The sequence below is a fragment of the Lottia gigantea genome (genome assembly GCF_000327385.1).
Source record: "Lottia gigantea unplaced genomic scaffold LOTGIsca_21, whole genome shotgun sequence".
Taxonomy (NCBI): Eukaryota; Metazoa; Mollusca; class Gastropoda; family Lottiidae; genus Lottia; species Lottia gigantea.
In genome coordinates, this window is record NW_008708458.1 from 444,687 (window position 1) to 509,510 (window position 64,824).

Below are 64,824 nucleotides of genomic sequence, written 5' to 3' on the forward strand. Positions count from 1 at the left end.
ATTTTTGTTTTTTTTAGATTTTTATTTGTCATACAATACTGTTAAATCATCAATATTCTTGGCAGCTCAAGTTTTATTGTTCTGACAATCCAAGAATTCATTGATAACCAAAATATGATGGTTGAATAAGAATTCATATTTTCTAGGACAAATCTTCAAAATTTGAGGTCCACAATAGAAATGATTTCACAATAATATGACAGCCATTTTTAACGAACATAACTCATTTAAGAACCCATAATTGTATGGATACATTCCTTCATATCATTCTATTATTTAAGATGAAGGCTCAAATTCATGTTGGCACTTCTCTTGATGTAAAATCAATGTCAGGTCCTACTGATAAAAAAAAATTTAATTGGGTTACAACATTTTTTGTAGAAACTGAAGAAACAATATTCAAATCGAAGAATCACATTTTTTCTGTTGTTGTTATATAACTCCAATTGAAAAATGTACTTTTGGCAATGCTTTAGACATTTGCATTCAATATGGTTAATATCTTTAGCACACTTATCTTTCTTGGGATGACCAAGTTGTTTTTCTTCCATTATCGAAAATGTCAACATGAATTGGAGTCCGAAACTACAAGTGCAATAATTTTGTTTTTTATTTATCTGTTTTATGTTGTTGATTTTTTTATTTATTTTTTTTTTTTGACTAATCTTGACTTCTGATCTGATTTTATATTGTGATGAAGATAATTTATCAAAGTGCTATCTTTTTAATTGTTATTTTGGTATTAAGTATTTGGGACCATCATTGTATATCAAGGTATTGTTGTTTTATTTATGGAGCACATTGTCTGTTTTTGTGAGTAAAAAAAGAATATCAATTCAATACTGTGTTCATTTATACTACCTTTCAGAATGAGACTTAAAATTTTATGTCAAAACTTAGTCAATAAGTGTATATTCATCAGTTGGACTTACCAGGTTTCATGGCTAAAGAATAGAATCTCTATATAACAAGATATATCTGTTAGACTAAGAATTTTGAAAAACACTTCTAAGCATGTTTCAAAATTACCTAGTTTCATGGATTTATTGGGGATTCTGTTGTATAGTTATGACACCAGGTAAGTCCAATGATGAACAAACTCTCATTTTAACAAGTTTAAAAATTTCAATTTCTTGGTCATTCTAAGAGGTATTGTACCTTAAATGAACGAGGACAGTTCATTTGCCTGTTTTTGTCTCGGACATACTTGTTTTGGATGCCAATATTTAATATGAAGCAATATTTAATGTGGATGAATTATAGAGTTAGATATCTTAAAAAGGCAGACATGTTCAACCTAAAGGGCTGATTGAACCTGCATATCCTCAGAAACAGTGTTATACATTGGGCAAATATGAAAATCTCTTTTACAGTAACAGATCTTTTTGTCAAGCTTCATTTTCAAGTTTACAACAGCATGATTTATACACACAAATATACTAATTGTGTCAAAGGAAGCAACAGCTGCACATGCCTAGTCAGGGTAACTTTAATGTTCAGCCAGTAACACAAATCCTCAGTGTTTTATCCCACAACTTGATGATTCACCATGCATAAAAAATATTCCATAAGAACACAAAAGCAAAAAGTACAGCTATCTATTTATTTGTGATGATGATAAATCAAGATGAATATAAGTTAGACATGAAGATAGAAATTGAGAAAAGAAAGGAAGAAATAAAAATGTTATGATTTTAAAAGAGTTTGACCCAATTTGATATAGTACATATATGGTCACTCATGGTAATGTACAAAATATACAATAAAATTAACAAATAACATTTCAAGAGCAATTTACAAGGCTGATATTAAAGATCTGTTTTAGGTCTAGTGCTGCTTGATTGCCCACATATGATTAAATATTGTCCAAGTAAATATTTTTCAATCCAATCACTTTGATTTTAAAGTTGAATTAATGATAAGCAAAAAATTAAAACTTTGTAAAAATGAATTTTTGTTCACCAGTGGAGTTTGGCTGGTGCCATAACGATACGAAATTATATCTCTATAATCCAAAAATCCATATAACTAAATAATTCATTACACTAAGTAATTTTGAAACATGCTTAGAGGCTTGTTTCAGTAATTAAGTTTAATGGATATAATGGATAATGGATATATAGAGATTCTATTCTTTAGTCATGGCATCTGGTAAGTCCAACTGATGAATATATATATACTTGTTGACCAAGTTTGATACTTTAAATTCTATGTCCGTAAAGGTAGTATCCTTTTCAGCTATTTTAATCACCAAATGTAAATAAAACTGAAATTTTGTACTAAAATCTCAGAAACTTTAATGCAGGGTCATTCGTTTAAATCAAGCAAGCATTTGACACATTGGGATTGTACCTACTGTGAAATGTTTTGTATCATAAATTGTAGAATAAATTGCTTTGTCTTCATCTATAAGTGCGTAATATTAAAAGATAAAACCATTTCATATACAATATACACACTACAAAACAATTATAATTTCATATTTAAATTTCAACAAAGAAAGTTTGCATATTGATGCAAATATCATCTTTTATAACCTTTGATTACTGACTAAGTTCCTAATGTATAATTTTAGTACAACTGACATACAGTCTATATACTGTTCACTGAGAACAAACCTCTCTTATATACCTTGATTTTCAATGCTCTTTAAAGTATAGTTGAAGTATTATCTTTTCACTGCACTTGGTGTGTAAATGGGTACTAAAGGCTGTCTAAAAGCTGTCCAAATAGCTTTGGGACTTGTGGATATCCAATGGGTACTGGGTAATGTGTTTGATTGTAATGTTTTGAGCACTTTGAGTATAAAAACATGATGAATGATAAGAGATCTACAATAAACAACAATAACAACAATCTTCCTTTCATCATCATCAATCTTTACATATAACTAAATCTTTTAACTCTTCTCCTGTTATCTTCAATGTCTGAAATATACAAATTATAAAACACTACACTCATAGCTCTTGCTTTACTTTTTGAAACATAAAAATCATGAAGCTCTTGTTTTAACTTCTTTACAGTTAGCACATACCTTATAAATGTTAATATAGAGATACATATTCCCACATGTTAATCAGAGAAAATATTTGTCACCATAAATTGACAAGTCGGCATAATGCTGTGCAGACACCATTATATTGAGTGATAATTTATGCTTTGATACAAGTGATATTATGACTAAATCAAACCCAACTCATCACATTAAAAAGTTTAAAGTATAATTACAAGCTGACATTGTATTTTGACTAACTATCATGCTTACAAGGAATGCAATTGGACAAGAGCCAGCAATAACACATCTTAATTCTAGCATATAAAAATATAATTTGAGACAAACATACCTTTTCATTAGCTAAATGCAGTAAACACACAAAGGCAATAGGAACGCTGAGATTCTTGGCAGTGTTTGTGGAAACTTTCTCTGGTAATTGTTCTAATAATGATTGGAAAGACCAGGATGTATTCATAGTTATATTTTCACTCTCTTCTTCTTGCTGATAAAAACAAATCATTTTTCACAACATGAATACACATTTTAAAAACAAAATGTTATTCTGGTTAAACTGGTTTTGAGCATTGATACCCTGAAGTCCTTGGGTTCAATTCAGGCATGGGTCGAGATAATACCTTCGGATTTTTCAACCCTGTTTCCCCCTGTCAGTAATGCAGAGCGGAGGAGCTGACATGGAGAAAAAATTCCAGTCATTGGAACAATAATCCAAGGCCCTGTGTGCTACAGGCTTTGCACGTTAAAGATCCTCGACAATTGGATATCAAAAAGTAGGCTACTGCTGCTGTCCTGGCAAAAATTTCCCTCATTGCACAGCAGAATGAAAAAGTCCAATAGAGCTATATACTCACCACAGGGGCTTCTTCTTCTTTTTTGGTTAATAATTTCCACATAGAGCCCTTTAATCTTCTTACATCTAATTTCTTAGCTGTTTTAGCATAGCCAATATCAATTTTAGCTACCTGTAATACATAGAAGTTGAATCAGTATGATCCGCCATGTTAGAACAAATATAATCTTAACACTTGTGTGTTGGACTATGGGAATTGATGCACCTTATCTCTTGAAGACTCCATATACATGTAGTCCATTATATTATTTTGACATGTTATTCAAACTATTTATCTGCACTTAATACTTCAAATAATAAGAATAAGACATATTTCTAAGCCATTTCACTCGAAAAGTCTGAAAATGACTCAATTCAAACCAATTGCGTCCCACTTTTCAATGTCAAAAATAATACATTTCTGTTTATAGCACAAAAGTATTATATTCTCTATTTAATTCAATGTCAGTTATACCTAATATGACATAATTCAAACCATTAACAGCAATGATTAGGACCAAAATATTTAGTTTTTATACACGATGAACAAATTTAACAGTGAAAATATTTCATTATTGTATAATGAACATCATTTATACCTTATATGGTTGGGCTAATAACTTATCTCCTGCTAGAACTGTACCATCAAATAATGTGTCTTGTAATGAAGGATTCTGAGTCATTTCCTGACTATCATCACCACAGGCAGCCGTAAAGTTGAACCCTTGGTCATCATCATCATCATCATCCTGAATCAAACAGTCAATAAAAATAAGAAAACTGTGCTCCTCTTTCTGGAAAAAGTTCTCCAGTTTAACACTATGTATTCATTTGATCAGAGATGTTTTTCTTCCATTGTGATACAAATTATGCAGACTTACCACACAAAGACCTGAAGGGATTGAAGTATCTTTTTTCGACTTGCAACATAAAAAGATACTGTTTTAGTTATATAAAGATATGAACTACCCAAAAGTTGACAAGCCAACATGAATCCAATGTTTTTGGGTATATCCTAAATAACAACGAGCAGTTGCCCAAAAAAGCTATCAACCCACAAACATAACTATATTGCTCTATAATTGTACCTTAACAGTGGAAATATTTCATTAATGTAATTAACTTGGATATGTAATAAGAGAAATTGTTGGAATTTTCTATGAACATGAAAATATGAGAAAATGGTACCCACAGCAGCATCAGCAGGACAGTAATTATCTTTATCATTAGCATTATCATAATCATAATTCTCTACTGCTTCATCTACACCAACATCACTAGCTGTCTGTCTCTTGATCTATAATTATTTATTTAAAAACATTCAGTTACAGTTGACATGAAATAGATTACAAGGTGTTTCAGGGTGTTTATGTACAGTAACAACCCATGTCAGTTAACACAACCAATTTAATATATGTATAACACAACAAATGTAACATGCCACTGGCAAAATAAAAATGACGGAGAAATTTATAATATACAGTCAAGTAACCTAATTTCGTGGAAACCTATTATTCGTGGATTTCCGGAAAAGATTAATAATTTACATGAGCGACCTTGCGCGACCTCCGCATTAGCTTGTTTTGATAAACATGGGTTTTATCTACAATATCAGCTAGTAGAATGAATTCAGTAGTTTCAAGGAAGGTAAAATGTATTAATGTATACTTTGACAAATACAAAATGGCAGATTTCACTTATTACCAAACGTTACCATTTTTTATCGGCCAAATTTCCTTATAATCCCAAGCGGTAATCGGAATTCCAAGTGTCGTCTGCTGGAATATATTCTAACAAATGAAATCACATGATCAACTAGCGGATTCCATGTCAGCAGAAAATTTCTATGAAACACAAAGTGGACCATATTCTTATGTTGTTTCAGTGACTTTTAGCAATAAATCACGCTACGTATCTTATTTTGTCAGTCACTATTTTTTTTTAAAATCATGGTTCTTTGAAGGAATTGTCACTAGTTATAATGAATTGATATTAAAGATAAATACTAAGAGAGGTTAATTATACCACCCGGTATCCATACAACATGTTTTTCTAGACTTATTTATAGATCAAACATTGTTCACGAAAATAGGTGACGCATTCTGCCGCCGTTGCCGAGTTGGTTGATCATGAAATATGGGTCAAAGTGAAGGATTCATAAAGAAAATCGAAATAAACCAATTTTAATTATTTTGTAGAATATCTGAGAAAACTTCTAAGACATAAATTTTTTTTTTTGTTTTTTTAACTTTGACGAAAAACGGTGTTGAATCCTTATATCCACGAAAATAGGTTACACCACTGTATATTACTTGATTTAACTCAACACGTCTTAAGCTTAAAGTATGAATGTTAGATTTAGTAACAAGGCTGGTTACAAAATCAGTTCATGTGCTTTAATAACTCAGCCTTTCAGAACCAAGCAAAATATCAATCAAATGACTAACTCACCATAATTTTAGGTTTATTAAATAATTTGAATAATTTATCAGCATCATAATGTTGATCTTGAGGTAGGGTAGTCTGAGTTTTAGTATGTTTAGTTAATGTAGCTTTAGTTAATGTAGTAGCTTTAGATTTTCTAAATGGTTTCTCTAAATCTACATCACCTTCATAATCTATTGTATAATCTACTTTCTTGGCTTTAGGATTCTTGGGTACATTTTTGGGATCTGTAAAAACAAGAATGACTTTTATTTTTCACTGGAATAGTCTTCATTACTCGAGATAACTTACTCATATAATAATATATATTAGACATTAAAGCCAACAAAACACAAAAGTGACCACTTACCAGTCATTATTTTGGTATGTTACATGTCTGACAGGAAGCTCAAGAGTGATTAGTTGAGAATTTTTTCTGCAGCTCATTTATAAATTAAAACTACATTTATATACTATGATTCATATGTAACAATGAATCTTCATTAAGTAAGACTTTTGAGTCAAAATTACCAATATATAAAATGTGAATGAAACAGTACTTCTTCTTACAATACTGTCTTACCTTTAGATAAGGGTCCAAGTTTCCAATGTGATGGTCCAGCCCAAGATTTTAATAAAGCTTTATCAAAATAGGAGTAATCTGAAGGTTCTGAGGCTAAAATCTGCATCAAACTTCCCACTGACCCATGTCTGCAACAAGACATTCAACATTGATTATCAGAACAATAATCAGATCTAACAGCAGTGAATCTTGCTGATTTCAAAGCATAGGCTTATTCCATGAAATTTTTTAAGCAGATATTAAAAGTACATAAGTAACTAGGATTAGAGTTGCAGTTAATAAAATAATTTTTTTTTAGTGTTTAAAACTGTAATATCTTTTGATAATATAAACACGATTAGCAATGTACTAATATAAAGACAAAACTTACGTTAAATCTCTGAAAGCTGATTCTACTAGTTTAGCTGTATTATTATCACCTAGTACATGAGACATAGTTTCTTCTTGTGATTCAGGATCGAACCCTAATCAAAATTTAAGATAGATCTAAAAACCTTTCCAAGTTGATAATGGGAAATTAAAGTCCATTCCAACTATAAATTTCTGTTTTAATTCATTTTGTTTACCATTTTGGTTACTATAATTTAACAATATAGAAAGTTTCATTTGGAACCTTTACTGCTTTTTTTCAATGAAATCTGCATAAAATCATCTACAATGTTGGATATTTATAGTGTGTCAGTCATGAATTTAAAACTCTCAATTTACTTTTGAACTCTCCACACATGCATACTTTCTATCAATATGGCTGCTGAATATGTGATTGGTAGAGTTCATTTGTAAAATAAGGTGTTTATTTAGCTTGTCAAATTATATCCAGTTTTGATTTCAAATAGTAATATGATAAAATAGACTTACCATGATGTTCATCATCACTATCACCCCCAGTAAAAGATAAAACATCTACATCTCTGTTGTAGTTATCTTCATCTGGTTCCGGGATTGGTTCTACCTCAGCATTCACATCAAATACATGTTCTGATGAGGGTTTGGGTATGATGGAACTCTACAATAATATTGTAAACATTTCAGTATAGAAGAGTGAGCTTGCCTTAGAAACAACCAAAGAAAGTTTAAGTTTACATCTTTATTGCTGGTGTTGATCTATAAAGGTTAACCAAAAAATTCTGAACTTCAATTTAAGGATTACAAACAAAAAAAGGATGGGTTAAGCAGGGCAAATCATGCATCATGATGTTACTTTATTAGTATTAGGTATACCTCAGGGTTAGAGTTTTATTACAAGCAGGTGCTAGGGATAACCAATTATATCTAAAAGTAGCAAAAATTCAATACTCACAGTATCAGAGCCATCCCATTCTGTAAATCTAAAATCTTCAAATGCAGGACAGATTCTTTTTTCTTCCATATGTAACTTGGAAAATAATTCTGAAAATAATAAAGAACATGAAAACCAAGAAAAAAAGATTGACCAATGAGAAATTGGATTAGGAAATATAAAGAAGTCTAATTTTTCTGCTTCAGATTGGGCTTTTTTTTATATAATCTATGAGTTTGACAATTTGACATGTAGTCAATGACCTTCTCAGTCATCAAGACTATTCAAATCAAAGTAGAAACAATTCTTAAAAAATGTGCTTTTATATCACAGTATTTCAGTTTCACTCGATTCTTTGCCTTTTTGCTTATATAACATACCTTTTATATCTCCAGTGTCTACAGGTTGACAGCCTCTAGGCTGTAAATTTCTATCATCTATAATAGAAACCTGGGTAGAGGAATCTAATATTAATTCTTGACTATCATCAAAACATTGTAAATTATTTAATAACAGTCCACTGACTCCTCCTTCATCAAAGGCTGCTGATGTTATTTGAAACATAGGATCTACCTGAAATAGTAAACGTGTAGAATATAGTAGAATATACTTAATGGGCCTAATTCATTTATGCAGTCAATAGTACAATGATAGCAATGTTTAAAAAACTACATATACTGTGACGTATGCTTCTTTCATATAGTTTTCAGATAGAGCACTATACGAAAGGAACAAAACTATAAGTTTAACTGAACAATTAGATCATGAAATTACTCCTAGATTACTGAATTTATATGACAAATATAAATCAATCATTTTGTACGAAACTGTTTCATGTTTCAAAAAGCTAAAGATGTGTTAAGATATGGAAATATTCAATACCCTGTAATACTATGTAATATATACAAGTAAAAGCAATCTGAACTTTCAACTGTTGTGAACCTTACCTCAAATTCTAAATCAAATTTATTGACATTTATATTCTTTAAATTGGTCTCAATTGTCCGACTTTTTCTGGCCTACAAAATAAAGATGAAATATTATGAACTTTAAAGAGCACATATCATTCAATCAAAAGAAATTCAATATTTCAATTTAAAAAAAATAAACATTGTAACCAATGTTAAGGATGGTGAATTCTTAGGAAAGTAATGGGTGCACAGTATATTCACAATAAAATAGTATTTTAATTTATATCTATTTTACTAATGATAATTTCAAGTTGCTTACCTTTCTTTTCTTTTTGTTGACTTCCTCTGCATTACTTCCAGCTTCACCAGTGTTCTCATCTCCCTCTCCATCTATAAAATATTGAAACAACTTTTATTAAAGATAAATACCATGCATGGGTGAATTGTTACATTTAGATAATTCTCAATACTATATCTATAAGCTTAAGTGATGTATTGAGCGCCATTTAAACAGTGAAAATATTTTGTAATTGTTATTCTCAATATATTGCATTTCATCATAGAATTTGAATTTGTCAAGCAAACTGCATCCATTTTATTAGTCCATATAACATCCCTGTTTAAATATTTCTCGAAAGAAATGTTTTACTTCTGTGGTTGTCGATATATTTCATATAAGAGAATCATAGAACATTATAATTATTACTGTTGATAGTTACACTTACCATCCTCTTTGTTTTTGTCTTTTTCTGACCGCCCCAGACCAGTTAATACTTTATAAGTTTCAGAATGAATAAAATCTACTCTTCCAGCATAAATTTTGGCACTAGCATCTAATGTTGTACTGGCAACCTGAAAAGATAAAAAATATATTTTATACTTTATCTAATCCTTTGCAAATTTAGACATCTCCTTGAAAGAATAATCTCATGGAAAACAATTTTTTCTGTTGCATAAAATGTGCTTCCTATTGAACAATAATTTTCAAATTAAAAAGTCCATCTCACCTGAAAATTTTCCAATCCTTTCTTCTGTAACAAGTCTGACATATAATCAATCAGATGAAGGCCGAAGGCATTCTTAGCATTTATTTTCTGAAATATAAAACAGGATTATAATTATTTAACAATTGATCCAGTACAGTGAACCAAATTTCAAAATTTCAAACCAACATAGTTACAGAGTTATAACCTCAAACCTCAATCTCAAGAACAAAAAAAATAAATAAAAAATCAAACAAAGTATAATGATAGATCTTACATTAATCAAAAATCAAACACAGTATAATGATGGATCTTACATTTTCTGTAGAGAGTTTAATACAACTGGCATAATGATCAGATAGTTGACTGGCTGTTAAACCATTTAAAGGTGTTGAACGTCGTCTGTCAGCTGGAGAAATTGGACTACCTCCAGCTGTACCAGCTTTCCTCTGTAACTCAAGAACTCTTGACCTACGACGATCTCTTTTCTCAGCTGCATCATCATGTTCTTTAGTAAAGACCCCGACAGGTGTCTGAATATGAGCATGTCTACTAGTTGATGGAGACACAAATTTGGAAGCAGTATTAGGTCGTTTTGATGTCGGTGTTGACATATTGTTGGTTGAAAGCGGGGTTAACGGTTCCCGAACAGACATTGTTTTCACTGAAATGACAAATAAAAGTTAGTCTTGTACTAGACTAGGTAGAATAAGTCTAATTCCCTACTTCTGTCTAGGGATAAACAAAGTCAATTTACCATGGAAGTCTACGATAAAGGATCTCAATCAAAGGGTCCACTACATTTACAATCACCAGTTTTGTGACATACTCCATGAAATGAGCAACCTTGATTTTGGCAACATTCTGAAAGATAAATGGATAACCCATTATTTTATATCCTTAAAAGTTAAAAAGTTGATTATCCCATGCCAGAAGTAGGGAATAAAAGTTTTAAGCATGAGCATGTATAGTTATGAACTGGCCTACTATAAATATTAAAGAGAGAAATAGGTTATGAAGTAGACATTTTCAGCTTCTCATTTTAGTTAAAGGTTACATGATCTTGATCTATCTCAAAATGTTCATGTTCAGAGCCACCAGTTCACACAGGACATGATTAACAGAATACCGGTAGCCTACTAAAAATTATATAAAAAATTTTTAAAACTAACTCACGCTTTAATGGTCAATGGTTTTAATCAATGTCAGTTAATCTTTGCACTCAGTTAATCAGTGGCCCAAGTATTTTTTTACTGGCCTAATTGACACTACAAATGACACTGCACAGAGTGAGTTTGTTGACTTGAGAACTTGTGTTAGTTTGGTTGACGTCCATCAAGTCAGACAGTACATACGATCCAATCAAACAGATTTTCAGGAGGACTAAACTCACCTTTACCTAATCCTAGATTTTTAGAGATAACACATTTTTACCACGAAATAATGATTAAATTTCCATCGATTTAACAATAATATTTTCAAAGATTCCGCCTTCTTTGCAACTCACTTCTCGCAATCTCTCGCACTATCCCGGGTTTCCCGTGTTTCTATAAATAGCCTACAATTTTGACCAGAGAACATTTTAAAGATCTTGCTGGCTTATTCCGCAAAAGAAATAAAGGCTTTGTAATTTAAGTAGTTCTGTCTGAGTCCGTAAGTTTGATTCAACACTACTACATTCTACTTTTAAGCCTTTAAGATATTTATTCAGAACTCCCTCCAATTTTTTGGTAGTCCACAGGCATTTGTATAATTTGGACATATTCAGACAACAAATAATTCTGTAATGATAAATAACTTGTCTATTGAGCATGTTTTTCTCTGCTTATGGAGTCTAATAATGAATGTTTTACTGATTTTTCAGGTGGAAACTATGACATAAAGCATTCCAGAAATGAATAATCTGGCTTCACCACCTTATAAGAACACAGTAAGCTCATGTAAAATTAAATTACAATAGATTAAATTGCTGTTAAGAAATATAAATATGTAGGACTAATGCCAGTATGTAACTGCATAACCTTAGAATGGTATTTAATTTTGCTAAAAAGGAAAAAACTTTATTGTGAAACTGATGATGATCTGTTCGCAAATTTTACATGTACTGTATAAGCAAGGTATTGTGACCTCAATATTAAAGAGGTTGTGTTATTGGTGTAAGGTATGAAATGTTGTGTCTTGTATTTCAGCTTAGTTCAAGTCTAAAAGACAGGTTGAAAAGATGTGGTAGATATCATTCTTCACCGAGCCCTACTCTCTCTAAAACAAGATGTCCTCAAAGTGAAAAGTTGACCACTACTCCTAAAAGACTCTCTCCTTCTAGGGCTCGAACAAAATGTCCTCAAAATGATCAGTTACCAATTTCTACTCCAACAAAGTCCATTAAAAGAAATCCTGAGGAAAATGACAGTGAATTGTGTTCAACGCCTAGTACTGCTAAGAGAATTTGTATGGATGAAATTGACACAAACACTGAACTCAATACAAAATTACTGCAGAATGGAGAGGATGTGTCAGAATCTCACACAAATATCTCACAAAACCCTGGAAACCTGTTATCACCATTGTGTAAATCCCTGGACCCTTTCAGCACTCCAGTTAGTAAAAAATCTAGACTAAGACGGAGCAAACTAAATCTTCAAAAAACTCCAGTTTCTAAAACAGTATCAAAATTTGCATCTCCAGATAAAAGTTCCATGATTAATTTAAATGAAATTAAACTTAAACTTTCTAGTTCTGTCAGTGATAAGGAGGAAAAGTTGAGAAAATTAAAAATGGTCCAAATGTACAGGAAAAAGGTAATACATTAGAAAGAAAAGACAGGCTTGGATATAGTTGATCCTTTATAAATACATATACTATGTAAATTTGTACTTTGAATTATCCGTGCGGCTGGTCAATTGCTTTAACAATGGTTGAGTATTTATTATTTAAGAAGGTACAAAAAGACTTGCCGTAATCAATTGTTATAAGAGGTGTTTAACTCTTGAAAGACTAAAACAAAAATGCTTTATTATTTTTGATAACAAATACATTTAAGTAGGGTGAAATATATTTTACAAGTCAAATGTAGCCAAAAGTCAAGGTACATTGTTTTCAGCAAATGAAAGTTACCCTTTATTCAGTCTGTCTCAAATTAATTTTAATGTTTTATGATAGATATTCTTATGAAAATTAAATTTCTCTTTCAGAATGATCTGAGTAAGTTGGAAGTATTGATACAAAAGTGGAGAAATGTCTCTCAAGAAGCAATCCGAGATCTACGACAAATGTTACCAGAGCCTAAACCTAGTTTACATGATTTGATACAACATTTACAAATTGATATCAAACTCCTGAAATATAACAGTGAGAGTGATGATTTTGATTAATGGAAAAGGTTGAAAGTTGACTGAGATTGGATTCTCAAAAACGCTGGTTGTGTTTATTTTTTGGATCAGCCCCAGATGTGGAAGTAACAACTTTGCTTGACTATCTAAACTTTCCTGAGAGTATAATTATGTTATTGAACGGCCACATACAATGCCTGTGTCTAAGCCAAAGTTTTGTCAATTATTGTGAAGGTTGAAGTGAAAAAAAAAAACATTTGTTTTTGCTTGATTAATTTGTTTAAAATTATATTTTTTGTTTGATTGTTGATTATAAATATTGTTTTGAATTAAATAAACAATATGGCTGTTTCATTTGAATGTGAAAAAGGTAGACCATCAAATTCCCTCTGTAATATGTAATATGCATGTGTTGATGGTTCAGGCGTAAACAAATCTGCATATGCTCAGGAAATGAAATGGAGTTATACATCTTTCTTCTCTAGACCTGATTGGGCTAATGAAGACAGGCAACCATGCATTTTTTTCAAAGCAGCATTAACCTATTCTTTCTCAACTTTCTTCTGTTTAAACATCTGATCTGGAACATCCACATGGATTTAAGAGGGTTGGGGTCCCTCTCAGGGGAAATTATTTTTTTTAACATATAATCTCCACCATTTTTAGCTGGGGTTGGGGGACGGGGTTGGGGGACGTGGTTCAATCAGCCAGTGTGTGCTTTTGGACCTGCAACTGTGGCCATTCAAAAGCTTTAGTTTAATACTAGCACATTTTTGATAAAAGATTATGAATCTAGTGGAATACAAAAGCTCTTGATAATATATAATCGTGGATTTAGTTCGAAAGTGATATAAAAAAAATGTTATTGAAACGAATGCCTGTGGGGTGCACTTTCAATCTAAACAGAGTTATATCCCTTTACAAAATGGACGCAGTTGGGAATAATTTTGTTCATTTATAATTTTTTTCGAATATAATTTGAAAGGTGATATTCCTTGTTTATGTGAGTTGAATATATTTAAGCTGTGCATGCTTTGACCCAAGAAGAGCTAGGTTGTTTTGATTTTCACGACATTTCTGCTCAGTTTTTCATACCGGTACTAAAATTGGTAAAAAAAAGAGGTTATGTTTGTTTACTTTATGCCCATGCCCCCCATGGGACATAGTTTTTTTTTATGTTATATTTTTTATTTAGCCTACTTTTAGGTAGTGATAGGCAATCGGAAGAAAATAGTAATCAGAGAGGCTTAAAAAATTATCAAAACACGTCACATTGAATATGTCTTACAGACATGTCAACTGTAGGTCCTGTACACGATTTAAGGATTTTTTTTTTAAAATTAATTTTGTAGGCTAGTTGTTTGTTAATGATGGCCGTTTTTTTGCAGGTCATTACAATGTTAGTCAACAATAATTGATTATCATTATTAATATTAGGCTGAGATGAACAAGGTCCATCAGTTTTGCTTTTAAGATCCTCTTTAGGTAAAGATTTTGAAAAATGATCATGAATTGTTACTTTGGTTGACTAGTCAAGATAAGGTGGTTTATATTCAGATATTTTTCCTTACTGTTAGATTTGCTCTAAGCTATTGTATACAGTAAACTATAATTTACAGGAAAATAAGATTAAAGTAACCATGTAACAACAGAATGCCGTTTGAGGATAAACTAGGTCGTGTGTGTGGTTTCCTTAATATAGAAGAGTCTGAAAACAGTGGCAGTTTTACTCGAAGATATTTTATCTTAGATCATAATAATGGAAGGCTCTTCTATTATATGGACAGTCCAAGTGTAAGTTTTTTTCCCCTTATCTATGATTTGTGCCAGTAGTAGATTTTGACCTCTGAAATCATTTTCTGGCTCTATTCTGTAGCCTAATTGACATAGTCAACAGCCTTTTTATGTAAAACAATTTTTAATTTCCAAATATGATATGTAAATTTTTATCATTTCAGAATTTGCCACCAGCTTGGCAAACCCCAAAAGGTGAAATATATCTCCATTACGTGGCCATGGTAAGATTTATTTTGCCTCTGCTTCACAGTAACAATTTATACATTATTAGATATTTATACTTCTGTAATTTGATCCACTTTAAAGAGGAAATATTATGTATTTATTATGTATATATTATTATATTAACTGTAAGGAATATCTTATATCAGATTACCAGGTTGGGTCTATCTCTTAAAATATCATACAACCTTGCCCTTCATTATGCAAACACTACTGTAAGCAGCCAATCTTAAGCATTCCCCTTGCTGTTTACAAGCTTGACTGTGTGTGAATCGATTATCTTTTGAGTTATCTCATTTTTGGATGAGGAAGTTTATTATTATTATCAAATATACTATAATGAATTTTAAACATTTCCTTACATAGGTTAGTGATGCTAGAAGACTGAGACCTAAAGTTCCATATTGCTTTGGTAAGTATTAACTAATGGCATCTTATATATTGCATGATGAAGATTTATTTTTATACAAAATATATTTAGTCTCAATCTAAAAATACAAATGAAAGATTTTTTAAATCTATTGTAAAATATAGACCCCTTTATAGAGGAGCTGTCAGCATTTTTAAGGCAGGCAGACATTTTAAAACTCAATTCCTTAATAGATAGTGCTTGATATGCAAAAAAAAGAAAATGTAAAAAAATGACATACTATATACAAAGGCTGTGATTGTTTCCTTTATATCGATGCATTGCTTTTGATAAAAAAAATAATGATGTGAAATCTAATGGGCATTAACCAGTGTTTATATTGAGTTGTGTCTTTTTTCTATCTTTCAGTGATAAATTACGAAGGTAGAAGATATTATTTACAAGCTGAAGATGATGAAGATTTAGAAAAATGGATTGATGCTTTAAATAATGCCAGTAAAATTACTGTAAGTTATACACAAGAATTAACTTATTGACCCTACATATTTGAATTGCGCTGAAATATGCTTACAAATTAAGCAGATCAGGCCAAAGATATGCCAAACAGATGGAAAATGAATATTTCAAAGTCTTCGAAAATGATTAATTACAGTGGCAGTGGAACAGCTCAGTCTGTAGTGAGTTGGATTGACATCAATTTTTGTGCCATGGCTAGTATTTCCTAACACTAAGGGCCATGGTGTTTCAGATTAGTTAGTATATTTCAGGTACCTAAAAGTGAAGTAAAGAATCGTGAAAGATGTATGGAGTGGCATGCTGGAGATTTAAGCCAAACTAGTTATACTACAGAAATAGCAGGCGGAGTTGTTTGTAAGTTACCAGATCAGGTAAGGACCAAACCTCTTGTGTTTTTTATCATTAGGTTTTAGAATTGTTTTGGAATTTGCCTTAAAAAACATTAACTCTAGCAGTAGTTGAAAACTTTGTTACTTTCAACCACTTTCAACTAAAAATATCTATCCTCAATGAATAAGATGATTTTGGTGTTCCATCTGATTACTAAAATAACTAAAATCGATTTTAAATTGATTTAAGTTTGATTTTTTCTTTAACAATAGTTGTATTATTAAATTCTATTATAATTTCAGCCAGTAGATGAAGAATCTGATTCTGAGAGTGAAGATGAATCAGGATCATCTGGTAAAATATCACCAACCAGCTCAATGAGTAAGACATCAGGCTCAAGTACAAAAGAAAACAGCATTTCTAGTGAATTAATCAGAGAAGATTCCACGAAACATAATTTTATTGGCTTAAAATGTGGTTTCTGTGTAAAACAAGGGGCTGTGGTAAGTCTACTTATTACAAACTTTTATAAGAATTGTTTACAGCTGTATGGAATTATGAGTGAAGATAGCTTACTGAAGGTCATTGGACTTCCATATGTCGACTGAGATTAGAACTTACAACGCAAAGGATGTCATTTAAAGAACAGTGTTGTCAATCAAGTTCAGTTTTGTTAAGGCTTCATATTATCTAAAATTAAACTAAAAAACAGTTTGAGTGACAACAGTCTACAATACATTTTTGTTGAATTGCAGGTAAACTTAATGTCAGATTCTTCTTCTGAAAAGTGATATGGATGGCTTAAATTCTGTTTTATCAGTGAGCAAAGCATATACACATTTATTTAGACAATTATATCTCTTATATGAAAAACTTATTGAACTATGTTGGGGTTTTTTTTTGTAGAGAAAGAGTTGGAAAAGAAGATTTTTTATTCTCCATGAAGAAGGATTATCATATTTTAGATCAGAACATGTAAGTTATAATACTGATATCAAACATGCATTCCTTACTTATGTTTAATTTCAATGTATTTTCTCCTAATTACTCAACATTTTTAAATTGATGTCATTAAGCACTTATGGTCCTCAAATTTCATTTACTTAGTAGAGTTATATTATATTCTAATAGTTCAGACCCATGTGGCTAGGCTTATCAGGTGACATATTAAGTACGATCGAGGTATAAAATATCTCAATGAAATACATGTAATTAACGTTATGGATTTGTTCCTGTTTTTAATTTATCAGAGTTGCTAAAAGATATATTTATTTCAGGACAAAACTCCCATCCGAACAATTCCTTCCTATGATATTTTAGAGGCTAAAGAAACGACAAGGTAAATATATTGATAGTTGAATAAGAAATGCACTCTTCAGTAGATAGAGAAAGTGACTTTTACTATGAAATATAAAATTCATTTTAGTCAATTGTATTGTCTTTGAAATATATTGATATATGGCCATGATGTTCTGTTCTCTGAGTACCCATATTTGGCATGTTTTATTAATTTTATGCTTTGCTGTCTTATTTTATTTAATGCATACGTTCTAACCTGGGAATCTTGGGTCTATCCCATGCATAGCATGAGGTCCACTGATTGTTACTTTCTACAGCACTTATCTAACTTTCTGTTTATTATTGAAACATTGTTGATATTTTATAATTTTGTTATTTCAGTTCAAATGTAAACAGAGACAATTTATTTGAATTGATTACCGCTAAACGAATATTTTACATACAGGTATATATATATATACATTGATTCAATCAATTGTTATTATTATTTTCTAGTATAAAAGTCACTAGATTCTCAAAGTGTGATCTTTAGGCAACTTTAATTTCAAACATGATATAACCATGGATTTCACATTCCAGTAGCATTTTTTGACATACCGCCAAGAGCAATTTTTAATTCAAGATAAAAGACACGAAAAGTTTGGTTTGAATATAATTTATGACATTTAGTGTTCTGCCGTATTTTAAATGATATTCAATTAATATCGAAAAGTGTTCCTATTATGGTTTCTATGTTACATTAGTCAGAATGAAAATTTCTATAATTATTTGATAATTGCTGCTTACCTTACAGTGTGATACCCCAGAAGAAGTACGTAGTTGGATTGAAGCTATTAGAAATTTATTAAAGATGAGAAAATTAGAGGAAAGAAAGGTATTTTATATTTATCTTAACCAGAAATTGAGTGACCAATTGACAGACTTTGGAAGGGTTGAGAAAACTTTGGGAAAAGTGAAATGGAAATTTTTCATCGTTAGTTTTTGGCTGAGAAAAAAAAACTTTGTTTTAATTGAAATTTAATTGATGTAAACTCAATATTTTTCAGTCAATGCAACATGGGGACCCTACAAGTTACGAAGAAGGCTACAGTTCAAGTGGTCAGCCAAAAAAAGTATGGGTATAACTTACTTATTTACCTGCATGAAGCATGTACTATACAGACTGTGTTCATCTTGTTATATTTCCCTTTAAGTTACATCTATTTATTCCTTACAAGGTATTGCTTCGTCTAATTTTGTTTTTTCACAGTTGTTAGACAAGACTTTTGTTTTCAAGAATAACATTGGATATCTTCACATTGTTTTGTACAATAATAACAAATAGTGTGCTGTATACCCATTGTCTTGTTCAAGGAATATTAACTTGTGATCTAGTCCTGGGCATGTATATGGAAGTTTATCACACAACTGTTCCTGAGTTCATCACACTGGTTCAAAAAAGAATATGAAAACACAGGTTAAAAACTATGCAAATTAGGTCTTGTATTCATGCACCATGTAAACAAAACAACATGGCATTCTTTGAAGTTGACGACTCAGTTAAAATTGAAGGTATAGGGCATAAAATTGTTCAAAAATAACATAACCTTGATTCAGAATTTCAATTTAGTTATCACATAAACGTGTTTATCTAGATCTTATTTGTTACGTGCAAGGACTTTAAGCAGAAAGGTGCAAAAGGGTGGATCTCAAAATGAAGGCTCTATGTAGAAAAAGTGCAAGGAATTTAAAGGGACAGGTATGACCAATCATACTTTATTCTCAGAAACTGGAATTTTTTAGCTGAGCAAATCATTTACCGACAGCTCGCTGTCGAAATTTGAGCCTTTAAAACTATGTTTGTCCAGAATTATCCCTGTTAAAATGTTGAAATTACGAGTCCGACTCATCTATGTCAGATACTCTGTGATATATAGAAAAGACATATATAGAAATAATGAGTAAAATTCCTAGTTAAACTTTGAGGTATTTTTAAAGGAATTATGTGATTTTCGTACATTTCTAGTACTTCTGAAGACTATTTACATATATTCAAGACTAAAATCAACCCCCAAAATGGCATATCTGTCCCTTTAAAGAAAATATGGATAGTTGTGTGATAAATAGAATCTTTCACTCATGCTTAAGTAATGTGAAATTTATGAATTTCATTGCTGGGTTAAATATTCCCCTTGAAATAGCTCAGGAAATATTAAATCTGGTAGCCCATCATAAATTTAATATAATATAAGCACTCGTTAAAGATAGTCTATGTCTTACCCAATACTAGTAAACCAAGCAGTGTTTTGTATAACAAGAATATGTAAGGAATATATCTCTGTATATGGTTTTAATGTTAAGTATTGTATTAATGTATTATGTCCAGTATTGTGTATGGCTAGTTTTGTATTTTGTATATTTTCCAGTCCAGCCAATGAGGACAATATCTCAATAAGTGTTCTGTTACTGTATTTAATATGTATAATGACAAATTACAAAATTATAGTGATACCGGTATAGTCATCTTATTATTGGTTTCACCAGTTCATAGTAAAATATAAATCTGACTATATGTCCATCTACAATTGTAAAGATAGTTCATCTACATCTTTGATGAGAAAATACTGAAATTTTCTAGTCGCTAATATATATGATACCCTGTCAATATTTGACAATTGCTATTTATATATATTTTTGTCGCTTATATATCAGAGATCTTGTCAATATTTGACAACTTGCCATATATATATATATCTTTGTAGTTTATATCGTATCAATACCAATCAGTAAGGAATCTATAGAGCTAGGAAATAGAATCTGATAACATTTATTTTCTATACTGAACTCATCATCACATCCAATTTAAGTGAACAAGGGAAAATTGTCACATATAGTATGAGAATACCCAAGCTATATGTAGGGGATTGGAAAGAGGTTGTGTATGGGGAACACTGATAGCATCAATTTTCACCATTCCAATTTTCAGTCAGATGTCTGTGGTTCCTGCAATTCCACAAAAAATTGATGTCACTAATGGCAAAATCAGCTTGTTTCACATTAGGCTCTTTACAAGTCATCATCAAACACTTAGTTTTAATAACTACAGTACAAACTTTGTAATATTAAAGTACTTCATTATTCATTGAATGTATTAGTATCTTTTTAACTTACAAGTTGTATATAGAACTAAAGTTTGTAGTTAATAGTATATTATAAAACTGAAGCTGGTAGTAAATAGTAGTAGTAGAATTTCCTAGTATTTCATCCTTTCTGAAAATATGAAGCTCAGTATTTTTTGGTCAGTATTGATTTGTATTAAATTTGCTGAGTGCACATAAAATTTACAAAAGTTATTTTGAAGCAGATACAAACTCCCCCTTCAACATAAAAGTTTTTTTTATGGTGCTTCACTCTTGAATAAGAACTAAGTGTAAAGCACTATCTATTTATTCAAATCAAAAATTACTATCTGTCTCAAATTATTATGTATCTTGATTTTGAAAAACCAAGATTACCGTTTTACAGAATAGAATATATAATATTTATTATGTGTTATATAACTAACATTCACCACAGGACTGCGACCTTATTGCTGCTTTGCACCATCCAAATTATCAGTTGGCTGTCTGACATCATTAAGTCTTTATAACTCTGACATCATTAAGTCTTTATAGCTCTGTTTTTTAATGGTTATATTATGGTCAATACAAAGTACATATTTCAATTTGAATATATTGTATTTTATGAAATTATTGCATGCTTGTTGTCTGTTTGTATTTTTATTTCAATAAATTTTACAAGAATGGAAGTAGTTCAACATCCCACATCTTTACAATGAAGCCTATTATGAACTTCTTCTTATACTTTGATTGCAATAGTCACTATTCTTGTATGCAGCAATTTGATTTGATTTTATATATAGCTCTCAATAGAAAGTCTATAATCAATAAACTATGATGTTGATAGTCTTTCTGTCGAGAGCTCTGATCTAGTCACTGTATTGTTTGATACTAAAATAGTGGCTATTGCAGTCAAGGTATAAAACAAAGTTTGTAATTGCTTGTCATTGTGAAGTTCAACACCCCATGACCTCTCTGTGACCTTTGACAGGTATATATCCTAGTTCTGCATGTCCAGAAGTACCCCCAATACACTAGTTGTCTTGTGCATGTTTGAAATGTGCAAACCATTGTTTAGAGGAGGAATTATAGCCTGTTGAAAGAATTTTGTTGTTTGACAGCATGTTATGTTGTAGACCATTAGAACCACTAATGTAGGTATATCTATGTTCTATTTTCTTCTAAATGATCTCACTAAATAATTTTCATAATGAATATGAAAACTATTTTTAAAAGTCAGGAATGTTTGTCTGTTGATTTCTCTATCGGCATTACATTTCATTACTTCCAAAAATATATATTAAATCTTGCATGTATTCTCCCACACCCACCTCATTGGAAACATATTTTAACATGAAATTTATGAAAAACCCTGTTTTCAAAATATAATGCATTTTTGGGGATTTCCTATTGGATTTTATACATGACAAATTGTTAATGTTTGTATTTATGTTGATTTCTGTTTATGACATAGCAAGAGCTATAGTATGTATTTACTTTGCTTAATAAAATATACAGAATGCATTTCAAAGAAATCCCTTTCCTTTCTTTGAAATAGAATCATGTTTTCAAGGAGTATTTTTAAATTTGAATTGGATATATGTATGTCTTGTGTTTTAGATGAGAGACAGATTTGGAAGAGAAATTCAAAGTACAAAACAAAGGAAGAAGAATTGGTTATTTTGGTAGTGAATATATAGACCTATGTGAATATAGCTCAATTACATGTCTCAGTAATTATTTTTATGAAATTTTACACCAATGTAGAAATTCCTCATGTCAATGCAGCATCAAACATAGATTACATTTAGAATTTAAAAGCACATCGAAAAGTACGAAAGATGTTTTTAGAATACTGAGGCTTTTAAACTGTGATTTTCAAAGATCTATGATTAAAAGAAAAGATTCCTGTCAAATAAGACTAACTATAATAGAACTTTCAGAAACTAAGATTTAAATCTCATTTCTCCTCATATGCTCAATAATCAATTTTGATGTAAGAAGTTTGAACTAAATGTAGCTAATAAACAATATTAGCTATATGTACTCTCCAACAAGGATTTTGAGTTGCAGAGTTGCATCAGGTGTTTCAAAAAAGAAAGCACACCTATCAATCTAGGGATATCTGTAACAATAGTTTTTAAAGTGATACTATGTCTTAGAATGAACATAAAATTTAAGTTCTCAAGAATGGTCAATATGAGTATATATTCATCAGTGAACTTACCTGGTGTCATAAAGTTACAACAGAATCCCTGTAAAATCTGGAAAATTGGAAAATTCATAAAACTAAGTAATTATTGAAAAACGCTTAATCTTAATATTAGTGTTTTTCACTAGTTAATTGCATTTTTATGGATAATTAAATTACTAAGTTTTTTGGATTTATCCGATTATATAAGGATCCTGTTATGTTATTTATGACAGTACTGTTGCTGGTCTTGCTAGCAAGGTAGGGCATGCTCATTCTTTAGGAACACCTGATGCCACTGTTCAACTTAGCTAGTCAACTCTATATAGCTAATAATTTTTATTCTGTATATTTATTTACATAGATTTTATTATCTTTAATAAACCACATTTGCAATGACTAAATATAAATTGGGCATGCTTTTTGTTCTCATTACAAAACCAAAAACCTAATGATAATTTGAAATGATTTCATTATTTATATTGTGTATTGATATGATTATTGTTTAGGTACCAGTATTTATTATTTATTGTTGGTTTTTTGTTTATTTTTATACACTTTATATTTAATTGTAATGTTTCATTTTTGTTAACTAAAACCAAAGATTTTTATTTACCTTATAGATCACCAAATAACAAAAACCCTTGTTGTAGAAATGTTTATGAATCATATATAGTTTTGTACAGTTTGTGCTTATGCTTTTTATTCACCAATCTATTTTCCTTCATCTTAAAAAATTTGGTTTTGCCTAGGGGCTGTATTTACAGGAATCATGGAAAATTTTGCCAGCACACAGGAACAGATAATAGCTCTGCGGATAAATTGCGTAAGGATCATTCATATGATTGGTCTACACTAAAATTGACTTTAAATTTATTTTTATTATCCAATCAAATTATTACATTTCCTGAAATCTGGATTTTATGTAAATTGATAGGGCCCTTTATGAATTGTAAATAAATATTTCAGTGTTAAATGTCTTTGTAAGGCTTATTTTCAGCTATTCCAGAGTACTAAACAATGCAGAACTTTTCGAAGTCATTGAATAAAGTATGAAAAAATATGGAATTAATGTGGAGAACAAGGGATTATAGTGGATGATTTTCATTCAGAAAACAAATTTGCTCAGTTATAATTTGTAACCTCTTCTCTCAGGACTGATATTCCATTTTTCATCTGGAATTTGTAACATTTATAGGTTTGTTTTTTTAAAACGGATATGATAAACATTTTGTGTCTGGAATATAATGCAACAAATAGGAGTGTAAGCATTAAAGGGTTTTTTCTAATTTGCACTCATGGCTTGCATTACAGCAATATTCAAATTTTGTTCGCAATAAATATTAAATAAATTCAAATTTGGTTTTCATGAAATGGTACAGAAATGCAATACAATATTTTCTCATTTAAAATTTCTATTTATCACTCGCCATGTTAATTGTAAAATGTTAAATGTGATATAAGATCATTTGATCAACAAAGGTATTAGCCTTTATTCTCTTAGTGAAAGTTTTTGTTATAAATTGAAACTGGCTCCAATGAAATGGTATTAGAACTTATACTGTGGACATCATAATCAAAAAGTTCCCATCGAAAAATATTGTAGTTACCAGCAATACCACTAGAGATATCTGAGAGACCACAGAAACACTGTAGAGTACTATACTAATGTAAAAGTTAGCTATAACTATTGTGTTGAAATGTTGCATAGTCATTTGTCGCTTTGATAATCATTTTGTGATGCAGTAATATGTCATGCTTCATGCCTGATAAATAAGTGTTCTTGAAGGATCATACGCAAAACCCTATCTTGTTTTTTCTTTTTGTTTTGTTTGTGTTTATAACATGCAAATGTTGGTGCTAATTATAAATGTTTATAAAATTAATTTGAGATTTAGTACTTTGATAAACCTATGATTGAAAAAGAGAAAATAGACAGAAAATTGCATCAACTAAAGATCAAATCATAATGAGATTTCTGACTTACTTCGCTGCACTATACTGGGATTATAAAGAAGGGCATCACATTACACTAGACTATCAGTTGGTTTCACTTAGGTTTTGTTTCATACTGTCTCAACAAAGTGCTTTCTCCATAATCACTTCATTAGACCCCATAAAAGACTGGTTGATTGTACACTTTGTGGCACTTATAACCTTATACTTTAAAACCCAACAGTCATTTATGTTGAGTATGGCAATTGAAGTGCCATTAAAGATGGTATTTTGATACCCACAATAGACCCTGAGTACTATAGAATATAGAAATGATTTCAAGTTCAACAAATATTTTATATACTCAATCAACTTAAAACAAAATTAATTCATTAAAAATACAGAAATATTATTCAGTATGGTACTTGAGAACCAAGTATATAAACAATAGGTCAATTAGATAAATTTAGTCCGAGTGATCATTTCTAAAACTTCAGCTCAACATCAGTTGTCTTCTGATGTCTTATCCCTTTGATGAATTCAAAATTATTCTTAAAACAGTAATAACATAATATTACTAAATTACTAACAGATTGCTGTACACTGATACTGGACATTAGGATTTAGTCTTGTAAAACAGTTCAAATATCATCAGTTTGAGATCTTTTATTGGTCAATCCATATTTGTGAAAGCGTCATTAAAACAAACGATGTCATAAAATCCTGTTAAAATAAGTTGAAATTTTCTTGGTATTACTGAGAATATAATCATCATTGACAATCATCGTATCTCGACTGATTTCTACCATTATATTCCCCCCTATTCTGATATTTCGAACTGTTATAGGGTTTAGGCCTGGAATCTCTAGTTCTACTGTAAGACGACCAACCACTCTCAGAATACTGTCTTTTATTATAGCCACTGTTATAAGAATCTAACCCTCGTGAGTAGTTCATACCCCCATACTGAGATTGACTGTCTCTATTGTATGAAGATTGTCTCCATGGTTCATCTAATCTGCTCCCAGATGGCTCATCCTCATATCCCCTATAGCCATTTCTACTTGGTTCATCAAACTGACTTCTAGAGTAGCTACTATTTTCACTTGACCTCCAATTGAGTTGACTAGCACCACCTCTATCTTGAAAGTTGTTTGGTCTGCTATCATTCTCCCTTTCTCTTCTATATTCTTCTTCTGCAGCATTTCTGTAATTCAATTTACAATAACATTACAATAAACAAGACAATTTAATCTGGGGAGATAGGAGGCTGGAATGGAGGAGTCACACACTCAGGTTGGGGTACCTGAGTGAAGTATCTTGATACCATTTACTACAATATTGGTTTGGTAATACAAAAGGTTTACATGAGGTTTTAAAAAGCATTAAGATTTGGAAAGATATCTTAACCTTCAGACTATACCTGACTATATCACTATCAGGGCCATATCTTAATGCATTTAAATAATTCTCACGTTCAATAGGGTGACCTCTGGCTTTATTAAATGCTGAAAAGATAAGATTATAAATAAAAATAGTTAATTTGGCATTATCTGGTGTTTATTTTAATTCAAGACCTCATGAAGTGCTATAATGTGATGATACCAATCACTTGATCACATGACCTACACTAACGTTCAACAGATATTATCCCAAGTAGGTTTCAATATTGCATCTCACACAAACTCAGCAGGAATTTAAAATTTCCGACACTGTTCCATAAAAAGGTTGGTCAATGTGAGCCAGACTTAAATATTTGCTTTACCAGCTGGATATGTCAGCCATATGTATCACTTATTAGAATATTTGTTTTGAGCAACAAATATGACAAAATTAAATAGTCAAATAAAAATCCAATGAAATCATTAACTATATAACTAACTAACCTGCAATAGCTGATTCTGGTTCTTGGTTTAAACAATCTATCATATACCTGTAATACAATAATCAAATATTTTCACAGCTCAATTTATCTATTGCAGAACAATATACCACACAGTTAGGGCTGGTTAAAATGATCGAAATAATTGATTATCATTGCAAAGGACTTTCATTATTTCCATTATCAAATTGCATAATCAATCATATGTCTAAGTTTCCATTTTCTCCACTGTACCTGCTAACAAGCAGTAATCTCTTCTACATCTGTTCCCTTCAGCACATTATTTACCCTACTTCTATGAAGAAGAAATAACCCATGACATTAAGTCATTTGGCATGCTTTTAATTTAGAATTTACAGAGTTTCTCAGTTAAAGTATTTCTATTCTTAATGAATTATAGATCGATAGTCTGCTAAAAATAATCAATCTCAAGTTTGTAATCAATACTTAGCCCTAAACACAGTACTATATTAATATAACAGAAATGTATATTTAAAAAAACACTCTCACCCTTTACCAGTGTCTTATGTTGAATAGTACATTTAGCTTGTTATATTTTTAATCACCCTAATTACTATTTAATAATATATAAAAAATATTTCTTTTTCAAGAGGCCAATCTACTTAAAATACACTCTGCAAATTCTTCTACTCTTGTTTTTTTTTTATAACCTTTTATAGAAATGACTCAGTTGTCAGATTTAAATTATTATCATTTCAGCTCTGAATTTTTCAGATAAAACCTTTAACAAGAATTGTTTTCCATAGGATGATATTTTACACAATAGCAATCAACATTGTTCTCAGTTTTTATTATATACCTTACCTGCATACAATGTAACCAGTTCTGTTTAACCCATGAGTACAATGTACTCCTATTAGAGATTCTGAAAACAAAGAAATCAGGTGTTGCTAATAAAGTCAAATCAACTACATCATACATGTCCACTCTATTTATTGAATTAGCCATTCAGTTTATTATTTCCAGGACACAATTTGAAATATATGTTGAATGTGTTCAAACAAAGAAATAGTTAGGCAAATAAATAATCAAATAGTAACTCACCACTATCTGGATTGGTTTGTAAAAATTCATTAACTATATCTTGAAATCTGAAAATTAACAATTCAGCGAAGATCACTATTAGAACATCCTCTGTATAACATGTCTTAAACTATTAAATATTTCTACAGTGCTTCCCTTTAACAGATAAACTCCATATTTGAGACCAATTTTTACATTTGCACTTGCTGTGGGTATTTTTGTAAATATGAACCCCAGCACGAAACTTGTGAATAAAATAAGCTTATAACAATAGAAAGCCGCTCCTGTATAATGTTGTTTTTATAGCTTTAAATTCAGGGCTATTAATTATTAAGCTATTTGAATAAAGAGAACTTTAAAAAGGTATGTGGTTAGTTAAAACCTTCTGACAGTTGATTATTTTAAAATGTCATAATCCATATTTCAAAATAAAATTCTAATAAAATAACATATTTACCTTTGGCAGACTTCACTACTTGGTATAACTTTACCAGGTGTAAATATCTTTTCATATTTCACAGATTTAGACTCAAAATCCTTTAATACAAAATGTTCACAGGAGATTAATATTCTTAAAGTGATTAAATTTGAACCTTATCTTCGCCTTAAGTTTATGTATACACATACCAAGTTTTTTCGGCTTAAAACTGTAGGTTCAAGAGCATTTTAAAAGAGAAAGTGAAAGGATGGACTGAAGATACATTTATGCATATGATTGTAAAAGAGCAACACTCTAAAAGCCTAAAAGCTATAGTTAAGTGATGCTCATTTGCACAGGACAATAAATAAAGAGAAAACTTAATAACTATTTCCTTACATTTTTATTATAGTATTTATCTGTATTTGTGAGATCTATCACCAGTCCTAGTTCTTTTCCTTGGTCTTGTAATTGTGACAATAAACTTTTGGGAGTAAACCTGCAAAAAAAAAAATAATTATTTGTAAGGAAAGCTGAGACATATGCTTTAGGCAAGTCATAAGATGTTAATGTTATGTTTATTATAGTCAATTACAGTCAAGTAACCTAATTTCGTGGAAACCTATTATTCATGGATTTGCGGAAATGATTAATAATTTACATGAGCGACCTTGCGCGACCTCCGCATTAGTTTGTTTTAATAAACATGCGTTTTCTCTACAATATCAGCTAGTAGAATGAATCCAGTAGTTTCAAGCAAGGTAAAATGTATTAATGTATACTTTGACAAATATAAAATGGCGGATTTCACTTATTACCAAACGTCACCATTTTTTTAGCGGCCGAATTTCCTTATAATCCCAAGCGGTAATCGGAATTCCAAGTGTCGTCTGCTAGAATGTAGTCCAACGAATGAAGTCACATGATCAACTAGCGGATTCTGTGTCAGCAGAAAATTTCTACGGAACACAAAGTGGACCATATTCTTATGTTGTTTCAATGACTTTTAGCAATAAATCACGCTACGTATCTTATTTTGTCAGTCACTATTTTTTTTAAAAATCATGGTTCTTTGAAGGAATTGTCACTAATTATAATGAATTGATATTAAAGATAAATACTAAGAGAAGTTAATTATACCACCCGGTATCCATACAACGTGTTTTTCTAGACTTATTTATAGATCAAACATTGTTCACGAAAATAGGTGACGCATTCTGCCGCCGTTGCCGAGTTGGTTGCTCATGAAATATTGGTCAAAGTGAATTATTCATAAAGAAAATCGAAATAAACCAATCTTAATTATTTAGTAGAATATCTGAGGAAACATCTAAGACATAAAAATTTTTTTTCGTTTTTTTAACTTTGACGAAATTCGGTGTTGAATCCTTATATCCACGAAAATAGGTTACACCACTGTACCACAAAAGGATATCTAATATGACTTACCATTCTTTTGGTGGAAGATTTCTCCGCACACATCCCTAGAAAAAGAATGTAGATAAAACTATGATTTGTGTTTAAAATATTTCAGAAGTTGGAACCATAAAAGAACTAAAGATCAGAAACATAATATCACAAAATGAAACACTTGTATTAGAGAACTTTTCGCCCAATACTAATGATATATATGATGAAAATATTAGTTTATATTTCTAATGTAATCTTCTATTTCAAAACAAGTCAACGTTTTTTCAACCTTCCTTTGAATTTTACCATTTAATTCAAGAAATTCGATCGAAACGATCATACTGAATGTACTATTACCCTGTGAGTGCCTTTTGTTGGATAGTATCTTGTTACCTTTCAACCACCCTAATTTCTATTACTTACTTCTTTTAAAGGTACCTTGAAAGCAATGAATCTGGTACCATCTATTATGCCACCCAATGCCTTATAATCTAACCATCTAAAATATAATTTTAATCTTAAAAGAATGTTTAATTATTAAAACCAAAGGATAAAATGATTTTAAATCAAAGAATGACTTAAATGAGTAGCCTACTTCTTATGTGCCAAATTTGGTAATTACAATCAAAAAAATTCTATTAGAAAATTCGAAATAATATAGTGAGACCATAAAAGATTGGATACAATCTGTAGTATAGTAATGAAAAATTATTCTTGAATGGCTTAACTATTCATATTTTATGCCATTATAAATTGTTACAAATTAAATTCTGTCAATCTGCCATTAGGTCTTTTACTTTCACTTTCTGTCTGGTGCAATCCATTTACGTGCATGTAGAGAATCACATTTTTGTTGCCATGCTGGAATTGAAAGTGTATTTATCAAGATCAGAGTTAAGCAAAAGTCTGATTGAAATCTAGTTGTTTAACACAGATACGAAATAAACTGTTAAGTCTACAGTTTTCTAGCAACCTACCCATTTGGGATTTTCATTTCAAACCAAACTATTTCATATATTTCTTCAGAAATAGAAAATCACTTTGTCGTGTGTTTACAAATATAGCAAAACGGAAGTTTATAAAATTAAAGTTCAAGGTCGTCAATCAACACAACGCAATCAAGTACGATTTTGATTGAAAATAAAATTTCCACAAAAAATCCACACATTCACAAACTTTGCCACGTCATTTACTCTAATATATATCGAAAGTTAGGCCATAGAACTATGACAGTTCTTATATTTCTATGGTAAGTCCTATTACAATACTTTTCACATCATGTCATTTTGTTGGTTACGTTTTGGTTCAAAATATTGAAATTAAAGGCGATTTGACTTAAGCCGACAGGTCACACTGACCTAATGCCAATAGCTTAGACTTCTTGTCAGTATACAGTTCTATGATGTAATATCAAACATGACCAACGAAATTGGGCTGTGCTTGTTCTCCTCTTTAGTTCGATTGAAAATGGGAAAGAGACAAACGTAAAATAAAAAGCTGTATCATGGCTACAGAAGTTAAACTCGGAAGATGCAACTTGGATCACGGATGGGAGAAATGGCGGTAAATTTAAATGTAAACAAGAACAGCTGATCTCTGAAAGCAGACGTCGATGTGAACGTTAACGTCTGCCTTCAGAGTTCAGTGCATTTGAAGAGCTACATTCATGGAAACATGTTACGTGCTCTAAACCGATTGTTTTGAAGAGCCAAATCTACTTTTAGTAGGGAAAGTTTGTACCTGTGTGTACACTACTAGCTAGAACTCTTGGCATCAGTCAGGTTTTTAATTAAAATTCATTGGCGCTAGTTTTAGTACCGGTAGCCTAAACTAGGCTAATCTTGAACTAAGTGGATCTGTTTTAAATTCCATTTCTAATTCTAGCCTAGCTGGACTAGGACTAGATCACATATCTGATCATCTTTGCCAGGGGCAGGGTGAGAATTTCCTTTACTTTTAGTTTTTATTTACATGTATTTTATTCCATGACACATTGAACATTGTCCAATGATGGGCCTATAGATAGATCTAGATTTAGATCTTATATGAGATAGCCTCTGTGTCACCAATGATTTAATGATCCCCATGCTCTTGATATATCATAAATGATAATAGTCTAAAAGTTATTAGATAAGCTTACTTATGATTTTATTAATATTAGGCCGGGCCTAGTAAATTTCATCAAAAAGAATTAATATTGATATGTTGATTATCTATGTTGACTCTTCATACATCTTCCTTAACCTTGGCTTGTTTTCTCCTGAACTCCCTTTTTCAGTTTTAAATATAACATATGAAGACTGAAGACATAATTTAGGATAAGTCTTGATCCAATCTACGCAAAATGATAGGTCAATATCATCTTATTTCATTTTTCTAGGACCAGACTTATTTCAAAGTGCGGGATCAGAAGTTTAAGATATAAGTATAGAAGGCCTTAAATAAAGATGTTCTACAGCTTGGAACTGTTACAGAAAAGGGGAGGGCAGTTTGGGATTATCTGGTAAGCTAGATTCTTGAACCAAATGCAAAATAATTCTTATATATCATCTTAGCTAGTTGTCATTACAGATAAATGCATACCACTTTATTTATCACTTGAAAGAGAATAAGAAAGAGAAAGAAACAGTTGTATTTTACAACCATAACAACTGACACCTAAATTCTGAAGAATGCTCTCTTCCAGCTGGTTTTGAGATGGAACTATTTCTGATTATCCGTACAGCATTGTATACATTAAGGCAACTTATAGCTGGGTCACCTGATCAACATTATCGTCATAGTCATTATGAGCAAAGCTACTTGCTGAACACTATATTGGGTCTTGATATCTTTTCAGGGTGGCAGCTACAGAAGGTGCCAAGTTAAACAAAAGACAGATAACCGGAGTTCGATTAAAGAAAGCTTGGTTTGTGTATTTTTTACCGACATTTGATTGATTCTCACTTTAATCGGGATTGATAAGTTTATTGAAAAAAATGTCACTGCATGAGTACATGGTCAATGTTTCATCCAGCTCTAACATGGAAGTCGTAAAAGTTGAATTGGGATTGTGCTGAGAATAATTGCCTATAAAAACCCTTCCATCTGATACAAGCTTTTTGTTATTAATCTCTCCAACATCAGACTGGTTTTAAGGGCACACTGCCCAGATTATGTCTTCTATCTTGCACCAAGGTCAATTATAGGTAAATCGGGATGAACTAGAGTTCTTGAGAACTAATGCTTTTGGAATTGCATATTATAAAAATTGTTCATGGGCTTTCTAATTCTATTTTGTAGTAATGATATTATAGACTACATTATGGTAAGAGGTCATCATGAATATGGTACTGGTAAATCAAGAAAAAGATTCTCATTATATCTCTCTTCACAACTAATGTATGGTGTGGTCAAAATCTACAACAGACAAAATGATTATCTACTCAGTAAGTTTATAGAATATTTTAAATCAGAGTTAAAAAGTTAACTATATTGATTTGAAGATGAAATGTTTCATTTCAATACATGTGCAATATAATAGAAATACCAGTTTACTTTTTGCTTTTTACTTCAATTGCTGAATTAATAATAATGATAATCTGTATTACAAATGGGCTTTATATTACCATGATCATGATAAGATCTTTAGTAACCCACTGATAGGAATGTCTTCCATTCTGCCCCTTATGAAATAGAAACTGAATGACTGATGGAATTAAGGGATTAAAATTGTACACACATCATGTGCATGTTCGATTGTAAATAGATTGCGACTGATTTTTCATTTCAGCTGATGCTACAACATTTATGGCAAGATTAAGATTTGCCTCCTCTGCCAGAGCTGACATTGAATTGAGAGAAACTGCAAAGTAATTATCAATTTCTTAAATATTGAGAATATAAGTGATTAATATTACAGCTAAACATAAGGTCATGATGATATGAAAGGTCTTATGGCATGAATATAGGCCTCAAGAATAAATTCCTTCATCTGATTTATGACGAATCTTATCAATATTTTTTAGTTTTCTGATTGATTATAATGGTTTTGTGATAATCCATTGTCTACAATTAATGTTTATTCTACGATGCACAAAATCTTCACCTCTATAAGGGTTATGTGCCTGATACTATTGCATAATTTTATTACAGTTCAGAGTTGGTAACTTTACCAGACCCAACTCATATTGCGGATCCTGAAAATGAAAATTTTGAAGCAACATTCGGCAGATTATCAAATAACTATCAGGAATCTCTGTTTGCTCATGAGGTAGGGATAAAATGAAAGGCAAGGCTTCTATTATTGAATGCTCACATTAGAGCAGTAATGAGTGCTACACTAAGTTCAATAATCTTAATAAGGTATTACGTAATTTAAACACAGATAGTCATTTGCCCATTGAAAAGTAATTATCATTGAGATTTAAAGGTTAAAACATATCTTTTACGCATAACTTCAAAAGATTTACATTTTCTGAATATGCTAAAGATCAATCATACAGCTAGCAAAATGTTTAGTATAATCCACAATAATCTAATATGAAAAGTGGTTTTATTTTATCATTCAAAGAATCACTAATCCATTGATTACATAGGCCTACTTTTATTTTATAATCATGGTTTTCAGAGGTTACGATTCACAAGTTCATCATCAGATATGGATGAAATGTTATCACCTATAGCAGATATAAATATAGCTCCATTTAGACCAGGTGAGTCATGTATAAAAACCTTAGCTAAGTGAAGTCTCTAAAAGTCATCTTGAATTGACAATCCATCAAAGTTTGGCAAAGGACATTGAATTTTCTCATTTCCAAAATGGTATCCAACATTAATCTTTGAAAACTTCAAACTGCATGTGCTAAAGATAACCCCTTCTCTGTCTGTATCTCATTCTTTTAAGATTTCATGTGCAATAACAGACAGTACACTACAGTCAGGCTATTCCATCAAGATATTTTTTATAAGACATCTGTATTTTCTTTCTTGATTTAATCATTATCTGTGTTTTCAGAGGATATAATGGGCAGCAGTCCTCATACAGTTTCAAGTTTAGACGAAATAACATTAAAACAAGCTCCATTGCAATCACATCTATCTACAGTAAGTTTGCTCTTCAATGGGTTAATTGGAATGGTGTTGTAAGCTGGCACTGAACCCCTGAAAATTCTTTCAGGCATCAGAAATTTTCTTTTTCCTATATCACAGTTGAGTTGTTTAACCACTCGCTGACAATCAAGAAACCCTGATATCCACGCACTTTTTGCTGCGATTTTTACTATGTTATCAGGAATAGCAATGTATGGATATATGGTACTCTGCTGAATATATTTTTTTTTTTTTGTATTTAGATGCAGACTATAGATGAAGAGTTATTATTTGGGTTACCAGATATAATAGACCATGTGTCTGAGAGATTAGAATCAGTTGATGTACCTACAGATCAATCTGCTGAAGCTAGACCAGTATCTCCTATAAGACCTCACACTCCTCTACAGACAACTATCACTGAGTAGGTTTGAAACTAGTATTTTATATTGCTATAGTGGTTAATCTATGATGAACAATTATATACCTTCATAATCTTACATAAACCTCTTGTAAAGGAAAACAATCATTTCTTTTAAATGAAATTGTACATTGTATCAGGCAAAACATTACAAACTTCTGACCACGGACACTTGTGATTCTGCACTTATCAATGTCCCAAAGACTTGAAAAAACTAAAACAGATGCAAATAACTATCAACAGTAGCTAAAATGAAAATATATAGACAATAGTAAAAACTCATATAAATAATATAGAAAATATATAAACAATAGTAAAAACTCATATAAATTCTATAGAAAATATATAAACAATAGTAATTTATGTTATCTGTTGGTACAATGAGACTATATTAAGGTATATATATGTCATACTATGATGGCAGAGCTGTAAATAGGGTTCTATGAGGCAAAGTGCATCAAGGCAACTAATTTTTGGGCGAATGGTCTAGACCAGACTATAAAGACAGTTTCCTTTTAAGGGTTAATTCTTAAATGTTTTCAGGGTACCAATCATACCTGTTCATGAAACACCAATACATCGTTCTGGGGAAGACATTACAAGAGAGGGTAGAGACAAACGTAAAAGACAAAAATCACCAGAAGTCACTCCCGGTCATAAAGAGTCACGATTAGAAAGAAGAGAAAGAAAGGTAATGCTATTTGGATGATTTGTCATAGAACTGCATTTCTTTTACTGGTAATAAAAATGTGATTGCATAGCACATGAGCATGTAACAACACTAAGTTACTTCTGAGTAATCAAAGAATTTGCATTGATATTTACAGTGCATTATTACTTCATTTTGCTATTATTTCTTACCTTTATCATATTATATACACCCAAACAGTGATGTTAGTTCGATTTAGGAAACTTTCCTTACCACTTTTAGTTTTACTCAAAATTGCATATATGTATGTTAAATGTAGTTTGTGTTTAGTTTGTGCGGAACATTGAATCCACACAAAAAAATTTAACAAGAAATTTTAAACCCCCAACACCAAATTAACAAGGCAGAAATCTTAACCTGAAACTTGTTGTGTATTATAGAGAAGTCGTCAACAGTTAGTTTTAGATGAAATAGAAATGCCACCGCCAGTACACAAACCACGTAGAAGAAGGAGACTAATTATTGATAAGGATACCCAGGTATCTAAGGAGGACTTTAAAAAGAATCTACAGAATCCAAATACTTGTTTACCATTTGTGAGTTAGATTTATTTTGTTCAACTTTCCTACAATATTGATTAATACACGATAAAACTCTTTAGCTAATGATCTCAGAATTTTGGTATGAAGTAATCAAAAGAAGAAATCTGTTTTATATCTAACTTTGCCAATCCATAAGACCAAAAGTCCCAAATGCTGAAAAAACACCTTGAGAGGACAGTGCGACATTTTGGAGGGTTGATTTGAGGGTTGAATATATGTAAATAGTCTTCAGAATTACTAGAAATGTACGAAAATCACATAATTCCTTTATAAATACTTCAAACTATGAATTTTACTCACTATTTCTATAATGTGTTTTCTATATATCACACAGAATCTTAAATTGACAAGTTCTCATTTTAACATTCAAACGTAGATAATTCTAGACACACATGGATTTGAAGGCTAAAATTACGACAGTGATGGCTCCTCTGTCCCTTTAAATGAGTCTGAAATCTATCCTGAATCATTCAAGATTGTAGAGAACAGGAAAAGGTCAATGTTGTGTTCAGTCCACTGCGTCCACCAAGATAGAAACAATGTCCAGATTTAAAGCAATAGAACACTGTTTGTCTTCACAAGAAAATAGTTACTTCACGAAGACATTTGATCAAAATCTAATTTGATTTGAAGCAATTCATCTAAGGGCCATTTTTGCAACTGGTTTTGTCGACTTCTTTTTCCGGGAAAGCAAATGCCAATATTTATTTTTACCACAGCTAAGAATGTTAATTTGATACATCACAAATATGTCATCTGAAACAACTTGCAAATCTTTATGTTCCAGGTTTTACCTGATTTTAAAGCCAAGACTTTTGAAGATTATTTAAAACAGCCAGGAAGACGTAAGTTGTTCTGATAATCTGGACAATGTCCTCAGCGTGGAATTGTTACTACCTTATGAAAAAAAGTCTTATCATTACTCAAAAACCATCAGTTATTGAAATAATTCTAAACCATTCCCAGATCAATAACAAGAAGTTATTCCATTTAAATCATTTCTTAATCATGAGAAAATATCAATTCTTTCAGCACTGTGTAAACCATTGCTGAGGTTGTATCAAAGAAATTGTAAGCTTCCTCGAACTGGTAGGTACAATTCTTCTTCAGTCTTCTTTGATGGGAAAACACCATTGTGTCACCGGGAATTTATACAATATTTCCTAAAACTGTTCACTCTGATTTCCTGAATATAGCGATTCTGGGCAATCATTTTTACCTCACTAACTATTTATTGCCAATCTCAGCAACTGACAGCTATTTAAACACAATATAGTCTCTGCTCTTTTATAATAGCTTTTAAGTTGCAATTCCATGAATAACTACAGGGGCTCTTGTTTAAACCTACAAGCTTTTATCTTGTCAACTTTAAAATTTGGAAAATTGACTGAATTTATTATATTACAGTTGTATTATCTGAGAGTGAATACAGCTCATCAACATTGACCAGTTCCTCTCCACCCACTGGTACTTCAGTCTCATCACCTACAACACATCCAGAAACAGAAGTTCTCTGTTCACCTAGACACTTTCCATCTTCACCTAGACATCCTCCAGCATTCGAGTTAGGACAGGCATCAGAATTAGGTCAAGAGACCTCACCTGGGGTAAGCATTAAAGGGATTGTAAAGATGTTTTCTAAAAAATTGTATGTGTAACACGAATACTCATAGCATCAATTCGCATCATTCCAATTTTCACACAAATGTCTGTGGCTCCTGAAATTCCACAAAAAAATAAGTGGTTGATGACATCACTAATCGCAAAATATGCTTTTTCAGACCCATCGTGGGGGCTGAGCCCCAAAAAGTAAGAATTAAGCCCCAGCAAAACCTTCTTCTGTTCAACAGAGATTGATTCATTTACAGTGTCTTTGTACAAAATCAAAAAGATATAGATTTAGATACGTTTTTGGCGCCTCAAAACTGTCAGAAATTAGTTCTCTGGGCCTTGAATTCTTCAAAATCTGAGCCCCAGCACTAATTCATTCCTGGCAACGGGGCTGACCCTTCTTATTCTTATCCTATCATTGAGTTCATCGAGTGTATATGCCAAAAAGCTGACAATGTTTAAACATGTCTTATTCAGAAGTCTTACTCGATGGAAAGAATTAGATTAGATACAAGTGGTAATATATCAACAGAGAGAGCAGTTTCATTTAGTCATAGTTCAATAGATGGTTCTTTAATATTAGAACAGAGCAAGCTTCCAGAAACCAGGTAAGTATTCGTCTTACAACTGATAGAGCTGAATGTCACCTTCCAAATGCAGAATGAAATGTTTATTTGTCTCACATTTTTATGTGGGCTACTTGTACAAAATTGTCGCTGATGTAAAAGTCTTACAGGAATTTTTTTAGCTATTTTAAAATAGCGACAAACATGCTTGTATATGCATAATTATGTGCCACAAGCTTTGGAATTTTAAAAGTAAAAATGATCAATAACTAAGAATTCTTTACTTTTCTGTGACTCTGATTACTTTGCTTTCTAACCATCATACCATACTGTCCTGATAAGGATTGTATTTCCAAAACACAGGTCAATAATCATATTCTATTAATTTGCAGTGTCAGTAGATTAGGAGAGGTCAGTGTTGTAATAGAAGAAGAAAATTTATTAGAAGACCATGCAGAGATCCCAGAGCCTGCAGCACCTTTCTTAGAGAGTCCTGTTGAAACAGAAAAACAAGTGTCTCCTCGACAGTTTATTAGGTAAAATAGGGGTGGCCAGTGACAGTAGGGAAGCTAATTGAATTCATTGATTCCTAGCAGAGTTTATTAGGTACTTTCTCATTGAAGTATTTGTTATATTCTGTAGATTTTAAAATGGCAAATTCTAACTCAATAAAAATATGCTATAATCAGATGGGACTGGCATGGAAAATATTATAAAACATCAGGTCAGAAAAGTGACATGGTGCTGTATCAGGTACAGAAAAGTTAGATGTTAAACTCCATTTCATTTCCTATCTTGCAGAGAATTAAGGTTGTCTACTGCCAATGGCCAAGAAACAACATTTAGAGAATTGGTACCACCTGAATCTACTACCAGACCAATTGCAGCCAGATTATTTGCTAAATTACTAGGTAAGTGTGGTCACCTATAGTTTCAGTCTGAGAGAATTCACATCTCCCTGAATTGCAAACTGAGCACTTGATAAGTCACTTGTTCAAATATAATTTTAAAAGTTTTTTTGGGTGATTTTCTATAAATGATACCTACTGTTCGTATGTGACATATTTTGTCATCTTAAAATGGAATATAATAGAACAGATGACAGATAATGGATTGTGCATGCTCACAAAAAAATAAATGGCTGCACATGTTGTCTTTATTTTGGTATCCAATCCTTGATCAGCAAATATTCTGTCATTATGTCATCTGATGATGACCATGTACCCATTGTGTTGAAATGTTATGTACTTTGTTGTATATTCTGTTATTAAATTAATAAACTTCTGTTTGTAGAAATGTGCAAGAATGGCCAAGTTGCTGCAAGACAAGAAAGACCCTATGGAGATATCTTCATTACACAAATTGAAGTCTTTTAACTACAGAATAAAAATGAAAACCTTTGTTATAAAACAACCTCAACTGTACAAAATTAAATCTTTCAATTTCAGCTTTTGTGACTCAAAAGCTGTAGTAGAACCCAATCCACTATTGCCTTATGAAAGAATATTTAAAAAATCATATGGTACTCAAATTCTAGGCCTTGTTCAAATGTTAAAAGTTTTATATATTAAAAATATGAAAGATGGTGTTGAGAGAGTACTGAATGCTTTATCGTTAGCGAATGACAGAAATAATAGTCCATGACTCACCGTTACCATGAAAAATTATGAATTTATCTCAAAGTCATGGAATAATTTATATGGCACCACCAATCAGAAACAGAATTTATGTGATTGTCGGTGCCTAATGCCAGGAATAGTTGTGAAAGTTGAAAGAACCATGGTCCATTTTGATGCATTACCATGTACATTGTTAATTGCTATATTTAAATATTTATTATGCTTGTTATATTGTTTTAAATGATTAGATTTTAATATTAGTATATTATGTTCAAACATTGTGCCAAAATTCTGTTGATTTTAATTGTTATCTGTTATCAACGAAAGATGTACAATTATAGCTAATTTTTAATGTGTTTCTTTGTTAATTGTTAGGTGATAGATATTGATTATGCTTGTTATATTGTTTTAAATTTTTATATTTTACTAGATTTTTATTAGTATAATATGTTATAACATTGTGCCAAAATTCTGTTAATTTTAATTGTTATAATTATTGTTATTGATATTTACCTATAATAATGAGAGATGTATAATTAAAAGGCTAAATGTACCAGTGATCAATGGCAATTTTAACTCTAAAACTTTTACTATTATTGAAGGTAACTGTGAAGCTTTAAAACTGATAAAGAATCTGTACTAGACAGGCATGGCATGCTTACTCTTTTACAGCACATGATATCACATATGTGTTAAATTGATATCCCTTTTTTCTTTTATTTGGTTTTTATTTGTATCTATGACATTACATTTATTTCTAGATGTAACCAAATTGCCTAATAAGTGACAATTCTGGTACAAAGTATGAATACAGTTCCACAAACCTCAACAAATGTAAATATTTCATCTAGGTTATGATAAATTTATATTTTTTTTAATGAAAGTATAATGGTTGTATTTAAATTGTGTTGTTAATGATTATGAAAATAAATTTATATTTATCTTGTTGAATTCTCATCAAAAGTGTTATTTTTCTGGTTTTAAGACAGTAATTAGTAAATATCAAATCAAATATTAATTTGTCATGGCTTTGTCGTTTTGAATTCATTTAAAAATTTATTTTTGCAATGGAGATGAATAGAATACGCTAATGTTCGATAAGAAAAAATAACATATTTGGATAATGATTTTAATTGCAATCATCTAAGGTGTTATTTATTTAGGCCTTTCTGTCAAATTATTCTCGAGAGTTTGGTGGCATCACATTTTCCAAAACACATTTCCTTATTTTACATTTTAAGATCAGAGATCTAGTGAAATTAGTATTCAAATCAATCAAATGAACCCAGTCTTTTTTCAACTCATTTTTATGTCAAGACTCCCCCACCCCTCCCTTTGGTAGCCCCTTTTTGAAATTGATTTATCCTTCAACCAAAAAGGATATAACTGCTATTCTCACATTTAACAATAGAAACAGTGTCTTATAATACATCTGCTGATATTAAAACAATTAACCGATTGAGGTGAAATTTGGTCAGAATACCCCGAATAGAGTCTAGAACATCATCAGGTGGAATTTTAGTGGATAAATAATTGAAATCGTAAAGAGATAGAATATTCCTCAAGAATTTGGAAATAGGAATAAGTTTGAGAAGAATTTGGAACATGATTACGTGACCAAAATGTCTAAGGCCAGTGCCTCTATAAGTTTGAAAAGTATATTCTTTAGCACCTACTCTCTGGCCACATTAAGTTCTAATTCATATTTTGGCTATCATTTTTGTATGAATTGAAATATTAATCTCCAAATATTGCTGAGAGTCATAATTGTCTTTGGGTTGATGAAAATGCCAACCATTGAAAACAAAATTATTTGAAACTATGATTTTACAGAGGGAGATTTTCACATGAAATTTCTCGGAGAGAAGTGTGTTCATTTCATGTGCAAAATTTTTCAAAACTTATATTCATGGACCCAAAGGCATTCTAAGACAATTGGTATGCACTTGAAAATCATATTTTGAATATTTGTGACATGAGAGAAAAAATTCAATTTAGAACTCAATGTGACCAGAGAGTAATACCAAAATTTGACAATATATTGATTTATTTGAACACATTTGAAAGCTCATTTTCACTGCATTTGAAGAGCACCTTGACTACCAAAATAGCTGATTGAGCTGGATATTATTTATCTATAACAGATGTTACAGGACATTTGATTATCTGTTCAATGATGAATTGCTTATGACCTTCACTTGAACCGACTGTACCGTATGAAACGTATAAATTCCTCAAACGACCTTGACTGTTCAGTATAACAGTATGGCGTCCCTATTTGCCCATGTTGAAGTCGCAGCACCGATCGAAGTGTTTGCTTTGACAGCAAAATACAATGAAGATAAATTTCAGGATAAAGTGAATTTAGGAGTTGGAGGTGAGTCTTTTATTTGTGAAGATCCTTCCTGTTTTATAATCATAGCAGATTACTTGCAAGAAACTCGTCACTTGAAGACTGCATGATATAACAATAGGGGAGAGTCGGGTGTTTTCGTACGGTTGTGATGCTGATATTTTCAAGCCGAAATCAAGGGAGTAATATTACGTTTTAGTAATAATAAGTAAACGCTACTTTATATACAATTCCCATGAAGAATTAATAATGTATGATATGATGTTTCAACTTTGCAGCAGTTCCTACAATATCAGACAGAGTATTTATATTTTTTTTGGCCCCATGTGCCATGTAATACTATAGGCCTAGTGCCAGTGTTAAGAGTGAAGAAGTTCCTAAAAACTTCTATGTAAAGCACTGGCCAAGGTCACAAATACCAATGCCAGTGGTGGGCTACTGGCGATTTCTTCTGGAGTTCTGGCAAATGCCTAAAGAACTATTGACCCTATGCCTAATGTGAAATTGTACTCCAAACGAATATATGACAAATGATATGATGATTTACATGGAAATATCAAATTAAAAATATTTTATATTTGTAATACCCCTGATACCGGTATGTTAATAGTTATGGGAAGACAATTTAGAGCTGATTACTAATGTTACCCTTGTGTGGCCTTGAAAGGAAGTCTATTTTCCTATTTTAAATTACAATTCTAGAAATATTAAAACAGAAAATGTAATGAAATCCTTTGTTTAAGATCATAAGAGTTACATGCTAAGGCTTTACAAAGGTTCACAAATTATATTAGAAGAGTTTTGAACATAACTTTCAACTTGTGTGTTGAATAAAATCTCCTTTTTCTGTCACTCAAACTTTCTGACTACACTGTTTAAACAACATGCATACCGCTACATAAATGTCATGGTTAGGTATCTGCCTCAAGTTTACTGATGAATATGATAGGAAATTTAATCCACTGTAGACCCTAGACTGATTATTATTAACCTTGATAAGCAAAATAATAAGACGGTTAAATTATGTAGTATCACTACCCTGTAATGGTGGATGTTATATATTATAAGATATAAGCTTTTATTATATAGGGTAAGCTTAATGTGAAGTTATTTATAATTGTGGACCTATCTCTGGTAATATCTTATCCCCATTCAAGAAATTCTTTGCTATGTCATGGTAGAGAATAAATAAACCAAGTACTATGTTACTAACGATCCGAACCACAAAACAAAACCTGTAATCCAAAACAAAATTTTGATGAAATATTGGTATATGTTGCAACTATGAACTAAGGAACTCTAGAAATGTATGATTATCGCATAATTCCTTTAAAAATATCTTAAACTAGGAATATATTTTCTTATTTCTATAGATGTCTTTTCTATATATGTCAGTGTATCAAGAAATCATAGAATTAGATTGGGGGGATTCTCATAGTTTAGATTATCTTTATGAATTTTAATAAGTAAGCTAACAGTTAATTTAAATGTTCCTGTGATAAGATACAGTACATTGAATTGAACATGATAATAAGGCATTAAGTCAGTCATTAGCTGTTGAATATAATTAATACTTTACTTCAGTATAGATAATACAACTATCCATATTTCCGTCACTTATTTCTCTGATAGAACTTTGAAATGGAAATGGATTTGAGGGCTGTCCCTGTAAGTATGCCACTTAGCTCTAATAATCTTTAAAACATCTTATGCTCAGTAGGCTACAGGACAATGATATTTTCTATGTTCGTTTTTAACCATGAATTGCCTATATAAACATTGCAGCATACAGAACAGATGAAGGTAAACCATGGGTTCTACCAGTTGTCAGACAAGCAGAGATCCAGATGGCAAATGATGCCACATTAAACCATGAGTACCTACCAGTGGCAGGCTTGCCAACATATAGAGAGGCTGCTGCTAGACTTCTCTTAGGGGAGGGGCATAAAGCATTAGTAGAGAACAGGGTAAGTCATAATCATAACATTAATAATATTTCCATTTAAAAAAAATAGGTGAAAAATCAGGCAATGTACAAATGTTCATAGGTTACTTAATTAATGTAACTATGTCGTTCAGAAAATATTTGACAAAAACTTAATGAGAAAATATCATAATGTACTTAATTAACTTGTTATTGTTAAAATATCAACCCTTAGTTGCAAATTGGTCAAAGGATAATTAATATTTGATATACCAAGTTAACACAATACTTATTGTAGTGTACATGTAGTGTAGCAAAGTCAAGTTTTTCTCAACTTTAAGGGATAGTAAAGAGGTTTTCTTAAATTTTTTATGTGTGTCAGGAAGACGGATAGAATAGATTTGCACCATTGTAATTTGCAGTCAGTCATCTGTGGTTCCTGTAATTCCATTTAAACTATCGCCTAAGCGTTTTATGATGTCACTATCGCAAAAGCTGTTATTGAAATATCAGGACCTTTGTGATAATATGTCATGCAAAACCTAGTTTACATGGAATTGAAAGAAACACTGACGTCTGATTTAAAATTAAATGATGTAAATCTATACTATCAGTGTCCCCAATTCACATAACATTTTGAAAACTGCTTTTCAATCCCATTAATGGCTGTGAAGAGTTTTATCTATCAGAAGAACTAGACCTAAAGTTTGTCAAAGACTCTAAAAGATAGTGATGTATGATAGAATTAGATTGGGAGAATCCTCATTGTTTAGATTATCTTTCTGAATTTTAATAAGTAAGCTAACAGTTAATTTAAATGTCCCTGTGATAAGATACAGTACATTGAATTGAACATGATAATAAGACATTAATTCAGTCATTAGCTGTTGAATATAATTAATACTGTACTTCAGTATAGATAATACAACTATCCATATTTCTATCACTAATTTCTCTGATCAAAAACGAGAATTATAAAAATATAATTTGAATTATTTATGATTTCTTTGAATTCTTTACTTCATTATAGATATTTCAAATATCACTCTTTTGATTGCTAATTTTTGTGATAAAAAAAATTAATTTTCTGTAGAATTTTTATACATGTATGAATAAATTATGCAAAAAAAAAGATAAAGCAACATCTGGCTTAAGTACTATTTAAAGAAATTACACACAGCCTGAAAAAAATGACATGACTTTTTTGCATGAAACATTTTTTTTTTTTTGTCTGTCATAAAATTTCAACAAATTAAACAATTACTGTAATCAACGAATCAACATGTGTGTCCAGAATGGTCTGTGTTTGAATGTTAAAATGATGACTCACATTTCTTGAGACTCTGGCATAGAAAAGATGTATATAGAAATAGAACGTGAAATTCCTAGGTTGAGGTTTTTTGAACAAATTATGAGATGTTAGTACATTTCTGGTACTTCTGAAGACTATTTACATACATTCAAGACCTAAATCAGCGCCCTGAAATGGTGAATCTAATCCTTTAACCATATTAATTTTCTTCTGTACAGGTAGAAGGTGTTCAGACATTAGGAGGAACAGGGGCTATCAGATTAGCAGCTGAGTTTTTAAAACAGTTTTTAAACAAATCTGTAGTTTATGTTTCAAAACCTACTTGGGGTAAGTATTGGTTCGCCAAACTTCACATTTTATTCGTTTCTTGCCATAATATTCTACTCCTTTGTCAACTTTGGCTTTCAATGTCTGTCAAATGCAAAATTTAATGATAACTCTGGTAATCATTTTACCAGGAAAATTTTGGCTTTTTTTGCTTCAAAAAACATTTTCTTTCAATAAGATTGAGTGAAGTTACAAGAAAATGAAATCTATACTTTATGCATATTACAATAACAAATCTGTTCATTGTTAAAATAGACCACGTCAATTGTCAAGCAATATTATACATATTGATTTATTTTAGTTATTATATCATTTCATAATGTTTTATATTTCTCTACTGACAGGAAATCATAAAGGTATATTTAAAGCTGCAGGGTATGCTAAAATAGAAGAGTATAGATATTGGGATGATGCTAATAGATGTCTGAATCTATCAGGCATGTTGGAAGATCTTAAGGTAATATAAAACTTTTATGAAGTTAAAAAAACATTTCAGATGAATCGAAGAATTAAAGTTAAATGTTTTCAGATCATTGATATTTAGTGGGCTTATTCTGATTCATCCTCACCAGGAATTAGAATCCGCAACTGTTATTTGTTTGATGTAACTTAGCAAATGACATCATTGTATAGATTCCAATGCTCTAATTGACTGTGCTACAGCCAGCCCTCAATTGTAAAGGATTGTTCTTGGCTCATGGTCATTATGTGATAAATTGGATGTAAAACACCATTTTCATATGTCATGTGAAATGGATAATTATGGTAGGTTTCTATCATTTCAGGGAGCACCAGAGAATGCTGTTGTGATATTACATACTTGTGCTCACAATCCAACTGGTACTGATCCTACACAAGACCAATGGAAGGAAATCATTCAAGTTTGTCAGGTATATTAATGGTCTAAAACTTTATAAAGAAAACTTGACTTGTACACCAAAGAGGAGGTTTTGAAGGAGGTTAAATGTATGCTCGTTTTACCATATTGCCTTAGGACAAAAAATTTTGTCAATTTCTTTTTTTAAATGTAAAATTGGATTAAAGCTTGTCAGCCTTCATAATGGTACATATAAAGGTACAAGTTAGTCTCAATGATTTTTATCTGCCCCTACATCACAATAAGCCAAAGTAAAGTGCAGAGCTCTTGGAATTACCATATCATGGTCTATTGTACCTTTAAAAGTCACAATTTCTTGTAGTCTTAATATTTACATAACCATAAAACAAACAAAAATGTGCAGAGCTCATGGAATATGACATCATAGTCTGTGGCCTTCACTTTGACACCTCTAAAGGTCATGAGTAAGGGTCTTGAATTGCACTAGGAAACTTTATTTTAACTTTAGTTCAAAAATAGAAATGTTCATGTACTATTTCAGGATAAAAAAATATTTATGTTGATGGACTGTGCTTATCAAGGCTTTGCTAGTGGTGATTTAGATAAAGATGCTTTTCCAGTACGATATATGGCTGAACAGGGTATAGAATTCTTCGTAGCTCAGTCCTTCTCTAAAAACTTTGGTTTATACAGTAAGTAAGAGATTTCTCAAAAAAGTATTACTTACATGGAAAATGTCTCAAAATAGTGGATTTGAAATTTTGTGTCCAATATAAAAGATTTTGGCAATGGCAGTTCTTTGTTATCAAATTAGAAATGGCAGTCTTGGTTTTTAAATCAGGTTATTTACTCACTGTCCAACTTAAAAAGGCCACGTCGGCTGAAACGTTTGGGAATAAAACTCATAAAAACTGTCATTAATATTGCTTTATATTACATGATGTATTGTATATGATTTTTAATATGATATTAATAATTTAACGTGTATTATTATGATATATACAATATGAATGATTTCATATGATGTAATATGTGATATTATTATATGATGTGATATATGATGTGATCTCATAATGTGATTGACATAATATGTATATATCATTTGATATGATGTGATATATAATATGTGATATATGATGTTATATTATGTAATATTGTATTGTATATTGTATAATATATTTTATGTGATGTGATTTGATACTATATATAATATATGTGATAAGCTATTATAATATATGTGATAAGCTATTATAATTATGTGATAAGCTATTATAATATATGTGATAAGCAATTATAATTATGTGATAAGCAATTATAATTATATGATAAGGTATTATAATATATGTGATAAGCTATTATAATATATGTGATAAGCTATTATAATTATGTGATAAGTATAACTTGTAGATGAAAGAATTGGTAATTTAGCTATGATAACCAACAATCCTGATATGAAATTACGAGTGAGAACACAGTGTGAATTGATAGTCAGAAAGATCTGGTCTAATCCATCAAATCATGGTGCCAGAATAGTAGCTACAGTACTCAATAATCAGGCTTATTATGAAGAATGGTGAGTATGTTTGTCAAAATTCTCCAAATCCAAATCAAAGTCTTCTAGCCTAGGTAGACATTTGCTGTATTTGCTATTGTACAATCCAATCAAATCACTACATTTTTTGATGCAAGAAAGGTAGCAGTCAAGATGAAGTTTGTTATAGCTTGACAATGTTAAGATGAGGTAGACATGAAATGAGTGCAATAGCTGATAATGCATGAATGAGAAAATCAACAAAGCAATGAATGAATAAAAATATTAAGATACTGAAGAACCCAATTGCAGAATGGCATCAGGTGTTCTGGAAGCAATGCCATGAATGCTACATTGCCACGATACTTTTTATGGTTAACATTTAATACTTACTGAAAAACATTCGTATCAGTTGTCTGAAGATCACATATTGTGAAACTGTGAGTAACAATATGTTTCAGGTTCTGTTTTAATATATCTAGAATTAAAACTAAATAAATCTTTTTTTCTCTGCATAAATTGGTTACATTGTTGTAGGAAACAACAAGTGAAGACAATGGCTAACAGAATCCAGCTAATGAGACAGTTACTGTACGAGAAACTCCGTTCTCTAGGAACACCTGGTACTTGGGAACATATTATTAAACAAATTGGTATGTTCAGTTTCACTGGACTTTCAGGTAAGTGATATCATTTATTTCTTTGATTTGATTTCTTTAAAGTTACACAGATCTGAATATCCTTGACATTATTTTAATAGAAAATTTGAATCAAGTAAAGTGTGCCCACATTAACTGCAGAAACAAGATACAAGGGAGATAACATGGTAGTCAGTGTTTTATTTGTGTAGTGTATAGTCTAGTGACTAATTGGGTACAAGTAGCAACACAATTGTAATTTTCTCTAGTGCAAGAAAAAAGATTTCCACGATCACTGCATTGAGAGTATCAGCTCTAAATCTGTACCTACATCATACCTATCTAAATTATCATCCTTTTTAAAATGGTAAAATTGAGACTTTTATGACAGCAACTTACATTAACCCAGCCTTCTGTACTTTATTACAATCTGATTTCTTACAAAAATGATTTTGGATAATACTGCAATTGATTTCATTTCATTTAATGTATAATAGTAAACATTCACTGATAATTGTATTTGTTTATTTACAGTGCGTCAAGTAGAACATATGATAAATCACCACCATATATATTTATTGAAAGAAGGACGTATCAATATGTGTGCATTAACTACTAAAAACGTGGAATATGTTGCCAATGCTATAAATGATAGTGTCAAATCCTTCCCTGAAGATCCTAAACTTTAAATATTACTCAATTAGTATTCTGTCGTTCAAATCCATATTTTGATGTTAAGTTAAATCTGAGCTCAGTTTCATGAAATTTTGACTTAAATAAATCCATATTTTAGAAATACAGCAATTTGATTGGTTAAAAATCATCGATTTAATATCAATATCAGTGATTGACCAATCAGATGACTGGAACATAATCAATTGATATTCTGATTTCGTGAAACTGGTCCCAGAACTACTATTATAATTCTATATTATAACCACAGGGTTTGGTATATTATAGCTTTTCTTTTCAAATTTATTGCAAAAGTTATGAATTTTCATGATCAGTATAAGGGACACTAAAAACGAAAGCTGGACATGAAACTTGTGGTAAGCACAACAAATCTTATGCAATTTTTCTTCAGCAACATTTTTATGTTTACTAGTGTTGTAGAGATATTGTAAAATGTTGATCTTAGATCAGAAATTGAAATGACTCTTAAAAAAATTGTTAGTGTTTGAATTAATATGAATATATTTTTGGTTATTCAATAATTATGAAAGATCTTATTAGTTTTTTATTCGAATTCTTGTGAAAATAAATACCATTTATTTCTTGTTTCCTAATGTTAATAACCTAAATAATAAGTATTTTAAATAATTCAAATTTTAATTTGCTTGTTTACAAGTCTGTTACAATTTCTAGACACTTTGTTAATATAGTTTTTATATTTTGCTTGTTATATACATAGTTTTGTTCGAGTATTTTAGTTAAGAACAATAAAAACTGGATCAAAGATGCTGAATTTTAGATTTGCTTTGCTTTAATGTAGCAAAATGTTAAGAATTGTTCATTCATTTTAACAGTTGATAAAATATATTATGTAACTCCCAATTATAAGAGACTGTAAAATTTGACAAATTAAATTCTCTTCATTTTACTTGGGTCACATTGGGTCATAAGATTTTTATTGAACCATTGAAAAGACCATATTATTCTGAAAAGTAATACAGGTATTCTTATGTTATATAGCTGTCTATGAATTATAAAGATACTCACTGTTGTTTTATAAATTGAATTATGTTGCCAATGATAGTCATAGTTATCTCTTGTGATATTGAAGGGTATTTAATGATTTTCAACAGAATAATTGCAACTTTAGAGTTTTTGAGCTTGAGATTATCATGTGCATATGTTTAATGTTTATCATTTTTGGACTGAGACTTTAAAGAAAAGTGGCAGAATGATTGCTTGCTATACTTGCTAGACATGGCAACTGATAAATACACATAAAATACCATGAATATATGGAATACACCAAAAATTATATCATTAGCTTTTATTTCCCTGAGCACTAAAATGCCATGAATATATGGAATACACCAAAAATGATATTAGCTTTTATTTCCCTGAGCATTATTCTGTATAATGCAGTCAAGATTTTAAGTTGCAAAGCTCTTTCTTTGAAAATCATTAAATATTCAATTAAAGTAAGCATTATTATACTTATGATTTTTTAGTTGCTTTGTATTAATATAAAGATGGTGGATATGATAGTTATAAATGTACTCTTAATGTGAAAGTCGAGGCTTCATCAGGCAGAAATCCTTTAGGCCAAAAACTGGTAGCATTTCTTTGCCCCTTATGATTTTGGCCTCCTATACCCAAGCTTTGTCACTGTATTAAAGGAAATATATATTATGCTTAATTTATAGCTAGATTCCCAAAGACCCATTTTAATAAATTACATGAAGCATTAATCCTTGTTTATCACAGTAAGACATAAAACTCTATTTATTTTGTTTCTTTATTTATAATAGAGAAGAAATATTGAAAGGTTTCAAGACAGAACATCAAGACAACAAGTTTTTTCCTATGATTTACTAAGTGAAGTCATCAAATGCTTTTTACTATTATAAATTTGTTGTAGAAACCTCCTAGACTGTGTTTGGATAAATTTTATGAGTTTATTTTCTGTAGAACAATGATTCATTACATGATACTCTGTATGATTTTTTTTTGTTGATGTGGGATTGAGTCTATACATTTTCGTTTATCCAAGTCACCCCCTCTAACGTCCCTACCCCTTATTGGGATCTGAAACAATTACTGAAATGGCACATAACAAATTCAATATATGAAATGCTCATAGAGAGCTTAACCATGTGGGAAAATTGTATTGATCATCGTATTTGAGACCATGTGAAGAGATATTGTTAGATATTGGATGATTTGAGTACCGTATAATTGCGATCATAATGCGCACCATTCTTACTCCCAATTAGATCTAGAAATATTTAATATCTGTGAATCAATTTGAACCATTGATCATCGTATTTGAGACCAGGTGAAGAGATATTGTTAGATATTGGATGATTTGAGTACCGTATAATTGCGATCATAATGCGCACCATTCTTACTCCTAATTTATTCGGTAATTAGATCTAGAAAAATGTAATAAAGCTTGTAAGTATTTTGTCCACATCTTTAGAAAAATAGTATTGTATTGTATTTGGAATTGTCTTTAAATGTCTCAAATATGGAAAAACAACAGAAGAGAAAGAAAATCTTTTCATAGCTCTGACCATGCATTTTCCGAGAATCATCTTTCCACAGACTTTTCACAATGACCTTTTTCGAAAATATTTTTCCCATATTGGGTAGATTAACCTTTAGCTCACACTTTATGCCACATATTGAAATACAGCCAAAGTTTTCCTTATCCTTTTAAGATGAATCAACATAAGTAGACTCTTCCATGAACTTAAAAGATGAAATTAGTTATAAGTGGTTTCTTCCGTGTCCTTAAAATAACTGACGTTGTCTTCTTCTATTCTTTTAAAGGAATACTACCTCCTATAACGAACATCAAACTTGGTCAATGTCAGTTGGACTTACGAGGGTGCCATGACGAAAGAACAGAATCTCGAATTCTCGATATGTGATGGTATATCCATTAAACTATATAATTATTGAAACACGCTGCTAACTATGTTTCGAAATCAAAATTACTTAAACTTTATTGAATAATTACTTTTATGAGTTTTATGACTTTATTTGAATATAGAGGGATTCTGTTGCATAGTTATAACACGAGGTAAGTCCAAAGATGAACAAAGACTTATTTTGGCGAAGTTAAAAAATTTCATTTTTTCGGTCATACGAAAGTATATCTTTGAAGGCATATAGTCTTCTAAAGATTCGGTTAACCATCTGATAGAGTTGTACGCTTACCATGGCATTAAAAAAAAAATGCTTCAAGTTTAATGTGGTCTTTATATTTGAAACCTTAAAACAGCTCTGCTGTCATTCCATAAAGTTATTTATGTATGGAAGTTATTTTTGGGGTATACGATCAAACATCAATGTCCATCTGACATCAGCTGCAAGACGCCTGGGTTTCTCTATTAGGAATAACAATAGGATTAGTACTCGGTAATTATTCTCAAAATTAAATGACATCTAAGATGCAGAATGAATATGAGCAATAGATAATTAACAAATTAGCCGTAGGCGATTAAAACAGAATATCAACAGCATTATTATGCATGTAACAATACTTGTCATTTCTGTTAACATAATGTGGATATAAACTGACAAGAAGTCGTAAAACTTGTTTAACCACCCTTTTCTATACAATGTATTTAACATGGGCCTAATATGGTTCAGTATAATGAACATTCAACACTTTCCTCCTCATTTCAAAGCAAGAAAAATAATTTTCCTGTGTTTACTTTCACTACTTTTGACTTAAATTTTGAGAAGTTTTTCACATTTCTAAAGTAACGAAAGTTTAATTTGTCACGAATTGTCAATACTGGCGACTCTCTTACCACGATAGCCGTCGGTTTAACTCGAGATTAGAATAGTTTAAAATATTGTATTGTTTTAAATATGTTTGTAGCCAGTATAATAATTTAAAGTTACATTTTTGTGATGGATGGTTACAAGTATGTGGTAAACCGGAGATAGGATATTTAATAAGCATGTGCATATCTATGGATTATTGAAGCAAAGAAGGTGATAATGCATAACCTGAGTATCTGAAGGGTAAATATGAAAATATTCATGCAAATTTAAAGATAATCATCAGTTATAGTTTGCAAGGATAAACCGAGATATCTGCGCTAATATTGAATTCCAAAGGGCTTTTAAACAGATACAGGTGTCATTTCAAATGAGATTTTAAACTTCCTCCTGTGTGTTTAAAAAGCTTAGTTATGACACCGATGAAGGTATGTTTATAGATCTTCAATTATGTTATGTTTATGTTATGTTGCATTCGGTTATCACATCGATATATATTTCTAAATCACCATGCATCACTTGCAAAAGTTTTTAGCTTCTGTAGGTTATGCTGTAACGTCACGAAAGAATTTCCATTTAAAAGCAGTAAAATTCATTTGCTCATAAGATTGTCGGAATCCTTCATTTTTAAGCTTTCTTTGTATGGTGAACATTCACTGCCGAGAATTGTCACTACAACGTGAATTTTGTCATTATGTAAAGAAATAGATATAAATATCTATAATTCTATAAAAACTCCTGATAGGTTATCTACCTAAAATCCAGGAGACGATAACGATCTTATAGAAGTAAAAATGAGAAATATCTCTAACCGACTTGAGAAATTATCTAACAGTTATTACCAAACCCAATAAACTAACAAAGGATTGAATCCAAGTGCTCTCCAACGCATGTTTTACATTTTACTCGTTATTGAAAATTACCTGGTGGATCTAACATTTACTACGGTGAGCAAAAATTTGCTATGCTGAAGATATGTTTCAAATATCATCATAAAAATGTCTGCAAGATACTGTTATGAAACTTTTATAAGACCCCACACTGCTGATATGATTCAGGTAGACATTATAAAGATGTCTGGAAGACTCTATACTGCTGATATGATTCAAGGAGATATGTTAAAGATGTCTATAAGACTCCATACAGCTCATACGATTCAGGTAGACACTATAAAGATGTCTATAAGACCCCACACTGCTAATATATGATTCAGGTAGACATTAAAAAGATGTCTTTAAGACCCCACACTGCTGATATGATTCAGGTAGACATTAGAAAGATGTCTATTAGACTCCATACTGCTGATATGATTCAAGTAGACATTATAAAGATGTCTATAAGACCCCACACTGCTGATATGATTCAGGTAGACATTATAAAGATGTCTAGAAGACTCTTTACTGCTGATATGATTCAAGGAGATATGATAAAGGTGTCTATAAGACTCCATACTGCTGATACGATTCATGTAGACATTAAAAAGATTTCTATAAGACCCAACACTGCTGATTTATGTAGACATTGTAAGAATGTCTATAAGACTCCATACTGCTGATATGATTCAAGTAGACATGATAAAGATGTCTACAGAACCCCACTCAAGGAATTGTATGTAAATGAAAATAATAACGGTAGGATACGCTTACTCTTACTGAACACCCCTTGTGACATGTCATGATAATATGTTATCTTAGTTTTTGTTGATACAAAATTTCTTACATGCTTGTTGCTGAAATAGCATATTAATAGTGCTGACACCACGAGGGAATACGCTCGATTCTGTTTGGAAAAATCAATATTTGTTATTGACTCTTTTGATATTGCATGAGAACGACAACAATAGGCAGCTTAACCGGGGCAGTACTTTAAACAACAATTGTGTTAGTCAAATAATTATGGATAAACTTTATTGAAATAGTTATTTTTTCTGGTAAGGTTATTTAATTCTTCGAGTTTAGGACCGAGCAACAGGCTTGAAATACTGTTAGTATTTTATAAAATTATAGATACGAGTTGCTCCGTATGGATAAACAGTTTTGTTACCATGGTCTCAAGAAAACATATATTTATAAAAATAGATACGGGTATTTTAACTTCAAGTTTTATATTATATTATCAACAGAAAGATCATATATGAATTTATCAACAGAAAGTAAGCAAATAGGCGAAAGGCTAAAAAAAATTACCTTAGATGAAGTCACTCCTTTCATGTAAACAGCATGTGACTGACAGGATAAGAAAGATTGCATTTAGGATCTTAGAACGCTTTCTATATAGCAGATATTATGATATATTAATTTATATAGAGACGTAAATGATATACCTTTTAGAGGCATAGCTTGAATGTGCATTGTGTTGAGACAAAAATGTAAAATAGGACTGTCATACCTATTTTATAAGATTTGTAGAACCCACACGAAATGGCTCTTACTTGGAAAAACACACGAACGTAGTTCACAGCCATTTTGAATCTCTTCCTCGACTTATTAAGTCGAATTTTTACGGCGGGGAGCAAGCTATTAATGTTATCGTTTTCTCCCTGATTTGCACGTGCTCAATGACATAATCTTATTCGGAAAGCAATGGATGCTTCACTATAACCAGGGTTTGTACAATATTTTGGTATTGTATAGTCTATATCGACCTTAGAATTGAATATTGTCGACATTAGTTCTATCTCATATCACTGGCCAATACCTGCCACACATCTTCACAAAAGCGAATATAGCCAGTCAGAGACTTCGAATAACAGTTAAATCCACAGCGATGAAAGGTAACTAATGGCCTATCAGACTTTGGAATTGTGAAGATGCCTGCAAGCCTTCCTTACATGACATATATGTTGAAATGAAGGCCTGTTATGATGCTAATTAAATTGTTCAAATAAGGAAAGATGGACGAATTTCCTTGTTATAGTAGGCTATTAGTAATAAATAAATCAAATAATAATATACTAACGAGCCGAACTGCAAAACGAAAACAGAAATCCAACCAGCTAATGCACTTTTCACATGAGGAAGTTTATCATAAGTGAATAAGTATTTTAAATTGATCTTTTAGATAGCATAACTGGTGATTTTTATTTTGCTCGATGCTCGATGACAATGACAGTTTTGAACTGAAAATGTGCTTTAAATTGCAACCATTTCTTTTTCAAAAAACACAATTTTATACCTTTTTTTGGTAGTGTAATCAACACCAGATTTCCTGTAGAGAGCACCATATAATTTATATTTCTTAAAGGAATTATAAAAAGGATTTTTATTTGCACCATTTCAATTTTCAGTCTGACGTCTGTGGTTGCTGCAATTCCATTAAAACTAAGTGTTCGATGACGTCACTAATCGCCTTAAAGTTAAGGGCCTTAAGTGATATTATGCCGCATATTATGCCGTGATTAATGACGTTATTAAAAACTTATTTTTGTGGAACTGCAGAAACCACAGACGTCTGACTGAAAATTGAAATGGTTCAAATTGATGCTATCAGTGTCTCCGAAATATATATTTTGATTTAAAATCCCTTTAAACGTTAGCCTACATTGAACATATTTATCAATAGCATTTAGACTGGTTTAAACGGGCGCTCAGTAGAGCATGAAACTTTTATGTTAGCTCTACGCTATACGTTTTGGCCTATGATATATTATTTATGTAACACAATACAAAATACGTTTTATTATATCTGTTTGATTCGTGTAGGTGTATAACTTAAAACCTGCCTAACCAGGATGTTTTATAGACCTATGCGTTTCTATATATTTGAACTTATTATTTCTTCCGCGTTTACTAATAAATATGAAATTGGAATAGACGACGGCTTGCCAGAAATATGCAGTAAGTGTTTTGGTAATTTTCTTAAGGATCACGGGCTTGAATTTGGGATATATCTAATCTAATCAATCAGCGACCTAGTTACGGGGTATGTTTAGTGTGAGTCTCAATATTTATAAAATGGATTCAGTATAGGGAATATTGTCTAGGCCTATGTATGTCATAGGATGCGCTAATTTCAATAAATCTTTAAATTTGGTCAAAGGTGTGTCAATATATGCGAGCTTCCCTCAGAAACTCTCATATTGCAAAATTTGGTTCACTCTTAACAACAGAATGAACACATCAGGTACAACAATATTTGACATGTATAGTGTGAGAGTCAACATTCTCTCCTAGCGAGGTCTTTTGAACGATATCATCCATGATATAAAAGGTAATAGTTAATTGCATATTTATGGATACTAATTTTTGGAGATTTATCAGATTATGTAAGGACCCTGTTATGTTATTTATGACACCAGGTATATATCTACTGATGAATATAATATGGTCTTATTGCCCAAGTTTAAAATGCTATGTTCATTCTAAGACGTAGTATTCCTTTAAACTACCTCATTCAAAACCCTAATCAATCTCCAAGTTAAAACAGGTAGGCCTATCAATTTGACAAGAAGAATGAATAAAGTGAATATGACGTCGTGGTCAATTATATAAAGGAATTTAATTTTCGTTAGTGGCTATTTTTATATATATGATGCCCCCCTCCAGTCAAAAACTAGTGGGGGACACTAGGATCGCCGCCCCTGAAAGAAACAATCATAATATAGCAACTGTGTTTATTTTCTAGGCCTATTCACAGTCCAGTTTTATAAGTTTTCAAATGATCTGGAAGTATTTGCCTGAAAAAAAATCAAAATATACCAGTAGCCTATGTTTCCAGAAGTTTTACCGATCTCTGTCCCAGAATGTCATTGACAATTTGGCGTACACAGCATTGTATGCCTTGTTGAAAAGTAATTTGATTTCGGATGTTGCAATAATTATGAATAGATAGACATAGACTTTGAATTACGGAAACCTACATATATTACCATCTCTTATATAAAATTTTAAAGCTTGTTGGTCATAATTTTCATCCTTTCTAACACAATATTTGTACATGTAGGCTATATATAAATCAAAACTTTTATAAGGGACACAGGCTGAAATAGATCTTTTATCTGAAGATTATACACCATGAACACTAGGCCCTGTTTTAATATTACTTAATCATTTATATAAATATACAAAAACCCATGACACTTTGGAAAGTTTCTAATATATGTGGTTCTTTTATTCCCTAATCTACTTCCTCTTCTTATGCAGGGTATGTGACGTTTTACACACATTATATTCCAGCTTATATAAGCCCATATTTCCTTTCAAGTGGGGTGACACCCTATGTGTATCTTCCTGGTTTGGGTTTCAATTATATGGTCATAATATCGTCATTTATAAGGGAAATCCCATGGTTATACAAGTTATGTTATTTTTTTTTATCTGGTTTGTCTATCCAGTGTAATTTTTAGTGGGAAGGCCAATGGGATGCCCCTCACAGAAAAAAGTCTGGTCTCATGGTTTAGCCCCAACATGCCCCCTCCTCCATATGTTTCATAGAATCTATAGATTCTGTAGAATTTACGACCTCAACGAGCTATAAATGAAAGCCTTAAATTTCTGACTCGGTTTTTATTTAGGCTTTGTTTTGTTTAATTTCAGAATGTCCCGTAGAATTATGAAGCTGTGTACAGATTGAACCACAAAAAAATATGAAGGTTACAACATTAAGCTTAAGCCTGTCTGTGATATTTTTAACACTCAATGTGGTATCAGGGCAGACCTTTGAGGATATCTTACGCGAAGTCCATGTGATAAATGCAACTGAATGCAAGTATAACAGATCGGGTTGTGGGTCTTGTACATCAAACACATGTGGTAGAACATGTGGCGGTCGAATAAGTTTCCCAACTATGCATGCTCTGTCATCTAGTAGTAATCACTTTTCATATTGTGTTCAGCCAAAATCGTTGCCGTCTTTTCCAACTAGTGCCAATAAAAACACCTCTAGACAATTTACATTTAAAACGAACAGGACTTGCTCCCAAAAGCTTGAAGTGGAAAATGCTGCAACTATTAGTTTTTGGATTAGAGGATCTTGTTCACCTGCATGGTGAGTATTGCAATAATTATTTTACTCAAAACGTCAGTGGTCTTGCAGTCTGGGAAGAAAAAACAACTTCTACTACAAACAGCATCAGCAACTTCAAAAATAACTACAACAACCACTGCTACAAACAACAACAACAACACGACCAACTAGTGCTACAAACAACGTCTACAAACTACTAACATTACTACTACTGCTTCCACTACATACCAACAACAACAACACCAACCACAACTGCTACTAACACTGCAACGGTTAGCCAACTACTTCTACTACAACATCAACTGCTACAACATAAACACAAACAATCACCACTACTACTTCTACTACTACTACGATCACTACTACTTTAACTACTTCTATTACTACTATACTACTACTTTCTACTACCACTACCACTACTACTACTACTATTACTACTACACCACTACTACTTTAACTACTTATATTACTACTACTATTACTATTACAACCACTACTTCTATTACTACTGCTACTACTACTACTACTACTACTACCACTACTATTACAACTACGACCACTTCTACTTTTACTACTACCACTACTACTACTACTATTACTACTACTACAACCACTACTACTTTAACTACTTCTATTAATACTACTATTACAACCACTACTTCTATTACTACTGCTACTACTACTACTACTACTACTACTACTACCACTACTATTACTACTACGACCACTACTACTTTTACTACTTCTACTACAACCACTACTACTTTAACTACTTCTATTAATACTACTATTACAACCACTACTTCTATTACTACTGCTGCTACTACTACTACTACTACTACCACTACTATTACTACTACGATCACTACTACTTTACTACTACTTCTATTACTACCACTCATCACAACCATTACCACAACTACTACTACAGCTTCTACTACTACTACTATACTACTACTATTACTACTACTATACTACTACTTCTATTACTACCACTGTCATCACAACCATTACCACTACTACTACTACTACTACCGCTACTAATAATACTGTTACTAGAAACAACAACACTGCTGTCTATGAATTGCAATGAGGTCATGATGTGGCTTAGTTAATTGGTTAGTTGTAACAACTTATAAGTCCAGACCAGAGTTTTTCAAGGATTTTGGATGTTCACAGTTAGAAATTGACAAAGTGTCCTCTGTCTTTGCAAAAGTTACCTCAGTGCTCACTGGTGTCTTCATGAGCTCAATTAGAAAAGGAATACTTAAACAATTGCATTTCATTTCATTTTATTTAATATGAAATATTCTACATTACTGGACCTATATTTGAGTTTTCATTTATACAATCTTCATTTATAGTGAATTTATGACAGTTAGTGGTACTGGTACACAAGAAAATAAATGGAGTTTGAGTAATACAGATTTAAAAATTAAAAACAATGTATCAATATTAATATCAACTATATCACCATCATCATGGACTCACATTGGATTCAGGGTAATTAGATGTTTATAATATAAATAAAACTTGACGCAGAACCCTGCAAACCTGCAACGGACCAAACATTGCAATATAATGTGAAAGGGATTTCCTAACTGAATTTTTATGTCACTAAACAGCATTTTTTTTTACATGATTGTCAATGGTCTCTGGAAAAATTAGTTTTTTTTAAAAAAGTTTTCAATAAGACTTTCCTGTAAACATTTTTTGATAAGAAATGGTCCAACTTATCCTAGATCTCCCCTATATGGTATCTTAGTTTAGGCCTATACTCATACATGTGTACAGGTCAGGAAAAAAAATCTGGAGATTTGCCTTGAAAAATCTGGAGATTGGGTGAAAAGTCAGGAGATTTTTCCAAAGCGCGTAAATTCCTGATTTGAAACTCCAAATTGATTGTTTTTTTCTTTTTTTTTTTCAAATAGGCTTTAAGCCTTGTAAATTTGTGTCCAGAATTCTTGAAGAGTTTTAGAAATTTCATATGGCACCGGTAGCGGTATTTATTTTTTCTCAATATGACTTGATATGATATACAGGTAAAACACACTGATAATATTCAATATAGCCTACCACTTAAATAATGAAAAAAAAATTTTTTTTTTGTTAAAGGGAACGGAAAATGCTCAAGGGTTTTTTAAGAATGGATCATCTGTAAATGTGACACAATTAGATTTCTTAATACCTCCTCCGTATATGGTTAAATTTGGACCTGATCAGGGTAATTTGAACTTGAATCTGTGTTTTTCTTTGCTTAAATTGCTTCGCTTTATTTGCTATTCGGCTTATTGTTGGTTCTGTTGTTTATAGATAGGTACCAAGTACATATTATTCATTTAAAGGGACAGATTTGCCATTTATGAGAGTTAATTTGGATCGTGAATATATGTAAATAGTCTTCATAAAGAAATTGCTTCAAAACTAGAGCTTTCACTTTCTGGGAAGGGAGCATCATCAAAACTGAGTAATTAAGTGTCCACATAGGGCAATTCCATTATAACAACAGTAGTAAGCAAATATCATTGGATATACGCCCATCTTCATATTGTAATTTTTTGTTGTTGAAATGCCAAAAATGTGTAGGCCTACATAAAATGGGAAATCTTGTATGATTTATATATATCTGTGCAAGATGCCTATTTCAAAGAATGAACAGTAGATAGCTTACTAATTCAACACTTTAAATCTATTTGAGATTTAAACCATTTACAAATGAATATTATTCATGATCTTCATAATTTACAGGTTTTGAAAGTGGAGATTCTGTGAGCTTTCTTGATGTAAGAGTTTATGAAGACTTTTTAACAGACAGGTATGCATTAGGCCAGCAATGTTATTATATTTTCTGTGACACATCATAATTGCGATTGTTTAAGTCATCTAAATTTTTCAGGGAGGCCAAAATTTTTTCTACTGGGACTGCTTATACCTTGACTGCAATATTCACCTTTCTTGTATCACGGAAGTTTATAATTGAAGCATTTTGATTGTATTGTACGGTAGCAAAACAGCAAATCAGAGACCTCAACAAAAGTCTGCGAACACAAAGCCATAATGCTTACAGCCTTTCTGTCAAGGGCTCTGAATTGCTGTATGTACTGTCGTACAATCCAATCAAATCACTACATTTTATGATACAATAATAGTGCCTATTGCAGACAAGGTATAAGTATGAACTTCGTGTAGTTCTGTCATAAATGTAGTTCAATCCGTTATAAAGTTTAATCTTAAATCGTAATTCTTATTGAATCTAAAATCCAATCTTCATGAAGTTAGTATTAAATCAATAAATAAAACTCTAGGGCCTATATCTTTTAAATATTTCTCTGATGTTCAATAGTAGTATATAGTTGACATATTCTGTGGCTGATTTCTTAAGTTAAGTATGAGCTGTTTTATTATTAAATTATTTTGTATCTTTTAGAGAAATGGGGTCACTTTCTGACAGTGAAAGTCCACCAGATGATTGCAGATGTCCAATTTCTTATCCGAAACATAAAGACGCAAATACTTGTAGTCAATCTGGAAGTGGTACTCAACCTACTCAAAATAAATATCAAGGTTCTAGTTCTACATTTTATGATATAAAAGCTGTATATGACTCTAACAGTTCAACTGTATGGGCAGTCTCCAACGCGACTTCTGTAACATTAAAGCTAAAACTTTATGATGAATACAAGGTAGGCAGATCTCATTAATTAATCACTTAATATTCTAGTTGGTAGAGCTCAACCACAGATATCTACATCTATTCATAGATTGAAAGTCCGATGAGAAAAGCCTCTTGGAAAATGAGAGGGAGGTTTGAAATTCCTTATCATTGAGTTCTTATATGTCTAGTGCTGTTTGACCCCTAGACAATTCTGTGGCCCTCGTCCTATTGATCCCTAGAAACACCATTGGTCATAGAATTACAGAAAATCACAGACATTGGAAAGGAAATCCGTTGAAATTGGATCAAGGAATTAGAAAACAAAAGAAAACAAACCTATTGATCTCTATCATTTTCTAGGTAACAAAAGTTAACGTTGCACTTGAAGAGGCAAAGCCAGCTGATGCGAATGTGGAAATAGATAATAGTAATTGTATTGTTACTACAAACAACATAAATTGTACAATAAAGTAAGTGTCTATGAAAAATTTAAATAGGAATCTAACTATATAGGGTGATATCGTATAACAGTTATCTAAATACTTGTTTAACTACCTGATAATAAAAATAAACTTTTTACTTTACGTGGGTCAGAATTAGGTCCAATACACAAAGACATAGTTCTGTCTAACATTCAGCCCATGGGGACAATACAATGAATGATATGAAAAAAAAACTCGAAACGTAGGGCTCCATTTTAGCTATCTGTATCATATCTGCCAGTGAGAAGGCTAATAACAACCCATAAGTGACAAAAGTCTAAACTTCCATTACTTTTGATTCTGTGAAACAGATAGTTAAAATCAGCTGATAAGGCAAATATCACCGATATATATATGTTTATTGCATATAACATTTTGCTAAATGTGTTTCATTGGAGCCATTATTCAAACATCTGGACAAGTGCGGCTAGAGCAACAAAACCAAAATAATCAGAATTTATACAAGATCTTAAAATTTATATTGCTGTTCTGCTGTTTTTTTTCTCAGTGCTACCAAGACAACAGATGAGATAATTTTAAAACTTATGGCACCAACAGACGGTCAAATATTAATTTCTGATATTACTGTCACAGGAGAGTAAGTTTTTATAAGGATTTTTTTTTATTTCAACATTGAGTATTAATTGTAAAAGGGATGGAAAAGAGGTTTTCAGGTTTTTTTTATGTTTATGGGTCCATTTATGGCTTCTATTTGCATCGTCAGATTTCTGTAGCACCTGTTATTATAGAAAAATACTTTATAGTCACTTTCACATAAGCTGCTAAGAATTTCTTATGCTCTTTCAATAGCTAAAATAGTGCAATTTGAGTGGAATTGCAAGAACTACTGATGCCTGACTATAATCTAAATGCAAATTGATGTTGTCAGTGTAAAAGTTAACAAAACCTCTTTACAATTGTTTTAAGGCGTA

At 31.3% G+C, this 64,824-nt stretch overlaps 7 protein-coding genes across 7 annotated transcripts; 4 read left to right on the top strand and 3 right to left on the bottom strand.

Moving 5' to 3' along the window:
* Positions 1–2,317: 2,317 nt before the first annotated feature.
* Positions 2,318–11,473, bottom strand: LOTGIDRAFT_231660 (hypothetical protein). The gene is made up of 18 exons (XM_009054079.1): positions 11,416–11,473; positions 10,780–10,886; positions 10,340–10,686; positions 10,047–10,133; positions 9,765–9,891; positions 9,359–9,429; positions 9,076–9,147; positions 8,509–8,701; positions 8,150–8,238; positions 7,708–7,855; positions 7,220–7,313; positions 6,850–6,977; positions 6,294–6,514; positions 5,035–5,139; positions 4,442–4,591; positions 3,865–3,975; positions 3,345–3,497; positions 2,318–2,927 (listed from the first exon to the last, which is right to left on the bottom strand). Exons 3-18 carry the CDS (start codon positions 10,676–10,678, stop codon positions 2,874–2,876), a joined length of 2,142 nt encoding a protein of 713 aa, XP_009052327.1. The 5' UTR covers positions 10,679–10,686; positions 10,780–10,886; positions 11,416–11,473; the 3' UTR covers positions 2,318–2,873.
* A 1,245-nt stretch (positions 11,474–12,718) lies between these two features.
* On the top strand, positions 12,719–13,393 carry LOTGIDRAFT_115232 (hypothetical protein; the record flags this gene model as incomplete). Its single annotated transcript, XM_009054080.1, has 2 exons — positions 12,719–12,820; positions 13,214–13,393. The coding sequence occupies 2 exons, from the start codon at positions 12,719–12,721 to the stop codon at positions 13,391–13,393; spliced, it is 282 nt and encodes a 93-aa protein (XP_009052328.1).
* Positions 13,394–15,004: 1,611 nt separating this feature from the next.
* LOTGIDRAFT_73973 (hypothetical protein) lies at positions 15,005–18,720 on the top strand (the record flags this gene model as incomplete). The annotated part of the gene is made up of 10 exons (XM_009054031.1): positions 15,005–15,145; positions 15,310–15,369; positions 15,737–15,782; positions 16,149–16,246; positions 16,508–16,627; positions 16,973–17,089; positions 17,493–17,561; positions 17,864–17,925; positions 18,267–18,330; positions 18,679–18,720. Coding segments are annotated over 10 exons (819 nt in total), but the record flags the coding sequence as incomplete, so codon positions are not given.
* A 6,728-nt stretch (positions 18,721–25,448) lies between these two features.
* On the bottom strand, positions 25,449–30,917 carry LOTGIDRAFT_214357 (hypothetical protein). The gene is made up of 10 exons (XM_009054081.1): positions 30,841–30,917; positions 30,287–30,362; positions 29,903–29,937; positions 28,853–28,952; positions 28,493–28,572; positions 28,057–28,103; positions 27,817–27,877; positions 26,996–27,042; positions 26,533–26,617; positions 25,449–26,316 (listed from the first exon to the last, which is right to left on the bottom strand). Exons 1-10 carry the CDS (start codon positions 30,855–30,857, stop codon positions 25,881–25,883), a joined length of 984 nt encoding a protein of 327 aa, XP_009052329.1. The 5' UTR covers positions 30,858–30,917; the 3' UTR covers positions 25,449–25,880.
* A 641-nt stretch (positions 30,918–31,558) lies between these two features.
* On the top strand, positions 31,559–40,400 carry LOTGIDRAFT_231664 (hypothetical protein). Its single transcript, XM_009054082.1, has 18 exons — positions 31,559–31,800; positions 32,244–32,366; positions 32,703–32,771; positions 33,146–33,291; positions 33,636–33,714; positions 33,998–34,115; positions 34,473–34,557; positions 34,860–34,948; positions 35,197–35,357; positions 35,898–36,045; positions 36,444–36,599; positions 37,393–37,450; positions 37,638–37,694; positions 38,013–38,212; positions 38,694–38,824; positions 39,175–39,318; positions 39,584–39,693; positions 40,076–40,400. The coding sequence occupies exons 2-18, from the start codon at positions 32,311–32,313 to the stop codon at positions 40,156–40,158; spliced, it is 1,890 nt and encodes a 629-aa protein (XP_009052330.1). The 5' UTR covers positions 31,559–31,800; positions 32,244–32,310; the 3' UTR covers positions 40,159–40,400.
* Positions 40,401–42,662: 2,262 nt separating this feature from the next.
* On the top strand, positions 42,663–50,013 carry LOTGIDRAFT_231665 (hypothetical protein; the record flags this gene model as incomplete). The annotated part of the gene is made up of 9 exons (XM_009054083.1): positions 42,663–42,778; positions 44,540–44,721; positions 46,209–46,317; positions 46,662–46,774; positions 47,103–47,207; positions 47,697–47,847; positions 48,563–48,728; positions 49,224–49,366; positions 49,859–50,013. Exons 1-9 carry the CDS (start codon positions 42,667–42,669, stop codon positions 50,011–50,013), a joined length of 1,236 nt encoding a protein of 411 aa, XP_009052331.1. The 5' UTR covers positions 42,663–42,666.
* A 10,203-nt stretch (positions 50,014–60,216) lies between these two features.
* Positions 60,217–60,666, bottom strand: LOTGIDRAFT_159577 (hypothetical protein; the record flags this gene model as incomplete). The annotated part of the gene is made up of 1 exon (XM_009054084.1): positions 60,217–60,666. The coding sequence occupies one exon, from the start codon at positions 60,664–60,666 to the stop codon at positions 60,217–60,219; it is 450 nt and encodes a 149-aa protein (XP_009052332.1).
* Between the last annotated feature and the right edge of the window lie 4,158 nt (positions 60,667–64,824).

Bases quoted from the DNA above. Each gene is read 5' to 3' on its own strand.
- LOTGIDRAFT_231660 (XM_009054079.1), bottom strand. From the start codon at position 10,678: ATGTCTGTTCGGGAACCGTTAACCCCGCTTTCAACCAACAATATGTCA. The intron at 9,148-9,358 runs GTAAGCAACTTG...TTTATTTTGTAG, and splicing joins TCAACAAAAAGAAAAGAAAG to GCCAGAAAAAGTCGGACAAT. The intron at 4,592-5,034 runs GTGGGTACCATT...TGTTTGATTCAG, and splicing joins ACTGTCCTGCTGATGCTGCT to GATGATGATGATGATGATGA.
- LOTGIDRAFT_214357 (XM_009054081.1), bottom strand. The intron at 29,938-30,286 runs GTAAGTAATAGA...TTCTTTTTCTAG, and splicing joins TCAAGGTACCTTTAAAAGAA to GGATGTGTGCGGAGAAATCT. The intron at 27,878-28,056 runs GTGAGTTACTAT...CTTTGTTTTCAG, and splicing joins ACAAACCAATCCAGATAGTG to AATCTCTAATAGGAGTACAT.
- LOTGIDRAFT_231664 (XM_009054082.1), top strand. From the start codon at position 32,311: ATGTTCTACAGCTTGGAACTGTTACAGAAAAGGGGAGGGCAGTTTGGG. The intron at 37,695-38,012 runs GTAGGTACAATT...ATTATATTACAG, and splicing joins TTGTAAGCTTCCTCGAACTG to TTGTATTATCTGAGAGTGAA. The intron at 39,319-39,583 runs GTAAAATAGGGG...CCTATCTTGCAG, and splicing joins TCTCCTCGACAGTTTATTAG to AGAATTAAGGTTGTCTACTG.